The sequence below is a fragment of the Gossypium hirsutum genome, chromosome D12, assembly GCF_007990345.1.
Source record: "Gossypium hirsutum isolate 1008001.06 chromosome D12, Gossypium_hirsutum_v2.1, whole genome shotgun sequence".
Taxonomy (NCBI): Eukaryota; Viridiplantae; Streptophyta; class Magnoliopsida; order Malvales; family Malvaceae; genus Gossypium; species Gossypium hirsutum.
The window spans coordinates 53,853,577-53,922,272 of record NC_053448.1 but is presented as its reverse complement, the minus strand read 5'-3'; the positions used below and the strand labels follow the sequence as shown (position 1 = coordinate 53,922,272).

The window sequence follows — 68,696 nt, the reverse complement described above, 5'->3', positions numbered from 1 at the left end:
TCTTTACCCATCCTTCGCTTTTACAATGCAAAACTTAATAGAGAAACTTGATTGTAATGGTGTTTTGGCACTAAAGGGCTTTTCTTTTTTGCACTTTTATGTCGTAATTAGTAGGAAGGTTGGGTTTTAGTCTCCAAAACTGGTAAGCTACTATGAATCAAAGGAATAGAAAGCTTTAGAGAGAAATTAAGAAATTTTGTGAAATTTGCTACTAAGTGTCTTTGAATCAAAGTGAAATTAGCTGACAGAATAAGAAAATAGGTATTCTAATAGTGTTTTTTAAATTTTCCTTATTCTAATAGTGTTTTGGTGGATAGTCATGCACTGAATTTGTACCTGAAAGTAAAATATTAAAAGTATGCCAGTGATGGAATTAGCTTTTATAAATCACTTCTGGACTGTTGTGTGATCACATGTTTTGATGATTGATGTTAATATATATATATATGGTTTTGCTCATTGAAAATCCTTTTGTTTTCACATGTTGCCATGCTAAACTAGTAGCACTCTTATCTTAATTTTGCAGTCATTACTCAAAGGTAGGTTCTTGCATGAAAGACCTGTTGAAGAGGAGAGACCACCTTCAGTGGCAGTGAGTGAATTAAATCAATTAAGTCACTACTCAGAAGTAAAATATCCATTAGCCTGTTACTTTATCAGAATGTGTTAGATTTCCTCAACAATGTCTAATTTGAGTTTATAGAAACAATAAACTCATGTAGTAAACAGTGGATGTAGTAAACCCATTTCAGTCTAATTTCAAAGGGTTTTTGAATTTCTATTTTAGTCTATAAATTTTCAAGTTTATTATTGTACATTTTGAAGTTGTGCATTTTTATTTTTTTTGCAATTAATTAGTTGGACTATTTGAACTTGTAATTTTTCTATTTAATTATTAACATATTTTTCAATATTTTGACTAAAAAAATTAATTTATTTATATGATTAAATATAGTCTTTTTCGACTAAAAGTATATATTTAATACTAATTAATTTTTTATATTAATAATGTTTGATTTTAATATTTAATATTTTTAAATGTTTTTTAAAAGTTAGTGGCGTTTTTTCATAAACGCTGCCAAATGCTGCCAAAGAACGGTACTTTTAGCGGCGTTTGTAATCAAAGCGTCGCTAAAGGTTTTGAGTTATAGTGGTGTTTTTGAAAAAAGCGTCGTTAAAGATCATGATATATAGCGGCGTTTGTGAGAAAAGTGTCGCTAAAGGTCTTGATCTATAGCGGTGTTTGTAAAAAAACGCCGCTAAAGGTCATGATCTATAACGGCGTTTGTGAAAAAAGCGCCGCTGAAGGTCCAAATCTATAGCGGCGTTTGTAGGAAAAAACGCCGCAAACGTTTGCGGTGTTGACAATGGTGGCGTTTTTTGCGGCGCTTTCAAAAACGCCGCTAAAAACCAGTTTTGGTGTAGTGTTTATATTCTATTTTTTATTTTATTTTTTATTTTATAAATTTTTTATTTCTTTCACTCGTTTATTTATTTGTATTTTCATTTATTTTCTAAAGGATGTTTATTATTATTATTTTTTCATTTATTAGATATTTCGTATGTCATTGTTTTTTAATTTCGTTTCTTTGCTATTTATGTTATTTCTATATTGTTGTTGTATTTATTATTTGTGATTGCGACATTTATACATACATCCAATATAACATTACATTTTTTACTCGAGTTTAAAAATAGAAAATTTTCAAAATAAAGATAATACCCGTATTTAGGATTTTCAAGAAAATTGAGCCCTAACGTATTGGGTTCTGATTTTCTTCGTAAAATCTAACAATCGGGAATTGCTCTTTAATCAAACAAAATAAAACTTGTTATCCGGAATTCAATATGTGGTGTCCTAACGTATTGGATGTGACGCGTTGATTTCTCGAGATAAAGATTTTTCTAATAAAAAACAATAAAGAAAATATTCAATGTTTAGAATTTTGAGAAATTATGCCCTAACGTATTGAGCCGCGATTTCCTTATAAATTTTAAATAAATGAATATTCTATTAAATTTTATTACACGAGTATTTTGGACAAACTCATTTTTGAAGAAATAAAATGTCGTGTCTTAACACATTGGGTGTGACGTTTTCTTTTTCAAAATGGGCGAGTCTCAATAAATAATAATATTTAAATAAGGATCGCATTTTTTTAACTCTCAACTTTAAGACATTAATTAATCAATTTGGTACCAATTTTTGGGCGTTACGAGGTTGCTAATCCTTCCTCGAACGTAAATGACTCCCGAACCTGTTTTTCTAAAACTCGTAGACCAAAGTCGTTTTTAGGTGGTCCAATCACACCTCAATAAAAGATTGGTGGCGACTCCAATTTTCATCGACAACTAATTTTTGTTTGTTTTCAAAAAATGGTTTCGACAGCTTGGCGACTCCACTAGGGATTTTTAAAAAAAATAAGAGAGTCGAGCCACAAAGTTGATTAATTTTTGTCTTATGGTCGAGAAAATATTTTTTAAAAAAAATCATGAGATCCTTTTGCATTCATTATTTTCTTGCTTAATTGATCTTTGCATTATACATTACATGAGTTGAATGATTCTACCCTTTTAAGTGGGAGTGAGAAACTATTCCTTTGTGAGGTTTTCACCTCCGTATAGGATAGTAGATCGCTTTCGGAATACATCGGTACCTATGCCTTCGTGAGATTATCATCTCCATATAGTCATAGGGAAAATGTGTTTCCCTGAACCGAACTTGATCTATATGAGCCTATAATGGGTGAAGATCGAGGAATCTACTGGTTCGGGTACCTTACTTTAGAAACTAAACCATATATAGTGAACCTTAGGAACTTGCCCTAGGTAGAGCTGTGCCAAACCCCTAGTGGTCACCCGAATAGGTTTTCTATTTATTCTTGCTTTAGCTGTAACAACCCGATTCTAGGCCTAGTCGGAATAGTAGTTTTGGGACCACAAATCCGACGAGGGAAAATATGATTATTATTATATTTTTATGGTCTACAATTTTACGGAAAAATTTCGTAAAAATTTCGTCCGAAAATTTCGACGTTTGGGCACTCAATTTAGTCAAAAGGACTAAATTGTAAAAAGTGCAAAAGTTGAGTTCTACATCTTAGAGGTATCTAATTGTTATGAAATTTTAAATTGGAGGTCTTTATGTGGTAATTAGACCATTAGTTAGTTGATGGACAAAAATGGGAATAGAATTAGTGAAATAGATTTTTTTAAGTAAGGGCATTTTAGTCATTTTGTAATTAAATAGAATTAAATGGGAAAAAGATGGAAAAATATGCTCATCTTCTTCATGGTGAACGAAATCAACAAGGGGGAAGCCATAGTTAGGGTTTTCAAGCTTCCAAGCTCCATAGTAAGTGATCCCAAGCCCCGTTTTTAATGTTCTTTACATTTTTGGAGTCCGGTAGCTTAATTTAGCTTATTCTAGCAATAATTCATGTTAGGGTTCATATTTGGAAAAATACCCATTGGTGAAATGTGTTTATTTTGCTGTTTTATGGTAGAATATGAAGCTATAAATTATGTTAAACAACTTTTGCTAAGCGATTTTAAGCGAAAACGGGTAAATAGACATAATCGGTAAAAATAATTAATGTTCAAAAGTATGTGTTAGAGTGGGAATTTGATGTTGCCATAGAAGGGAAAAATGTTCAGCATGTCATAAAACCTACGAATAAGAGATAAAGTTTAATTTCCGAGCTTGGGGACAAAAGTGTAATTATGCAAAAGTTTGGGGGCAAAATTGTAATTTTTCAAAAAGTTGGGTGGTGAATTATTTTAACAAATGTGAACATTAAATGAGTTAAATTTGCCATTATAGATCAAGATAGACGAGAAGACTACCTCAAACGGGGAAAAGAGAAGATAGTGGAGTAAATTGCAAAATTGCAATATTTTGCATCGAGGTAAGTAAACATGTGAAATAATGCATTATTTTGATATTATTTGATATGTGTTGAGATTTATTTGAACATAGAATAAATATTTGACAAAGATTCAAAAAAAATGTGGCTAAGTGGGGAAAGGTGGTAAAGTGTTGAAAAACACGGTTTCCGGTTGAACACTCGGAATAGGCCGGATTACATTGAATAAAAAGGGGGTTGCTAAGTGCTGATTCCCCTGAGGGGTTGCTAAGTGCTGATTCCCCGAATCATTGGTGGTTGCTAAGTGCTGATTCCACCGTATTTTAAATGTGAAGGGGGTTGCTAAGTGCTGATTCCCCCAAGGGGTTGCGAAGTGCTGATTCCCCGACTCATTGGTGGTTGCTAAGTGCTGATTCCACCGTATCTTAAATGTGAAGGGGGTTGCTAAGTGCTGATTCCCCCGAGGGGTTGCTAAGTGCTGATTCCCCGAATCATTGGTGGTTGCTAAGTGCTGAACCCACCGTATCTTAAATGTGAAAATGGTTGCTAAGTGCTGAATCCACCGATAACGGTTAACATTCTGAGTGTTCAACGAGTAAATTGGGAAGGTGAATATTTATACATATGGTGGACAAGTTTATGGGAGGAATATTGGGTTTGATACTTAATCAACTCAAGTATAAGATGGGAGGAAATATCAAAAGTATAAAAGAAACAATTTAAATACAAACCTGTTTCGAACAACAGCAGTTGGGCAACTTTGAAAAATCACCATAAATGGTGGAAAATGAATTGGAGGTTGAATAATATATTAAATTAAAGCTTAGTGAGTCTATTTTCATATGAAAGAAACAAAGGAAGCAAAAGAGTTGTATATTTAGGGATATTTGGATTTATTTGAGACAGGGCTGGATTGATTTCGGTATCCCCTATTCCAACTTTGGAAAATCACCAAAAATTATAAAAAAATAATTATGGCTTGAAATATATATTCCTGGATTTCTTTTTGAGTATATTTTTAATAGAAACAAACGAGAACATTTTTTGAAACTTGTACAGAGATTTATGTAAGTTTTTGTAAGGGGAGGTCAGGACTGTCAAGCAGGGAAACATGGGAAGATTTAAAGAATAAACTGTACTAATTGGCTTGATAAAAAATTCTGAAAATTTTATGATAGAAATATATATGGGTCTAGTTTCAGGGAAAATTTACAGAATTCAATTTGGATCCCTGTAGCTCTGGATAAAAATAAATTAGTGGTCCTGGCGCAGAAAACCAGCTTGCTGGAAATTACACAAACAATGAAATTTATTTGTGAATAAATTTGTAGTCATGTGAGAAATTACTTATTTGTCATATGTTTACTTACTAAGCTATATGCTTACTCATTTTTATTTTTCCCTTGATTATAGTGATTTCCATCAACTCGGAATTGGAACGGAGTCAGACAATCATCTACACTATCATCCACGTTTGGGTATTTTGCTACTAGTATTCCGGAAATTATGGCATGTATAGACGACTAATGTAATGTGGAGTCACCATGTAAATATATGTTATGGTTTGATTTAAAATGTAGTGTTTATTAATGGTTAAATTGTGTATGTTTATACAACTGAACTTGGTTGGAATATTGAATTGTGTTTGAAAACTTGCAGAAGGTTTAAGCAAAAATAAGCAGAAATGCTGTCGAATTTTTTTTAAAAAAAAAATTAGTAATACCTCATACTCTGTTCCGATCAGGAATACGGGTAAGGGGTGTTATATTTTAGTGGTATCAGAGCTACGGTTTAGTCGGTTCTCGGACCAATAAAATATGTTTGAAAGTCAGTCTATACATGCCATAAATATATTGTGATAGTGAGATGATTTCTGACAATTTAAAATTTTGTTTTATATAGTAAATGGACACTGACCGAAGTGTGGCAGATGATGTTGAAAGTAATGCGTCGGCTCCCGCACAAGGGATCGCGCATGAAGAGAGTAGACATGAGACACATGGACAGGATGAGGCTTGGGAAGCCTTCTTCCGGATGATGAGTGATTGGTATACAGAATATGTCCGTGTAAATCTAAATGTACCACCTCCTCCACCCCCTCCTATTCCTCAACCGGTCCCCGTAGCTCCACGAAGTGCTGAATTGGTGAGATCAAGAAACCACCCGTTGACAGAATTCGAAAGCATGGGGCTGAAGATTTCAGGGCTAATGTTGATGATGATCCGGAAAAAGCAGAGTTTTGGCTTGAAAATACTATCCGGGTATTTGATGAATTATCCTGTACTCCTGAGGAATGCTTGAAATGTGCTGTGTCTTTATTGAAGGATTCGGCATACCATTGGTGGAAAAAATTAATATCGGTGGTTCCAAAAGAAAGAGTTACTTGGGACTTCTTTCAGGAAGAATTCAGAAAGAAATATGTAATCCAGCGGTTTATTGATCAGAAGCGCAAGGAGTTTCTCGGATTAAAACAGGGCCGAATGTCAGTAGCAGAATATGAACGGGAGTTTGTCCGGCTTAGTAAATATGCCCAGGAATGTGTACCTTCGGAGGCTATTATGTGTAAAAGATTTGAAGAGGGGCTAAACAAAGATATCAGATTGCATGTTGGAGTTTTAGAGTTAAAAGAATTAGTGGTATTAGTTGATCGGGCCTGCAAGGCTGAAGAGCTGAGTAGAGAAAAGAGAAGGGTGGAGATGGAAGCTTGAGATGTAAGGAAGAGGTCAATGGGCAGGACATTGATGGATCCACGACCAACTGGTTCAATTGGGTATTCACGCAGAGACCGAGGGAGGTCATATTCCAGAGCTAAAACTCGAGCTACCTCAGTGGCAAGTGTGGGCAATGTAGGAAACACTAGACCTGAATGTCAACAGTGTGGCAGGCGACATACTGGTGAGTGTTGGGGATTTAAACGAGCTTGTTTCAGGTGTGGTTCCCAAGAGCATTATGTAAAAGATTGCCCTGAAAGAATAGAGGAAGAAAAATTACAAAGAGCTGGATCGGGTGATATTGTCAGTAGAGGCAGACCACCGAGAAATGTGGGGAGCAAAGCCAGTGGTAAAAGTGTGATAAAAGATGCAGCTGAAGGATCAAAAACTAGAGCGCCTGCCAGGACTTATGCCATACACGCTCGAGAGGATGCCTCATCTCCCGACGTGATTACTGGTACATTTTCTCTTCATGATATTGATATTATTGCTTTGATTGACCCTGGCTCTACTCATTCATATGTATGCGTGAATTTGGTATCTAGTAAGAAATTGCCTGTTGAAAACACTGAATTTGTAGTTAAAGTATCAAATCCTTTAGGCAAATGTGTCTTAGTCGATAAGGTCCGCAAGAATTGTCCCCTGATGATTCAAGGTCACTGTTTCCTGGCTAATTTGATGTTGTTACCATTTGATGAGTTTGATGTTATTTTGGGGATGGATTGGTTGATATTGCATGATGCCAAGGTGAATTGTAGACAGAAAATCCTTGAATTAAAGTGTGAAAACGGTGAAATTCTCCGGGTTGAAACAGAGGAGCCGAATAAATTGCCTATGGTGATTTCGCACATGTCTGCTCAGAAATACTTGAGAAAGGGATGTGAAGTTTATCTTGCTTATGTGCTGAATACTGATATAACTGGGTCGAAGCTTGAATCAGTGCCGGTAGTCTGTGAATTTCAAGACGTATTTCCAGAGGAATTGCCTGGGTTACTTCCGATTAGAGAAGTTGAGTTTTCTATTGACTTGTTACCTGGTACTGCACTGATTTCTATTGCACCGTCTCGAATGGCTCCGACTTAGTTGAAAGAATTAAAAGCTCAGTTATAAGAGTTGACAGATAAAGGATTTGTGAGACCGAGTTTTTCTCCTTGGAGAGCTCTTGTGTTATTTGTGAAAAAGAAGGACGGCTCTATGAGACTTTGTATTGACTATCGTCAGCTCAATAAGGTGACTATAAAGAACAAGTATCCTTTGCCGAGAATTGATGATTTGTTTGACCAATTAAAAGGGGCAACAGTGTTCTTCAAGATCGATCTGAGGTCTGGTTACTATCAGTTGAGAGTTAAAGAGTCTGATGTGCCGAAAACCGCTTTTAGAACGAGGTATGGACACTATGAATTTCTGGTAATGCCTTTTGGGTTGACTAATGCTCCGGCTATTTTTATGGACTTGATGAACCGAATTTTCCGGCCGTACTTGGATAAGTTCGTGGTGGTGTTCATAGATGATATTTTAATCTATTCTCAGGATGAATCTGAGCATGCAGAACATTTGAGAACCGTGTTGCAGATTCTGAGAGAAAAGAAATTGTATGCTAAATTAAGCAAAAGTGAGTTTTGGCTTCGTGAGGTTGGATTTTTGGGACATATAGTTTCAAGTGAAGGTATTCGGGTTGATCCAAGCAAAATTTCAGCAATTGTTGATTGGGAGCCACCAAGGAATGTGACTGAGGTTAGAAGCTTTCTGGGCTTAGCCGGGTATTACAGACGCTTTGTCAAGGGATTTTCGATGATTGCTTCTCCTATGACTAAGTTACTACAGAAGAATGTCAAATTTGACTGGACCGATAAATGCCAGCAAATTTTCGAGAAATTGAAGGCATTGTTGACTGAGGCGCCAGTGCTGGTACAACCTGAATCAAGGAAAGAGTTTGTAATTTATAGTGATGCATCGTTGAATGGTCTTGGGTGTGTGTTAATGTAAGAGGGAAAAGTAATAGCTTATGCTTCAAGACAGCTGAAACCGCATGAGAAGAATTATCCGACGCATGATTTAGAATTGGCTGCTATTGTTTTTGCTTTAAAAATTTGGCGCCATTATTTGTATGGTGGAAAGTGTCGAATCTTCACTGATCATAAGAGTTTGAAGTATTTGATGAGCCAAAAAGACTTGAATTTGCGGCAACGAAGATGGCTCGAGCTAATTAAAGACTATGAGCTAGTGATTGATTATCACCCCGGGAAAGCTAATGTGGTTGCTGATGCCTTGAGCAGAAAATCTTTATTTGCTTTGAGAGCTATGAGTACGAAATTAACTTTATCTGATGATGGTTCAATTTTGGTTGAATTGAGAGTTAGACCGTTATTTCTTCAGCAGATTCGGGAAGCTCAAAAGAATGACAATAAATTGCAAGCCAGAAGAGCTCAGTGTGAAGCAGGCGTTGATTCAGATTTTCAAATTGGTTCAGATGATTGCCTGATATTTCGGGACAGAATATGTGTACCGAGAAATAATGAGCTAATTCGGACCATTTTATGTGAGGTACACAGTGATGATTTATCAGTCCATCCAGATAGTGTGAAAATGTATAATGATTTGAAGAAGTTGTATTGGTGGCCGGGCATGAAAAATGATATCTTGGAATTTGTATCAAAGTGTTTAATCTGTCAACAAGTGAAGGCTGAGCATCAAGTACCATCGGAGTTTACTTCAACCGATAACGATTCCAGAGTGGAAGGGGGACAGTATTACGATGGATCTCGTGACAGGATTGCTTTTAACTCCAAAGAAGAAAGATGTTATTTGGGTAATTGTTGATAGATTGACAAAGTCAGCCCATTTTATTCCGATACGCATTGATTACTCACTTGACAGGTTGGCGGAATTATATATTACTGAAATAGTGAGATTACACGGGGTGCCTAAATCTATTATATCGGATAGAGATCCGAGATTTACTTCGAGGTTTTGGATAAAGTTGCAGGAAGCCTTAGGTACGAAATTGAATTTCAGTACTGCGTTTCATCCGCAAATTAACGGGCAATCAGAAAGAGTGATTCAAGTTCTTGAAGACATGCTCCGGTGTTGTATTTTAGAATTGGAAGGCAGTTGGGAGAAATATCTACCATTGGTTGAATTTGCTTATAACAATAGCTATCAGTCAAGTATACGAATGGCACCGTATGAAGCATTATATGGGCGTAAGTGTAGAACTCCTTTATATTGGACTGAGCTCGGTGAGAACCGGATTCATGGAGTCGACTTGGTAAAAGAAACTGAAGAAAAGGTAAAAATAATCCGTGACTGCTTAAAGGCTGCCTCAGATCGGCAAAAGTCGTATGCGGATTTAAAGAGGAAAGAAATTGAGTTTCAAGTGGGTGATAAAGTGTTCTTGAAAGTATCTCCATGGAAGAAGATTCTGAGATTTGGTCGTAAAGACAAATTAAGTCCACGTTTTATTGGACCATATGAAGTTATCGAAAGAGTTGGCCCTGTAGCTTATCGGTTAGCTTTACCGCCGGGGTTGGAAAAGATACATAATGTATTTCATGTGTCGAAGTTGCGACGTTATCGTTCGGATCCTTCACATATAGTTTCTCCTACAGAGATTGAGGTTCGACCAGATATGACTTATGAGGAAGAACCAATAAAAATTTTGGCTCGGGAGGTCAAACAGTTAAGGAATAAAAGTGTAGCCTTAGTGAAAGTGTTGTGCCAAAAACATGGAATGGAAGAGGCTACGTGGGAACCGGAGGAAATTATGAGGAAACAGTACCCAAACCTCTTTTCCGGTAAGATTTTCGGGGACGAAAATCCTTAAGGGGGGAGAGTTGTAACAGCCCGATTCTGGGCCTGGTCGGAATAGTGGTTTCGGGACCACAAATCCGATGAGGGAAAATATGATTATTATTATATTTTTATGGTCTAAAATTTTACGGAAAAATTTCGTAAAAATTTCGTCCGAAAATTTCGAAGTTTGGACACTCAATTTAGTCAAAAGGACTAAATTGTAAAAAGTGCAAAAGTTGAGTTCTACATCTTAGAGGTATCTAATTGTTATGAAATTTTAAATTGGAGGTCTTTATGTGGTAATTAGACCATTAGTTAGTTGATGGACAAAAATGGGCATAGAATTAGTGAAATAGATTTTTTAAGTAAGGGCATTTTAGTCATTTGGTAATTAAATAGAATTAAATGGGAAAAAGATGGCAAAATATGCTCATCTTCTTCATGGTGAACGAAATCAGCAAGGGGGAAGCCATAGTTAGGGTTTTCAAGCTTCCAAGCTCCATAGTAAGTGATCCCAAGCCCCGTTTTTAATGTTCCTTACGTTTTTGGAGTCCCGGTAGCTTAATTTAGCTTATTCTAGCAATAATTCATGTTAGGGTTCATATTTGGAAAAATACCCATAGGTGAAATATGTTTATTTTGCTGTTTTATGGTAGAATATGAAGCTATAAATTATGTTAAACAACTTTTGCTAAGCGATTTTAAGCGAAAACGGGTAAATAAACATAATCTGTAAAAATAATTAATGTTCAAAAGTATGTGTTAGAGTGGGAATTTGATGTTTCCATAGAAGGGAAAAATGTCCAGCATGTCATAAAACATAAAAATAAGAGATGAATTTTAATTTCCGAGCTTGGGGACAAAAGTGTAATTATGCAAAAGTTTGGGGGCAAAATTATAATTTTTCAAAAAGTTGGGTGGTGGATTATTTTAATAAATGTGAACATTAAATGAGTTAAATTTTCCATTATAGATCAAGATAGACGAGAAGACTACCTCAAACGGGGAAAAGAGAAGATAGTGGAGTAAATTGCAAAATTGCAATATTTTGCATCGAGGTAAGTAAACATGTGAAATAATGCATTATTTTGATATTATTTGATATGTGTTGAGATTTATTTGAACATAGAATAAATATGTGGCAAAGATTCAAAAAAAATGTGGCTAAGTGGGGAAAGGTGGTAAAGTGTTGAAAAACACGGTTTCTGGTTGAACACTCGGAATAGGCCGGATTACATTGAATAGAAAGGGGGTTGCTAAGTGCTGATTCCCCCAAGGGGTTGTTAAGTGCTGATTCCCCGAATCATTGGTGGTTGCTAAGTGCTGATTCCACCGTATTTTAAATGTGAAGGGGGTTGCTAAATGCTGATTCCCCCAAGGGGTTGCTAAGTGCTGATTCCCCCGAGGGGTTGCTAAGTGTTGATTCCCCGAATCATTGGTGGTTGCTAAGTGCTGAACCCACCGTATCTTAAATGTGAAAAGGGTTCTTAAGTGCTGATTCCCCGACTCATTGGTGGTTGTTAAGTGCTGAATCCACCGATAACGGTTAACATTCCGAGTGTTCAACGAGTAAATTGGGAAGGTGAATATTTATACATATGGTGGACAAGTTTATGGGAGGAATATTGGGTTTGATACTTAATCAACTCATGTATAAGATGGGAGGAAATATCAAAAGTACAAAAGAAACAATTTAAATACAAACCTGTTTCGAACAACAGCAGTTGGGAAATTTTGAAAAATCACCATAAATGGAGGAAAATGAATTGGAGGTTGAATAATATATTAAATTAAAGCTGAGTGAGTCTATTTTCATATGAAAGAAACAGAGGAAGCAAAAGAGTTGTATATTTAGGGATATTTGGATTTATTTGAGACAGTGCTGGATTGATTTCGAAATCCCCTGTTCCAAATTTGGAAAATCACCAAAAATTATAAAAAAATAATTATGGCTTGAAATATATATGCCTGGATTCCTTTTTGAGTATATTTTTAATAGAAACAAATGAGAAAATTTTTGAAACTTGTACAGAGATTTATGTAAGTTTTTGTAAGGGGAGGTCAGGACTGTCAAGCAGGGAAATAGGGGAAGATTTAAAGAATAAAATGTACTAATTGGCTTGATAAAAAATTCTGAAAATTTTATGATAGAAATATATATGGGTATAGTTTCAGGGAAATTTTACAGAATTCAATTTGGATCCCTGTCGCTCTGGATAAAAATAAATTAGTGGTCATGATGCAGAAAACCAGCTTGCTGGAAATTACACAAACAATGAAATTTATTTGTGAATAAATTTATATTATGGTGTAGTCATGTGAGAAATTACTTATTTGTCATATGTTTACTTACTAAGCTATATTCTTACTCGTTTTTATTTTTTCCTTGATTATAGTGATTTCCATCAACTCGGAATTGGAACGGAGTCAGACAATCATCTACACTATTATCCACGTTTGGGTATTTTGCTACTAGTATTCCGGAAATTATGGCATGTATAGACGACTAATGTAATGTGGAGTCACCATGTAAATATATGTTATGGTTTGATTTAAAATGTAGTGTTTATGAATGGTTAAACTGTGTATGTTTATACAACTGAACTTGGTTTGAATATTGAATTGTGTTTGAAAACTTGCAGGAGGTTTAAGCAAAAATAAGCAGAATGCTGTCGAAATTTTAAAAAAAAAAAATTAGTAATACCTCATACTCTGTTCCGATCAGGAATACGGGTAAGGGGTGTTACATTAGCTTTGTACTAACCTGTTTTCTTTTTGGTTGCGATTGCATTGCATTTTCATCATAAAAAAGAGGTGTTGATTCACGTTCAGTTGCAAAATAGAGAGCTTGTCATAAGAAAATGAGTTTCTTGATAAAGTGGATGACAATATGGTTGTCCGAATATGGTCCAAGAAAATATGATAAGAGAAGGATGATAGTTTAATGGAGGACTACATGACTATGCTTCCGTTGCCCAAGAATTCAAGATGACAAAGATTATTCGAGAGCCACTGAACTTTCTTAAAGAGAAGCCAATGAGCATCATGCGGATGAGTAAGCAACGAGTTGCGACCTGGGTCGAGCAAAAAAGAGATAGAAGAGACGTCCTTTTTGAAGAGTTCGTAAGATTTATCTTAGCGTTCGAATGAAGAAAACGATCGAATGTTTCTGCCTATGAGGGCAATGCCGTATAAATATCTATTTTATGTAAAGAGATTTGTTTTCTAGTAAAGTTTTCTAAATGGAATTGAATCAGAATCAACGTCTCTTTATGCATTCATTGCATGCATTCGCATCACATGACATCATACACATTAAAGTCCACTAAAAGAGCCTAATCGATTAAAATCATTCCTTAGTTAACTTGGAAACCAACCAACCTACCAAACACCGCTACGGTACTCGATCAAAAACAAAAGATATAGACCAAATGATGGAAAGGCTAGAAAAGTTCCAAAAAGAAATGCAAGATCTGCTTCAACAACAAATGAGGGAGCAGCTTGAAAAGATTCAGCAAAATATGTTGGACAAAATGATGGAATCTCAGGGGAATGTGAAGGCTAAGTTGACTTAGTTACTGACTGGAGGAATTGATAAAGGAAAATGCTCTGTGCTTAATGTTGAAGAAGGAGACAGTGAGGGACCTGTTTATCCCCCAGGCTTTACCCCTCAGCATGTTGAAGTGTATCCGCGTAAATTTTCTATCACCATCAAGCCCCAGTAGTTTCAGGCCAGTGCTGTAACACCAATGAATTTTCAAGCAGGATCAGGCTCTAACCCCGGAGACAACCTTGTTAATCCTGCTATCCCTGACTTCAACGAAATAGCTGAAAAAGAGAAAATGAAGGATGAACTGCCAAAACAGCTAGAAGAAAAGTATAAATGGCTGGAAGGGAAATTTAGAGTAATGAAAAGTGCTGAGAGCTACTATGGGATTAATGCTAAAGAATTAAGCTTGGTTCCGGATTTAGTACTCCCTTACAAATTCAAAATGCCCGAGTTTGAGAAGTATAATGGAACTAGTAGTCCCGAAGCCCATATTACTATGTTTTGTAGGCGGATGACTAGGTATGTTAGTAATGACTAGTTGCTGATACATTGTTTCCAGGATAGCCTCACAGGGGCAGCGTCCAAGTGGTACAATCAATTGAGTCGTACCAAGATTAATTCATGGAGAGATTTAGCACAGGCATTCATAAAGCAGTACAATCATGTAACTGACATGGTACCTGATAGAATCACTCTACAAAACATGGAAAAGAAGCCCGGTGAAAGTTTTAGGCAATACGCATAGAGGTGGATGGAGGTCGCCGTCCAAGTTCAGCCACCGCTCCTGAAAAGGGAAATGACAATGCTATTCATAAATACATTGAAAGCTCCGTTCATCACACATATGTTAGGGTGTGCCACAAAAAGATTTTCTGACATAATCATGAATGGTGAAATGATTGAAAGCGCCATAAGGAGCAGAAAGATTGATGCTGGAGGAAATAATAGAAGGCAAGCCTCAAAAGAAAAAGAAAAAGAGGTGAACCACGTGAATACGTACAGCAAATCGATTGCTAATCAGCAGGGTTCATCAAGACAAGAATCATGTGTGAAGTAAGGTACTGAAAAACTCCAGTTCACGCCAATTCCAATGTCGTACAAGGAGCTGTATCAAAGCTTATTTGATGCGCATGTTGTTTCTCCTTTACATGTGAAGCCTCCACAGCCTTTGTATCTCAAATGGTACAATGCAAGTGCATAATGCGATTATCATGCGGGAATTATGGGACACTCAATAGAGAATTGCATTACCTTCAAAAAGCTAGTTGAAAAATTCATCAACATGGGTATTGTCAAGTTGGATGGCTCATTTAATGCAGAAAATTCGCTACCCAATCATGATTGACAATGGGGTGAATGCAATATATGAGGAGATGTTGGGAAGTATTCACATCAATGACATATAGGGAGACACAAATGAAAGGGGGACCTTGTTAGATATCCGCTCTTATAAATCTGGGAGTGTTCTAAGTAATTGAACTGCGGAAGAAATCCCTATGATTTTTAGAGTTTATTTAGAGTAATGTTCAGAATATTTTTGTTGTTTTTAGCCTAAAAATGATAGAAATTCCTTTGTGAAATAGGCTCATGTCTGAACGTCATTATTCTAATAAAATACATCTTTGTATTCATTTTTGAGCCAATATTTTTTCATTCTTTTTGAAATAATTATTCTTTCATTCTTTTGGATTTTCTTCCACATCATTCTTTCATTCATAATTATATTGTACAAATAGTTATTCATAAATACATCCTTTTGTATATTCTTTTATATTGGGTCTCCATATATCAATAACATGAGTGACGCTGCTACAGGCTTAGAATTTCCTTTTGAGTGAGGCATGTGTTTAGAGGGATTTCATGACTTTGAAGATGACATAGATTGTAGCCTATTTTCGGACTTGTTAAGGAAGGTAAAACAAGTCGAGAAATGGATCTTACCCTACAAGGAATCATTGGGATACATGACTTCTCTTTATATGGGCCATGAAGGTCATTTGGTCGATCTCGCCAAAAGAGTCTGACGATAATTGATTCATTTTTGTGATCGTCAGTTACTTTACTAAATGAATGGAAACTGCTTCATATGCCAATGTCACAAAGTCGACAGTTAGCAAATTCGTGAAAAATCATATGTCAGTATGGAACGCCCAAAGGATCATATCTGATAATGTACTAAATTTGAACAACAGCATAATATCAAAAGTTTGCAGTCTGTTCACGGTTAATGTCATATTGCCCAAAAAAAAAGATGGCACAAAAAAAACTCTGCCGGGGCAATGCCTTTCTCTTGGTCCTATCGCGGTTTTGCCTATTGAAGACAAAATTCTTTCTGAGTTTTTGAATCCAATTCCGATTGAAGAGGAATGTTCAAAGTTGTCCATCATGGTCAAATGCGTCAAAAGCAAATGATGCAAGTTCACAAAAAAGGTCCATCCTAGAGAATTCCTTGAGAGGGACCTGGTATTGAAGAAGATCATTCCCATACAAAAAGAACTTCATCCCAAGCTGGGAAGGACTTTATATAGAATGCCTTATTTGGAAAAGTATCGATTTTGATAAAAAAGGATAACAAGGACATGCCTAATCCTATGAGTTTAGATTCAATCAAAAATATTTCAAAATATAAAAAAAAGTAAAAAAAATGGAGAGAAAAGAAGAAAGAAAATAGAGAGGCCAATGTGAAAACTCGCAAAGGGCGCCTTGAGACTAAAGGGGATTTGAGTTGAAAACCCGAAAAGGGCGGCTCAAATATTGATCAAAATGGGGCATGAGGTGATTAGATTGGGGCATGTGGTGATCTAGTTATACTTGAATCAACAGGAAAGAGTAGGCAACATCTTGAGGCATCGAAAGAGTATTGTAGATCTCTCAAACACATGTCAAACTCAGAAGGGTTTTTAGAAAGTTTGTACAAAGAAGTTCAAGCTGCGATATCTGGGGCACCTAATTTTCATACTATTGAATTTGTTGTTCTTGGAATACTTCGTTCTTTTCTAAGATACACATTCCCGATCAATTTCTTTGTTATCATTCTTTACTTTTTTTGATAATTTATTCCTTTCGAGCTATGCTCAGAATCAACTTATTCTTATCTATTTTTATTACCTTTTTTACAAGCATGTTGCATTAGAATAATGATTAATGGACTAATAAAACTTTCACAAGGGAAGTTTTGCATATTACTCTATAAGTTTCTAAATAATACAGGAACCTGAAACAAGATTATTGTTTAGAACGCACTAAGTTTAAAGGTTGGAAATCTGATAAGGAAGAGTCTAAATTGAGACTTACTCTTTGGATTTTGTTGTCAAAAATGTTGATTGAACGAGATGACAAGAAATCTTGATTGTTGACAAAGCTTCAAGGGATAGAAGAAGTTCCCTTTAGAAAAGAAATTATTCATTTGCGCATGGTACCTTGGGAATGGTGTAAGGGACCATAGAGATTTAGATCTTGTATCCTTGAATTGTGATAGGAAAGAATTGAGGAAAAGCCATATATTTCTACCATTGGGTTACAGTGGGAGAAAATGATACGAATTTTATATCCCAGTGGATTAAATCTGGAGGATTACAGTGGGGGCAATATTTGGGTATTTCTTTAGAAATACTGGTCGAATAAAATGGCGTTCTAACGTGTCGATGTTAAAACCTTAATGAACAACGAACAATGAAAACCTAAGCATTAAAAATGGTCATTAAAAAAAAAACACTTTGCATTCATGCAAACATCATTCATACACGTCTAGTTAGGAGCATTATTCATTCTGATCATGACATCCTAATCTCTAGGCATAATTAGGTTCATAAAATGCATTATACAGATCATGTTCCCCATAGAACATATCAGTGAAGATAGCAGATCTTGCCTTACTGTACCGGCAGTGAAGCAGATCAAAGACACCAGCCTTGCCTCCCTGGGTTGTAGCGAAGCAGGTTGAAAGTAGCAGATCTTACCTTCCTGTACTGACAGTGAAGTAGATCAAAGACACCAGTCTTGCCTCCCTAGGTTGTAGTGGAGCAGATTGAAGATAGTAGATCTTGCCTTCTTGTACTGGCAACGAAGCAGATCAAAGACACTAGCCTTGCCTCCCTGGGTTGTAACGGAGCAGGTTGAAAGTAGTAGATCTTACCTTCCTGTACTGACAGTGAAGTAGATCAAAGACACCAGTCTTGCCTCCCTAGGTTGCAGTGGAATAGACTGAAGATAGCAGATCCTACCTTCTTGTACCGACAACGAAGCAGATCAAAGACATTAGCCTTGTTTCCCTGGATTGCAGCGGAGCAGGTTGAAAATAGCAGATCTTGCCTTCCTGTACTGACAGTGAAGCAGATCAAAGACACTAGTCTTGCCTCCTTAGGTTACAGTGGAGCAGACTGAAGATAGCAGATCTTGCCTTCTTATACCGGCAACGAAGCAGATCAAAGACACCAGCCTTGCCTCCCTGGGTTGCAGCGGAGTAGGTTGAAAATAGCAGATCTTGCCTTCCTGTACTGACAGCGAAGCTAATCGAAGACACCGGTCTTACCTCCCTAGGTTGCAGTGGAGCAGACTGAAGATAGCAGATCTTGCCTTCCTGTACCGGCAGTGAAGCAGATCGAAAACTCCGGCCTTGTCTCCCTGAGCAGCAGTGGAGTAGGTTGAAAATAGTAGATCTTGCCTTCCTTTACTAGCAGTGAAGCAGATCGAAGACATCGGTCTTATTGCCTTGATGTTGCAATGGAAAAGATTGAAGCCACGACGGAAAATCTTATCTCCCTAGCGTTAAGGCTTGGATTAGTTGAAGTAGGTCAGATTAAAGCTGTGGGCAGCGAATCCTATCTCTTTGGCATTACAATGGAGCAGCTAAAGCCGCAACGACGAATCTTACTCTCTTGGCGGTGTAGTGGAATAGATTGAAGCTACGACGGCGAATCTCGTTTCCCCAACATTGCAATTTAAAAGACTAAAGATGGCGAATTTTATCCCCCTGAAATTGCAGTGGGGCAGACTAAATAAACAAATCCTATCTCCCTAAAGTTGCAGTGAAGTAGATTGAAGTGCTAGTTTCTATACCTCTGAAGATGCAGTAGGAAGGAATGAGGCTACCTGAAGAAGAAGAGCGCTAAAGTCTAGCACGGCCAGGCAAAATTGGTCATTTCTAAAGTTTTTGCTCCGTTCTCGTTACACAATAATGAGCAAAGAGGGGCAGCTTTAATAGGCCAATTTAGCCCGAGCTCATAAAAAATAATAACCCCAAAATAATAAAACAAAGTCCAAAATTATATCATTTGACCCAATCGGGATGGCCCATTACTTGAAAAGGTTGAAGGTCTATCTACAAGCTTGATGCATATGAAAACATAATCTTCAAGGATATGCAATCTTAGATATGATATGTAATCTTGGATATGATATGCAATCTTAGATATGATATGTAATCTTAGATATGATATGCAGTCTTAGAAGATATGATTTTGTAATATTAGAGATTTAATTTGTAGATACCTTTTAATCTTAGCTGTTGATGTAATTAATCTGTACCGTTGGATTTAGGGATACTCAACTATAAATAGATGCTTCTCCCTTCATTGTAAAAGGAGTTGGGGAGTAATAATAATTCTTAAGAGTATTTACTTAAATTTCTCTCTCTTGCGTTTTTATTTTCTGTGACTTGTTCTTATTTTGTTGATTTGTGTATAATTTATTTATTGATTTGTATATTGTTTCTAATGAATATTTTTTATATTTATATATATATGCACATATTTATGTTTCTAATTAATATTTTTCTCATGTACACATGTTTATATTTTTTGTATTTAATTAATTTTGATACTGTAGATATTATTTAATTATTTTTAATATATTTTATGTGTACATGTATATATATTTATTTTTTCTAATGATTATTATATTTATATATATGTACGCATACATCTATGTTTTATTTTATTTTAAAAAATGTTTAACTACCTACTTATATTTTTAACACAAAATTTATAATATATATATATTTATATTTTTTTTCTTTATTTTCATAAATACATTATATATATTTTTATTTAAATTCTATAATCCCAAAATTTATATGTAAATCCATGTTTTTTCTTCATAATTTCAATATACATAATATATACACACTTTATTTTTTTTATTTGTATTTTCATTTATTTTCTAAAGGATGTTTTATTATTATTTATTTTTGTTCATTTATTAGATATTTCGTGTGTCATCGTTTTATAATTTTGTTTGTTTGCTATTTATGTTATTTCTATATCGTTGTTGTATTTATTATTTGTTATTGCGACATTTATACATACATCTAATATAACATTACATTTTTTACTCGAGTTTAAAAATAGAAAATTTTCAAAATAGAGATAATACCTATATTTAGGATTTTCAAGAAAATTGAGCCCTAACGTATTGGGTTCTGATTTTCTTCGTAAAATCTAACAATCGGGAATTTCTCTTTAATCAAAAAAAATAAAACTTATCATCGGGAATTCAATATGTGGTGTCCTAACGTATTGGATGTGACGCGTTGATTTCTCGAGATAAAAATTTTTCTAAAAAAAAATAAAGGAAATATTCAATATTTAGAATTTTGAGAAATTGTGCCCTAATGTATTGGGCCGCGATTTCCTTATAAATTTTAAATAAATGAATATTCTCTTAAATTTTATTACACAAGTATTTTGGACAAACTCATTTTTGAAAAAATAAAATATCGTGCCCTAACGCATTGTGTGTGACGTTTTCTTTTTCAAAATGGGTGAGTCTCAATAAATAATAATATTTAAATAAGGATCGCATTTTTTTAACTCTCGACTTTAAGACATTAATTAATCAATTTGGTACCAATTTTTGGGCGTTACGAGGGTGCTAATCCTTCATCGAACGTAACTAACTCCCGAACCTATTTTTCTAAAACTCGTAGACCAAAGTCGTTTTTAGGTGGTCCAATCACACCTCAATAAAAGATTGGTGACGACTCCAATTTTCATCGACAACTAATTTTTGTTTGTTTTCAAAAAAATGGTTTCAGCAGATCTGTATATGTATGTATATATTGCTGATTTGATTTGAGCATTGGATGACTGGTTTCGTGCATGAATTGATTTAATTATGAAGTAGAAAGCCCCGAATGAACCTTAAGAAAAGTATAGGATACCGATGTCATGAAATTATGACTTCTGATGTAAGACCATGTTTGGGACATTAGCATCGAAGTGAGAAAACGTGTAAGATCATGTCTGGGATATTGGAATCGAAGTGAGGAAACATGTAAGACTATGTCTAGGACATTAGCATTGTGTATGATTCATATAAGACCCTGTCTGGGACAGTGGCATTGATATGTGTTAACATGTAAGACTATGTCCGGGATATGGCATTGTATGAACCTTACATGATTTTTGAGTATCCTTAACAATTCTGAATGGTTCAACGGGCAATGTCAAATCGAGACCGAAGGTGAATTTTGAGCTAAATGGTTCAGGTATGTGTGAAGTTTATATGTTCATGAAATATTGAGGTAAGTTTAGTACTTAATGTGGTAGTATGAATTTACATGAGTTAGTTGAATGTATATATGTTTGAGATTTATTTAAATTCAATCTATTTGAATTGAATTATATATATCATTGAGATGATTTATTTGCTTATGGCTTACTAAGCTTCCAAAGCTTACTTTGTGCATTCTTTCATTGTTTTATAGATTATTGAAGCTAGCTCGGACTCAGGGATCATCGGGAAACATCATCACACTATCAAACATCTTGTTGGTACTTTTGAAGCTTTGTATATATGGTATATGACATGTATAGGCTAGTGAACTTTTGGTACGTTTGAATTGTAAATTCTAGCCATGTGAGTTGGCTTGGAAATAGTGTATGAGATGAAGTTGCGTTTAGGATTATGATATGAGATGAATCATGGTAATTGATGTGTACGTATTATGGCTAAGTGTTTAGCATGGTTATTATGATAGGTAATGCCCTTGAATTTGTTCAATTTGGTTTAGATGTCTTGATGATCAAATTATGCAATTGGTATGATATTGAGATGATAGATTGGTATGTAGATGAGGTATAAGTTGATTGTTTAAATATTGAGAAAATGCATGTTTGAACCTAAGATGAATTGATGATTATAGTAAGTTAAATTGATATACTTTTGAATTAGTTTGTGGACATTAAATGAGTGGTAAATGAATGGTTATAAAATGGTATGAATTATGCAAAGAATGAGCTGTTTAGGCTGCCTATTATTATGTGAAAAATGGCATGAATTTAAGGCGATTTAGGTATGCTTGAAAGGTGTGAACTCTGTAACTTAGAAAAATTTTAAGTTTTTCGAAATTTTTTATATGTGATCGGTTTAGTCCCAAACCACTTCTAAAGCATGTAATAGGTATCGTAGACCTATTTAAGGGACATTATGTATGTTAATTAAATGTTATGTTTGATCGGTAATACCTCTTAACCCTAATTCGGTGACAGACACCGATTAGGGGTGTTACAAATATTAAATGTTTTTGATGAATACTAGGTATTTGGAGCCTTTATTATGCTATTTGATGAATTTATGAAGAGATTTTTGTTAAATCTTAATTTTAGGATTAAATTGTGAATATGTTAAAATATTAGGGTTTGATAGTGAATTTGATGTTTATTAGGGGCTGTTTGAAGGCTTAGAATATTTGGATAAATTATTTATTTGAGAAAATTAGTTAATTTGATGAATTTCGAGTTAAGGGACTAAATAGAAAAAATTATAAAAGTTTAGGATAATTGTGTAATGTCAAATATTAAAAGGGTATTAATTTTAAAATGGATTTGAAATGAAATATATACTAATCATTAAGGGATTTTACATTATAGATCAAGAATCCATAGATAATTGGGGAAAAGAAAAATTAGAGGTGTAGTCCCTGAAGTTCCTCAATTTCTGCGATTCAATCCAGGTAAGTGTATCCCTATTTTGAATGGCCACACGGCCTGGCCGCTCGGCCTGGTCGCATGGCCGTGTGACCCCTGTAATTTAGAAAATTTTCCTTATTTGTTGAAAAATTTTCTAAGTTTCCTATTTAGTCCCGACTTGTTTCTAACGTGTTTTTTAGAGTATCGAGAGCCTATTTAGGGAACAATATGTATGATTTGGATTGCTTTTAATTTATTATTGATATGATTTGAAATGTTTGAAAATTATATTCATTTGAATTGTAAACATCAGTGATGCTTCATAACCCTATTCCGGCAACGGATACATGTTAATGGTGTTACAAAACCAATTCAACTTATACATACCGATTTTTGAGTTAGCATGTTTTTACCACTCATCACACTAATACCTCAACCAGTTTCTAATCCAACAAGTTTGATCGACCGGTCCATTTAAGACAACATTGGTATAGTTATCTATATATTTATACTATTAGTTAAGAGTTAGACTAAGTTGATATTGTTCATTAATTGAGTTTCAATTTAATTGTAAAATTACTAAAAACTATTACTTTTATAAAACAATAAATATTATTTTAATTTATTTTTTATATAAAATTTAAAAAAACACGTAAAAATATGGAATTTTAACGCAAAACATTGTAACCTTCATTACCTTAACTTCATTATTTCTAGTCAACATTATTTATTTCAAAGCACAAAAAAGAAGTTGACCCCGGAAGGGAAGCTTTCGCCAATATCCAATGCCACCTCTCTGTTCACCATTTTCAGTCACGATCTGTGCAACAACCCACAGCTTTTGGAGGTTTCGTTTCTCCATACAGATCAACACAGTGAAAGAAAGTTATTCTATACACTCTCTTTTCACTTTCTCTTGCCTAAATATGGTTTAATTTTCTCTGTTGAAAACCAACATGTATGTATATTTACATATCATAGCTTATGTATGCTTCGGATGTTTTTAAATTATATAGCTTAAATTCCCTTTGTGAACCCAACAGTTTCATGGTTAAGAAGCAGAGAGAAAGAGGAATGTGTTGAGTGTTGACATTTATTAAACTTATCTCGATCTGTCTCGCATCTGGGGTTTTCCTTGCAGTTTTGATCTGGGATTTTCACGTTTAATTTACTCAATGGGGTTGTCGATTTTTTAAGGGAAAGTCAAAGTACTTTGGATGAATCGCGTTGCTTTGTCTTTTAACATTTGCTCTGACAATCTGCCCTCAATTCATCCACCAGCTGACTAAATTATTAATATTTTTTTTCATTTTCTCTATAGTATTCGTGATTATGCATGCACATCACAATCTTCTAAGGGAAGTTAGCTGGAGAATATGTTAGACTGGGATTTTTTTTCCCTGAAGTATCCGTATCCTATAGATTTGAATAAGGGTACAAGATATTTTGACACTCATGTCGAGCTCATAACGCTGACCCGAATCGTGGTATAGTAGTTTGGAGTTGAGGTTGGATATTGGAATAAATTGTAAGTATCCCTCAGTTCAGAATGATTTGTTCATGATGTGGTATAGGAGAATAGAGTAGTCTCTTCAAATGCTCTTAAGTGTATTCTTCACGTCATTGATGGCGAATCATATTTCTAAATTAGTTTGCAGTTCGTATAATTTAGAATCCTAAAGGTTGGACTTGAGAATCGATTTAGAAAATTTCTCAACTGTAAATTTCTTAAAAGTTCCTTACGTTTGGCATTGTCTATTTTTGATGTTTTGTTGTGCACTTATGCGCTCACATAAGCCTAGTTTTATTGAATGAGTAGATTAATTAGTCTCCAAAACTTCTCCTCCATTTGTGACCAAAAGCCTTTTAGTTAAAGCCTCTTTTTTTTTTTTTTCGGTTTTTCGGACTTTCTGCAATGATCAGCATGATGAGAAACCTGAAAGGCAGGAGTAATGGTGAATATATGCAATGAGATTTCGATTTCTCAGATGGCTAAATTGTGCAATACTGCTTCATTTAGGTTCAATGCATTTGTTTCCTATTTTCGTTGTTCTAACTTTTCAGTAATGGGCTGATAGCTGTTAATTACATGACATTCTCTGCGTCACTTGTTACCTATCCTGTGATAATTCATTTCTGACAACTTCTATTTTTCGTTTTCCAAGGAACCCATTTCATTACTAATTTCTTTCTCGATTCGGCCTTTTAAAGTTAATCATTGAGTTGGTAATATGATAGGTGTAAGAGGTGATGTCTGCATGGACTTAGGAAACGGTTTAGCAAACGGGCAAGGCAAGCATCCTCTACTTTCCTTTGGAGTTATTTCTGATGTTCAGTATGCGGATATCCCTGACGGTCACACATCCCTTGGTGTTCCTCGTTATTATAGACATAGTATTCTTGTTTTGCAAAGGGCAGTGAAGAACTGGAACGACCACAAGAATCTTAACTTTGTGATTAATTTCGGAGATATTATTGATGGGAAGTGTCCCAAGGATCAATCTCTAAATGCTGTGAAGAAAGTAGCCAGTGAGTTTGAAAATTTTCATAGTCCCGTGTATCACATGATTGGAAATCATTGTCTTTACAGTTTCCCACGGGATAAGTTACTTCCTTTATTGAAGATCCCGAATCATGGTGATGGTCGCACTCACGCATACTATGACTTTTCACCAACACCGGGATACAGATTTGTTGTATTGGATGGATATGATATTAGTGCAATTGGATGGCCTCATGACCATCCGAATAGATTGGAGGCCTTGAAAATCCTGAGTGAGAAAACCCGAATTCAGATAAATACAGCCCAGAGGGATTGAAGGGTGTTGATAGAAGGTTCGTTAAACATAACGGAGCAGTCGGAAATGAGCAAATGGAATGGCTGGATAATGTACTTAAGGATGCAACAAATATGAAACAGAAAGTGATAATATGGTGTCATGTGCCATTAGATCCAGGTGCAACAAGCAAAAAAAATGCTTTTATGGAACTACGACCAAGTAATGGACCTGATTCAGCGTTATGATTGTGTGAAGGTTTGCCTCAGCGGACACAATCATCAGGAAGGGTATTCATTTGATTCTCGTGGAGTTCATCACAGAGTGCTCAATGCTGCTTCAGAGTGTCCTCCCGGGACCAATGCATTCGGGTATATAGACGTTTATGACAAAATGTTGTCGCTTGTTGGCACAGATCGAGTGAAAAGCACCGGTTTTTGTTTCGATTTCTAGACAAATATTTATAAAACATCAATTCATTAATAAAAGATGGATGGAGTGTATTTAATATTTTTATAATATGGTATATTTACCCCTTTAAATTTTTTTATTCATAATTTAAATAAAATTTTATTTTTATATAGTAAATATTACACATTTATTATTATTATTTTCAAGCCTTACCTATTATTATTTATTGTGTTATTTATAAATGCACTCATACATTCTACATACATGGTTTCCACACATATAAGCGTGTGATAAAATTTTTAATATTAATAATTTTATTGATTGAGATGGTAGCACAAATTAACTCGACACAAACTTAAAATCGATGATAACAGCATGATCAAAAAATAATATTCATTTACCATTCTTAATTTGATGTATTTATGTGTTTAAATTTTGTTTTACTTACAGGTTAATCTAAATTTTTTTATTTTAATATCATACATATTACATATATTATTATTATTTAGTTTTAAAGCATAGAATTCATTATCTATTATATTTTATTTTTAAACATAAATTTGTCCTAAATATAAATGCCCATGATAAAGTTCCTAGTTACTCTTAACATTTGTAGAAAATAAATAAAATAATTTAAGGTGTTCCTAGTTACTCTTAACATTTGTAGAAAATAAATAAAATAATTTAAGGTGTGTTTGATTAAATAGAAAAGTGTAGCTAATAGAGAAGAGAATGGAAAAGTTGGAAGAAAATAAATTTTAAATGTGCTTGGTTGAAAAAAAAGTGAGAAGAAAAAAAATAGGAGGGATGATATTTTTTATCGTGATGCATACAAATTAATGATTTCAAATTAAAGAGATGAGAAAAAAAAATAGAAGAGAGATGCATGTTAGTTTGAAATTATATTTTTTTAAAATATTTTATTTTATTTTCTCTTTCTTTTAAACTCTACCAAGTAATGGTGAGAAAGAAAAGTATATTTTCTTTTCATTTTTCCTACCAAACATTCTCATGGAAAGAAAATTTTTGTTGACATGAAAAAAAAAAGCTTTAATTAAAATGGTAAAATTGATATGTTGAAAACCGTGTTGTATTAGTTCAAATCCTATAATATGTGTATTTTAAAATTTTATATAAAAACATGAGCACTTTCATAGTAGCATATCTTATTTTGTTTAAAAATTGACTTTTAATTTGACAACTATGTGATTGATGGATGATACCAATCCAGCCAATCACATGAATAATAATTTAGATCAATGTTTTTAGAATTGAATTTGTGATCAAACAAGTTAGAGCACCAATTTTATCTATATCAATTTATATTTTTTACCGCTCACATATATTTTAACCAGATTTTGATCTAACCAATTTGATTGACGAGTCTAATTAAGACAACATTAATATACATACACATATTTTTTCAAAATTTAAAATAACCAAAGAAAAAAAAATCCAGCTATCTATATATTTATAGAATTGGTTAAGAGTTAGGCTAAGTTGTCGGATTCCAATTAAATTGTATCATTACTAAAAAATATTGTTTTTATAAAATAATTTTAGAAGTATATTCTTAAAAAACACGTAAAAATATGGAATATTATTTATTTCAAAGCAGAAAAAAAGAAGTTGACCCCCGGAAGGAACGATTTCGCCAATATCCAACGCCACCTCTCTGTTCACCATTTTCAGTCACAATCTGTGCAACAACCCACATCTTTTGGAGGTTTCGTTTCTCCATACAAATCAACACAATGGAAGCAGGTTATTCTTTACACTCTCTTTTCACTTTTTCTTGCATAAATATGGTTTGATTTTCTCTGTTGAAAACCAACATATATATATTTACATATCACAGCTTTGTTTGAGGATTAGTTTTCCGTTATGTATGCTTCGGATGTTTTTATATCATACAGCTTAATTTCCCTTTGTGAACCCAACAGTTTCATGATTAAGAAGCAGAGAGAAAGAGGAATGTGTTGAGTGTTGAAACTTATTAAGCTTATCTCGATCTGTCTCGCATCTGGGGTTTTCTTTGCAGTTTTGATCTGGGATTTTCACGCTTAATTTAAACTCTATGGGGTTGTCGATTTTTTAAGGGAAAGTCGAAGTACTTTGGATGAATCGCGTTGCTTTGTCTTTTAACATTTACTCTGAGAATCTGCCCTCAATAAATCCACCAACTGACTAAATTATTAGGATTTTTTTCATTTTCTCTATTGTATTCGTGATTATGTGTGCACATCACAGTCCTCTAAGGAGAACTTAGCTGGAGAATGTGTTAGACTGGGATCTTTTTCCCTGAAGTATCCGTATCCTATAGATTTGAATAAGGGTACAAGAATATTTTTATACTCATGTCGAACTCATAACGCTGACCCAAATCGTGGTATAGTATTTTGGAGTTGAGGATGGATATTGGAATAAATTGTAAGTATCCTCTTAGTTCAGAATGATTGTTCATGATGTGGTATAGGAGGATAGAGTAGTCTCTTCAAATGCTCTTACGTCTTCATGTCATTGATGGCGAATTATATTTCTAAAATAGTTTGCAGTTTGTATAATTTAGGATCCTAAAGGTTGGACTTGAGACTCGATTTAGAAATTTTCTCAACTGTAAATTTCTTAAAAGTTCCTTACGTTTGGCATTGTCTATTTTTGATGTTTTGTTGTGCACTTATGCGCTCACATAAGCCTAGTTTTATTGAATGAGTAGATTAATTTGTCTCCAAAACTTCTCCTCCATTTGTGACCAAAAGCCTTTTAGTTGAAGCCTTCTTTTTTTCGGTTTATCGGACTTTCTGTAACAATCAACATGATGAGAAACCTAAAAGGCAGGAGTAATGGTGAATATATGCTATGGGATTTCAATTTCTCAGATGGCTAAATTGTGCAATACTGCTTCATTTAGGTTCAATGCATTTTGTTTCCTATTTACGTTGCTCTAACTTTTCAGTAATGGGCTGATAGCTGTTAATTACATGACATTCTCTGCTTCACTTGGTACCTATCCTGTGATAATTCATTTCTGACAACTTTTATTTTTCGTTTTCCAAGGAATCCATTTCATTACTAATTTCTTTCTCGATTCAGCCTTTTAAAGTTAATCATTGAGTTGGTAATATGATAGGTGTAAGGAGTGATGTCTGCATGGACTTAGGAAACGGTTTAGCAAACGGGCAAGGCAAGCATCCTCTATTTTCCTTTGGTGTTATTTCTGATGTTCAGTATGCGGATATCCCTGATGGTCACTCATTCCTAGGTGTTCCTCGGTATTATAGACATAGTATTCTTGTTTTGCAAAGGGCAGTGAAGAACTGGAACGACCACAAGAATCTTAACTTTGTGATTAATTTCGGAGATATTGTTGATGGGAAGTGTCCCAAAGATCAATCTCTAAATGCTGTGAAGAAAGTAGTCAGTGAGTTTGAAAATTTTCATGGTCCCGTGTATCACATTATTGGAAATCATTGCCTTTACAATCTCCCACGGGATAAGTTACTTCCTTTATTGAAGATCCCGAATCATGGTGATGGTTGCACTCACGCATACTATGACTTTTCACCAACACCGGGATACAGATTTGTTGTATTGGATGGATATGATATTAGTGCAATTGGATGGCCTCATGACCATCCGAATAGACTGGAGGCCTTGAAAATCCTGAGTGAAAAAAACCCGAATTCAGATAAAAACAGCCCAGAGGGACTGAAGGGTGTTGATAGAAGGTTCGTTATGTTCAATGGAGCAGTCGGAAATAAGCAAATGGAATGGCTGGATAATGTACTTAAGGATGCAACAAATATGAAACAGAAAGTGATAATATGTTGTCATGTGCCATTAGATCCAGGTGCAACAAGCAAAACAACGCTTTTATGGAACTATGACCAAGTAATGGACCTGATTCACCGTTACGATTGTGTGAAGGTTTGCCTCAGCGGGCACAATCATCAAGGAGGATATTCAGTTGATTCTCGTGGAGTTCATCACAGAGTGCTTGATGCTGCTTTAGAGTGTACTCCCGGGACCAATGCGTTCGGGTATATAGACGTTTATGACAACATGTTGTCCTTGTTGGCACAGATCAAATGAAAAGCACCAAATTTAGTTTCGATTTCTAGACAAATATTTATAAAAGATCAATTCTTTCATCAAAGATGATGGAGTGTATATTACTGTAATTTTCATCGACTGAAGTTAATCCATTTACAATAATAGAGCAAAGTGGAGATTTTCAAGTCATTGAGGGTAAACAAACAATGAAAGGGGAAAGCAAGTTGTATCCATGTGCAGTGCATAATCACAGATAAGCCTTGCAGTTTAATGATTTTATTATAAATCTATCATCATTATATATATGAGCTTGCGCACTTATCTAGAACAGATCAAATAAAAGAAAGAATTTCATAAAACAGCTAGATGTGGGAATTATTGGGGCATGTATATGAATGTGATACAATGTGCTTTGCTTTGTCCAATTCTGAGCCACTTGTTTGAATCCCAGCTGTGATTTCCATTTTCTGCTCAATAATGGAGTCATATATCCCTTCAACACACCCTGATGTCCCATAACACGAAAGATTGAAGCCCCATTTTGGTTCACAATCTTATGGTATTGATGGTGATGTCATTCAATCTTCCAGGCATAAAGGAACAAGCAAAATTCTGATGAGCCACCATGGTTAAGCCCTTCTAATGAACCACTGCTCCCTGTTTGAGATGACAGTGATGATGATGATGATGATAATGGTGTGGACGATGATGATGTTGATGATGAAACAGGCTTGAATATAAACAAGGCATGCCTTAAACCAGGGTTAAAAAGCCAATCATGAACATCCCAGTAAACTTGTAATTTTCTTTTGTTGACATTAATGGATTCATTCCCTCTGAATTTCCATTGGAGATGCTTGACATGAAGGGCCAAATTCCCATCAATTCTGATCTCCATTTCAGGCTCAACACCAACCACCCCACCTAAAGAATCCACATTTTTGTTATTACACTCAATTGAAACCTCATGAAACCCACCTTTTTCATGAAATTTAACTCTTGTTGAGAACCTCTTCTTGCCAAATATATGCTCTTTTCTTGAAACCAAAATGGGATCAATAAGTGCAGGCCTGCAACCAGTTTTCCTATAAGCTTCTTTCTTTAGATCCCCAACGAGTAAAACAACTTCTTTATCGCAAACAACAGCAACATAGTACTCGGAGATGGGTTCGGTTTCGCCATTGAATTTAGCAGCCTTGAGGTCCCAAAACACGTCAACAGGTTTACCATCGATCACAAAACGTTTGGATCCTTGCTTTCTCCAAAAACACCATGGCTTAAGCTCGACTTTACACCCATACTGACTCTCTCCCCCGGGGCCTTCAACTGATACCGAGAGACCATGGAGCAATAGGTCCTTGCACCAAGTGATAGTTACTAAACGACACTGGTCGGCAATCTTTGTTCGGAAAACAGACATGAAAACACTCTGGCCGGACCTGGTTACGGCTGTGGGATCATCAGCAGGCTTCTCACCTGATGAAAAACAAGCAGGAATGCCAATGGTGTCTTGCATGGTTTCCTTAGGGAATTTGATCCAAGCTCAATCAATGAAGTTTTGTAGAAATGGTGGGTTGAAGTGGGAACCCAAATTAGAACAAAGGAGAAGAGGAATAACAAAGAGTTGGAAAAAAAACATAAGTGAGTGGGAGAGACAGATCTTGGTCACAAGATGTATGAGTGTGAAACAGAAGCTGCCAGAGGTGATATTGGCTGCATTAATGGAAATTTAAAAAAAAAAAAAAATTACAAACTGGCTAATAGATGGCAGTGAGTGAAGAACAAACCCTGTTGTTTATTAGTATATATTCCAGTGATCAACTTTCTCTTACCTGGATCTTTAATTTTAATTATTTGTTTTGTTTCCTTTGTTTGCTTTTTACTACTACTTTATTCTGTTTTTTTTTAGGACAACTTTATTGAATACTAGGTGGGTTCACTCCAATTTGTTGTTTTACGGATTTAGGGTAAGTGGTTGGGTTTTCTTCAACCTGGATGATGAAACAAATAAATTTGATTGCCATCCTTGATTTAACCACAGACAAACATATTTGTTATTTTTATCCATAATTTCTCTCAAATAATGCGCTTCACCAACCCATCGGGTTAAGATTCAATCAACATGATTTAGAGATTATATGATTATTTAAATCCTATCATATTTATCATTATAATATTGAAAATGAGATGAATTTCGTGTTAAATCAAAATTAAAATAAATTTTAGTATTGAGATTATTTATATATGTTGATAATGTCTCTATTAAAGGGTTAATATTTAATACAATATTATTATATTTTATTTATTGCAAAAAGATTATCATCATTTTTTCAATCCGAAAAATGTCACCTATATAATTCTATAAATAAAATCTAAATATACAAAATAAATTTATGTTGATTCTTCCTAAACAAATCACAGCAGTTTTTGTAAATTAACATCAATAAAAGTTTTTCTTCAGAAAATATACTCTCGCATCTGTTCATAACCTTAAAAAAAACTGCCTTCGACAGTAGTGGTTAGTTAAAAAGGAGAAGAGGTCAAAATTAAAAAAGATATGGTTTTTCAAGGTGGGTGTTTCACCATCTTTATCCTTTGTTAAAGAAGAGATTAAAATTCATAATTATGGCAAAAGATAGATTTGGTCATTCAAGGGGTGTTTGCCAAAGCTTTTCCAGATATAGGTTTCATATAACCGGTTGCAATAAGATCGGGTGTGAATAGTTACTTTCTAGTCACGATCTCGAACAACCTCTGATTTCAGCTATCACTCCATTGCAAGTTATAGAAAGAGTTACATCCAATAATTTTAGCCAATCAATATTATATTTTTTCTTTTGTACAAAGCAAGAAAAGTTAGGGCCATGAAGAGCTAATAAACGTGCTACATTATTTGGTTTCTCAAAATGTCCACGGATAAATTGGAGGAGATGTCCCTGCTAATAAACAAAGTTTTGTCGGTTAGGGTGCTTCGAGTCAAGTATAAGTTTTTTGAAGACTGTCCTGAGGATATTTCAAGTAGTAAGTGTTTTGAAGATTGTCCTTATTAAATTCTAGACAGATGGTTAACGGAGATGGGTCATCTTATTAATTATTGTCTGACTCCTTTTATTGATAAATCTATCACCTTTTGAGAGGTAGTGACTACGGAGGGTAATTGGAATTGGGATTATATGCGATGTTTTTTAAATAATGATATTCTTACTTATATTGCAGGTACACCAACTTCGACTTCCCCTACTCGGTCCTGATGTTATTATTTCAAATTGGGCCACTAATGATAATTTTACTATCAAAGAAGCTTATGGTATTCTAATGAAAAGCACCCTAAACCCACTGGAGGTTAAATGGAAGCTTGCTTGGTCCACAATGTTGTTGGAGAATCTTATTAATTATTGTCTGCCTCCTTATTAATTATTTTTTCGAATTGGACCACTAATGGTAATTTTTCTTGCTGCCATTTGGTTAGTATTTAAGGGTCATCTTTTTATTAATGCGGAACGTTGTAAGAGAGGTTTATCAAAGGACCCTTCGTGTAAGCTTTGTGGGAGTGTTGAAGAATCTTTTATTCATGTATTACGGGACTATTGTAAGGTAAAAGAAATGTAGGAGCAGATCATCCGCTCGAGGCTATCATCTCGATTCTTCTCTTATTCGTTAGAGGATTGGCTTTCTACTAATTTGAGGAATGAACTTGATTTATTCTTTCAAGATGTGGATTGATCATCTTTATTTGGTATTGTTTTCCGGAGGATTTGGAAACAAAGGAATTTTTGTGTGTTCCAAGATGCTATTTTTAACATAATCAATGTGATTCATTCTTCATGGTGTTGGGCTAGATCCATTAAGTAGAGGCATGTCAATTTAAGTTGGAGTATTATGAATTGGATTGGGGATCAAAGGTGGGTTTCACCGCCTACTAGTTCTTTTAAACTAAATACAGATGGCACTTGTAATTCGAGTTTGAAACTTGCCCGTTCAACAGTAATGGCACATTAGATGGATGTGGAGAATTGGAAGAAACATTGGTAGATGTAGTGTATAGCAAGTTGAGCTTTGAGCTATGTATGATGGTCTCCAATTAGTATGGGAGTCTAATTGGGAAAATGTTATTGTTGAGACTTGATTGTGCTCTAACTATCAAAGGTATCTATTGTAACAGCCCGATTTCGACTCTAATTGGACATAGTGGTTTCGGGACCACAAGTCCGAGTCAAAAAAATATTTTAATATTATTTTGTGTGTTTATTATGTGTGAATTTAATTGTGTGAAATTTTCGTGTTTTAATTTCGTCGTTTGAGTGTCCGATTAAATAAAAAGATTAAATCGCGTAAAATAAAAATTTAATGGTTAAATATGAAAGTGTCTATTTGTTGTTGTCTTTTTAAGTGAGAGGTCTAAAGGTGTAATTAGACCAAAATATAGTTAGTGGGTGACATATGACAACATTGTCCTTTATATATATGTTTTATATATTTATTATATAAGGTTAATTTAGTAATTTATTAAATTATGTCATATAATTAAAATAAGTAAAGAAAGCATAAAAAAACAACAAAACATTCTTACCTTGGCCGAATGTTAAGCTTGGGAGAATTCATCAATGGCTTTTAGGGTTTCGGTAATTTCCATTGAAAATTAAGGTGTGTTTTGGTTTCGGTTTTTGATAATTTTTATGTTTTTGAGATCGTTGCTTTGTATACTACAAGACCCATGCTTGAATTTTTGAAATTGTTGATTATTTTGTGTTTTTCCATTGATGATAACTTGTGATATGTGATGTTAGTTGATGAAATATGAAATATAGGTGTTAGGTTAAAATGTTTTGTCTTTGAATTTTTAGTGAAATTGAGTAAATAGGGCTAAATTGTGAAATTAAATTTTTGGGGTACTAAAATGTGAAATAAATGAAATGTGTGGACTTGTATGAGAACCATTAATATTCGGCCCTTGTGTGGTATGGGCAAATTTTGTGTAATTTGTGTTTTATGCAATAGGGAGTAAATTGCAAAAAGTGTAAATATTAGGGGCAAAATAGTAATTTGCCAAATTATGTGTTTTTGGACTAAATTGAATGTGTTAATAAATAAATTATCTCATTTTGAATATATTTAGATCGAGAACCAAAGAAATCGGAGTTAGATCGAGGAAAAGCCAAAATAGTCGAATAAACGTCTGACTTCGATTTTCCATCGTCTGAGGTAAGTCTACTAGCTTATAAATAGAACTAAATTAGTATATAAATGTGTGTACGAATCTATATTGAATTATTATTGATTTATAATCAAGTATACTTTGGTTGAATAGATTTGAAATATGGATAGAAATTGTGTATAAGCTATGTTCGGCTAAATGGATATATGCCTATATAAGTTTTGGAATTTAATATAGTTACGAATGGTATATAGATAAATATATATATACATTGTTTGAATATTTAAATATATATCTATATGTTTATGTTTTTATTTGAAAATATTTGATGATATGAGAAATGTAAATGTAAACATAAGATTCGAACATATACATGTACATTCATGTATAACTTTTGGGATGGATTAAAAGTGTGTATATTGCATATGCATAGGTAAATTTCGAATAAGTGTTTAAATGTGAGTTGAAACATATATGTATACATTCGAATAGGTCTTAAACATATCTCAAGATATGGATGTTAAGTTTACATATATATATATGGGTAGCATTGAATACGTACAAATTTATATGTATAGTTAGTTTCGAATAGGTGAATATATATATATATATATGTAAAATTCTTGTATTGAAATTAGTTAAGTAGTAAGGTATGTGAATATATGTGTGCGCATACAATTTATAGAAATTTGAATTGAATTGAAGATAGGATTTTATAAATTCTCTTAGGTTTGAATATGATATTTTACAATTATGTGTTTTATTTAATGAATTACTTGAGGAGTATTTTGTATATGTGAAATTGAAATTTTCAGGTTTAAAACCTAGCAGGCTTAAGGCCGGTGAAATAATTCAGACTTTAAGTCTAGCAGGCTAAGTGCCGGTGATCTGAATCAGGTTATTGTAACAACCCTATACCTGGTCTAATCGTATTGACCCAGTATAAGGTTATTACATTTGGTGCCAAACGGTTATAGCTAGATATTGTTTAATTAAAACATTTATACATAGCATTTTAACTTACCAATCATATTTGCAAACATACATATAGTTTTACTAATTCATTTCATATATATACCAAAATACGAAAAGTACTTAAAAATAGATAGAAGTCCAAGAGTTTACATTTTAGTTCCTAACACATGGAAGCATAACTGACTGTCTATGTACATGTCATTTTAATTCAAAATATGGTACCTACTTTTAAAGCTCTTGAGGATGTGATGAGATGAGAGATCTTCTATCTTGACTTTACCTCTTCGAGACAAACTGTACCTACGAGTTAAAATTAAACGCGTTAAGCCGGTGAAGGCTTAGTAAGCACTACAAGAAATAAACAGATAAACAAATATAAACAAAATATGTCAAACTCTTTCTGTTATTACGTATTTACGTACGCATAAGCTTCATAAAACTTACCTTAGCATTTTAATGATTCGCTTTTATCCACAAATCATAATCTTAGCCCAAAGTAGATTTTATAGAACACACCGGATATACGGAACAAATACAGAGGTGCATTAGTATGCACTAATGAACAGAGAGCACTAAAGTGCTATACAGAGAGCACAGATGTGCTAAACAGAGAGCACTGACGTGCTAAAATCAGAGAGCACCAACGTTCTAGTAGTCAGAGAGCACTAACGTGCTAATAATCAAAGAGCGCGCTAAAGTTCCTTAATGGCATGCCACTAATATCCTGGTAGTTCTAAATTCCATCTACTTGGGCATTAAAATTGAATCTCATTCAATTAAATACTTTATAGAATTATTTCGAAAAAGATTTCTCATTTCTCCATCATTACAATTTAAGGCACATTTTACAATTCACAATTATCACACCATTTTCACATATATATACTTTTGTCACAATATTTTCTTAATGTTCAATCAATATACCACTATATACTTTCCATCTATAATTTTCTTTACAAATTTCATAGTTCCATAATCTTTTATTTTACTTTATTTTATTTTATTTCTAAATAATTCTATACTATAATATAGGCATTTAAATAAAATAATTTAAAATAAAATAACCTTGTAGTACTTACAACAAAAAGGTTGAGATGATATCTTCCTTCACTCCTTAGCCTTCTCTTTTCCTTTTTCTTCAATTAGGTCTTTTCCTTTCTTTTCTTTCTCTTCAATTTCATATAAAACACATAACATTTATATATTAGAAAAACAATCAAATAACTTTCCTATATGATTTAATAAGAATAAACATATATGATATAATAATTTCATAATTTCTTACCTTAGCTAATATTTCAATTTAATTCATAACTAAAATTATTTCTATTTCTATCACAATCTATACCTTATTTTTACTTAAATTCTACTTACAACTTGACTTAACTCTCAAATTTTCACTAATAAACCTTAATTTCGAATTTCTTACAATTTTACATTAAATTTATAACCTATTTCTCAATTTAATCTTTTTCCCAATTCTAGTTTGAATTTCCATCAATTCAATCTCTAATTCATCCACTAATTCAATATAAACTACATAAAAAAAATTCTACTAACTTTCAAAATTTCAACATATACCTACTAATATTTTAATCTAGAATCATAAAAACTCAAAAATTTCAAGAAAAGGACTTAATTTGACTTACCAATTTGAAATTGAACCTTAAAAACCCTAATTTTCTTCTTTACTTTTTTTCTTTCTTTCTTTCTCCCCTGTTTCTCCCCTATTCCGTTTCGAATTCTATTCTATTTCTTTCTTTTCATTTCTTTTTCTTTTGTTTTATATATATAATAATAATATAATATTATAATAATATAATATAATAACTTACTTATTAATTAAACAACATAATATATAATATATATAACTTAAATTAAAAAATATCTTAGATATTTCATTTGTTATGCCGCCTCAATTTTAGAAAAAGGCATAATTGCCTATTTGGTCCTTTTAACTTTCTTTAATTTATAATTAAACTTTCACACTTATTTCAATCTAATCCCTTTTTCCTAATTACTTCTAATTACATCAAATTCTCCTAGTCAAAACATAATTAGACACACAACTAACTTAGTAAATATTTATAATAAATATTTACAAATCTGACTTACCGGAACAAAGTCCCGGTAATGCATTTTTTTATTTAATCTATTTAAATAAATTTTACCATATAATCAATAAAGTTTTATTATCAAAATTTTCATGCAACCTTCTTATCATAATATAGACCATACCACAATATTAAAATAAATTTTCTTTCTAGCTCGGATTTGTGGTTACGAAACCACTGTTCCGATTTACTGAAAATGGGTCATTGCAGTTATAAACCTAGCAGGCTAAGTGCCGGTGATCTGAATCAGGTTATAAACCTAGCAGGCTAAGTGCCGGTGATTGGAATCAGGCTATAAGCCTAGCAGGCTAAGTGCCGGTGAATACGTTAAATTAAGTGATTATATGCATTTGATATATATATATAAATGATTATGGGATATATATAATGAATAATTACATGAGCATTTGTCTATATGTGTTTGAAGGATCATATATATGCATTCGATGAAATGCAAATGATAAGTATATTAGAAATCAGTATATGCAATTAATGATTATGTCTGTAATTTGATTATAAGCATATAATGTTTATACATATGTTCGTTTATATGTATTTTAGATATGTTATAAACTTATTAAGCTATAAAAGCTTACTTCGATTGTTTTTATCCATTTGTTTTATAGATAAAAACCAAGCTGCAGACTCGGGGATCATTAGCGAAGATCATCACTTTATCTACTATCTCGGTATTAAAACGTTTAAATTTTAACTTATGGCATGTATAGGCTAGATAATATTTTGGGAGTCGTACTTTAATATGCTGTATATATATAATTAATAACCATAATAAATTAGCTTATTTTTCTTATGGTTTAACTGAACTGAACTGAAATGTTATGTTTTGTTATAAAAATCTAAATTAAAATTATTAAAGTAGAATTTATAATTATACTTACTTCATATTTGACTAATTTAACATAGATGTAAAATTTTTGAATTCTACTGAATGTCTGTGTTAAGTTGCGTTTTGTCCAATAACGCCTCGTAACCCTAATTTATTTATGTATACGGGTTAGGGGTGTTACATCCATGGTGATACCAGAGGGAATTAAAACAAAGATTTGGAGATGTGAATCCAAGAACTGTGCATATGCAAGTGGAGAGTAGTCATGGAGAAAATGCCAAAGGAGGTGAATTGTGTCTCTAATATTTTGGCTGACCTGATGAAAGATTTTTCTATTGGTGCTCAAATTTTTCATGTTGCTCTTTCATTAGTTGATGATTAGATACGTTTAGACAAACATTTTCTGTTATCCAACCCTGCTTCTACTGTTAGTTTGTAATTGATTTTCTTTTTATTTTGTTACTAAAAAAAATTTGGAGGAGATGCTTGATGTCGTTGAGCACTAGTTGATGTTTCATCTCACTTCGATATACCCGCATATGATATTCAACCATTTTTTGTCATATTTTGAAGAACCTACAGGAAGAAAAATTATGAATTTTTAGAGTAATAAAAATAGATCTGAAAGTGAGAAGTCTAACCTAGATTTTGTTAGCAAATTTGAAGCTTTAAATGGGTAAAAACTGAGAGCCTTTATGGTATTGAGCAATGACAGCTCCACCAATCATGCTATTTCACCTGCAATAGGCAATGCAAAGAGTGAGAAGAGAGTCTAGTAGGAAAGAAGACTTTCGACAGTCTCAAATGTTTGAATTCTTGACTATCAAGGGAGAAGAAGTTCATTATAGAATCAAAAAGATTTTGACTTCTTATGATTGCCATTGAAGAAACTAGGATGATAAAGAAGAAATACGGATTCCAATGATTGGAAAGCAAGAGGAAAACCAAACTAGATAGCTCGAGCAAAACTATATTCAAGGAATAGGTGCTTAATGGATTCTATACTATCTTAGCAAAAGGGAAAGTTATTATCATTGTTGGGGAGGTGCCTTGAAAGAAGCTCCTTGGTTGGGAGGCAATTTGTGCAGATTTTCCAAAGGAAAATGATAACTTTGTAAGGGAGTTTGAGTTTTCCTAGATTAGTCCATGCTTTGTGCTAAGGTGAAGCCAAATGGGTGATTACGTCATACTGATACAGAAGGGCATAGGCACTCTTCACGGGGAAATGTCCATTAAAATCAAATTTCCAAACAATTGTCTTCTCCTCCTTAAATCGAGAAGGTCCTACTAAAGATGTTAGATGTAACAGCCAGATTTTCAGTGGTGTTGAAAACAGTGGTTTGGGGGTCACCAAATTCGATGAGTAAGTTCGTAAATATTAAATAATAATATTATTTAATATTTATGAGTCAAATGTGATTTTTAAAAAGGTTTTTGATTTGATAATTTATGTTATATAAGTGATTTATTAAGTTCAAGTGGTTTTAGAAAATGAAGTATCGGGACCTTGTTTTTATAAACTGAGCCGTAAATATTTTTATAAATATTTACAGAGTGTCATTAAGGTGATATTAAAGTTTCGTTGAAAAATTTCAACGTTTCGATAGTTAATTAATTAAAAAGGACCAAATTGAAAAAGAAAAAGTTCATTTTCGAGACTCCGTTCCTATAAATCAGACTCGTAAATGTTTTTAATAATTATTTACGAAGCTAGTTGTATAGTTAATTAGATTTAGTTTAAGTGAATTTGCATAAATTAAAAGTAATTAGGTATAAGGACTAAATTGCATATAGGGTGAAAGTTGAATTATAGATTAAATAATAATTAAATGGATTAAAAAAGCAAATTTACCATTGTTTCTTTAAGTGGGACGATTAGTGATGTATATATATTATATGTAAATTTAATTTATATATTATATTATAATATAAAATCTTAATTGTAAGTATATATATTATATAGTAAAACAAATAAGTATTAAAAGAGAAAGAAGTAAAGAAAGATAAGGCTAAACCAAAATTAGAAAGAAAAGAAAGAAAGAAAAAGAGAAAGAAGGAAAGAAGCAGACGCACAGACTAAGGGCTTCAAAATTTTTTAAGTTAAATTAGTTAGTCAATTTAGTCCTTTTTCTTTTAATTTATATGTTTTTGGAATCCCGGTGTTAAGTATTACCCAACCCATGTCTAAATTTTAGCAATTATTAAGTTTTTAAGTGTTGTTAATGTTGAATAATTTAGTATTAGGGATTAAATTGATAGATTTTTAAGCTAGAAGTGAAAAAAAGATTAAATTGTAGAATAAATTGTAAATTTTGAATAATAAGGACTAAATTGTGAAAAATTAAAAATTTAAGGGTTTAAGTGAAAATAAGGAGTTAAATTTAGTTTAAAGTGGAATTTGTATAAAAATACAGAATTAAATGTGAAGAATAAAAATTAGTCTCGGTTTTGGGACTAAATTGAAATTTAGGCAAATATTGAGTAAAAATTAAAATATTTAATATGAAATTGAAATGTGTTATATTGATGAATTTTAATTGTTTTAATTTTGTAGTTAACGTCGTACCGGAATCCTCGACTAAAAAGGGAAAAGATAAAGTCGACGTCAAATAGCTCGGAATTCCTGATTTGTATTTCTATAATCCGAATTTTGTTGTTTATTGTTGTAATTCAATTTAATACATATGGTAAGTGTTGATGTGAGTATTTGATATTTTGACAGTTGAGTGAAATGAATATATGTGTTAATGTGAAAGTTGGATATTGATTGTTATAGATTGAATTGAATTCATGTGTATATGTGATTATATGAAAAGTTAATATCGGATATTGGTTGCATATGAAATGTGAAATTAAACCCTATTAACTGTATCGGGCTGAGTCGAATATAAATGGCATACCATAGGATAGGAAGAGTTTAGGGATTTCTTCGACCTCGAGTCGATGAAGCACTGGGTGCCAATTTACTTTGGTTTAACCGATGAGACACTGGGTGTCAATTTATATAGCGCTGGGCGCGGTTAATACTTTAGATTTATCTGATTAGGCACTGGGTGCCAAACTGGTGCGTTGGTTGGATCAGTGTATCCGTCCAAGTCTGAGTTATGTTAATAGGGGTAATTAAATAAAATGGTACTATGATTGATATTGGATGATATTGTATGTGAATTGAAAATGAGATAGTAATTTGAAACATGAAAATGAGATACATGAGTTATGTACTCATGAATTGGATATGGAATAGATAATGTTATTGTTTAAATGATATGTGGATCAAATTGTGAAAAACTATTATATAGCAAATGATGAGAATTGAGGGTGATACAAAATGAAGTATTCATGAGTTGAGTATTGAATAGCTAATGCCATTGTACAAATAAATGTGGTTTGATATGTGAATAACTATTTATATATCAACTATGTGAATTGGGACATTATTTAACAAATGAAATATAATAGCATATGATAGTCATGATACTTGTCATTAATATGTGTTTAAAATTTAATTGTGCATATTATATTATCTTATCTTTAAATATTCGGATTATAAAAATACCACTGAGTTTTACTCAATGTACGATTTCGTTTTTCGAGCACAGGTTAGATACTTCACTTTTGATTGCCGATTCAACATCCAACAACGATCCCGAACTCAAATGTGGTGATGTTTACCTTTTGTGTCGGCTTGTACCTAGGGTGTCTAAATAATAGTTATTTTGTGGATTGATTGTAAATGAGGTTATAAGTTTAATGTTGGTTTGGTATATATATTAAAAATGTGTTTGTTTTTGAAGCCATATTATGGCATGATATATTGAACCAAATTTAGATATGTGCATGTGAATTTAAGTTAGTGTTTAAGTGCTTATGAGCTAGGCAAAATGGATTGAATTTGGTATGTTTATAATTTGGATTTGAATGATGCTTTGATGATATGTTTTGATGATATAAATATGGTACCAATGAGGGTACATTGGTTAGGCACCTAGGATGATTGTTTTGGTATGTTTTGAAAGTATTTGATCATGTTTTGAACTGGTTAAACGAATGGTTTTTGAGTTGTTTAATGTCCAAGCATGTAGAAAATGGTAAATTGGTTATTTAAGGCACCTTTTAGGTTCACACAGCCAGACACACGGGCGTGTAACTTAGCCGTGTGAGACACACGGCTAGCACACAGGCGTGCGAGGCCATTTAAAAAGGATACACGGTCTGCTACACGGGCGTGTGGCTTGGTCGTGTGACCCAAGTTAGAGAGTTACACGGGTATCGACACATGCTGGGAAACGGCCGTATGTCCCTACTTCGAATGCCCACACGGCCAGACACACAGGCATGTTTTGAAAATTTTTAATGTGTTCCGAAAAATTCTCTGAGTTTCCGAATTAGTCTCGATTTGTTTCTAACGCGTATTTTAGACCTCGAGGGATCGAATAAGGGATAGTATGTATGAGTTTGATTGGTTTCTGGCCTGAATATTATATGATAAGAAATATTTGAAATTTCTGTTTGTTTGATCTGTAAACTCCGATAATGCTCCGTAACCCGATTCCAGCGATGAATACGGGTTAGGGGTGTTACATCAGAGGCTTGATCATGATTGATAAGGTTTAAAGATTTCTTTTGATCCAGATGTTGATGTGCGAGAGTAGGGAAGAATGAACATCAATGGGTAAGGCAAGTGGTTTAATAGTATCAACATGAGGGAAGTTAGGATTCATATTGATCCAGTAGTTTTACACTCTCGAAGTTGAACATATTTTCCTCGCACAAGATGTCGCTTCCTCTAAGAATACCTTTCTAAGCCCAAGAGTCTGTGGTCTAGGTTTAACTACTAGTTAGTAGGGGTGAGCAAAACTCGATTTGACTTGAAAAAATTGAAAAAATTGAATTTCGAGTTAAATGATCGAGTTATTCGAGTCAACTCAAATTTTTTTTTCAAATTTTGAGTTCAAATCGAGTTTAGTTTTTGAATTCGAATAACTTGAATAATTTGAATAAATCAAATATGAAACTATAATATTTTACATTTTTACCCCAAATCCCCAAACCTTTTTACTTTTTCCCCAAGACTTTTGCTCCCTCCCACTCCCCTCCAAACTTTTACTTCTCACCCTTTACTCCAAATAAAAAATCATCCAACAAAATTCCTAAACCTAAATAGTAATAATTTTATTTATATCTACTATTTATATTATTAAATTAAATTTCACATTTTGAATTATTTATATTATTTAATTGTTTAATCATATTAAATCATTATAAATTTCTTATTAATTATTTATAAATTTCCCTAAACCTGCATTATCTAAGAGTATGTTTTACTTTCCCTTGCCTTGATTTTTTTTTAGTTTAGTTTTTTCGGTTTTCCGTTAATGATTGTCTTGCCTAAAATTTTGCTCTTTTTCTGGGCTTTAGTTAACTACAATTCGACTGTTAAATTGTTATTAAGTGAAAAATCAGAATTAATGCTCCTTGGCTTCTCAAGTTTTTGTAAGTCAATGTTTTGAGGTTGGTTTGTTTATAAAGCTTGTAAAATTGTTTAGCAGACAAAATTTTGATCCAAAACAGAAGAATTTTTCCCTTTCTAAGTTTTAGTTAAGTATAATTTGACTGTTAAATTGTTGGAAAAGTGAAAATTTTGAAGTCATGTTGCTTGGCTTTTCATGTTTTTCTAAGTCAAAAGTTTGTGGTAAGTTTGTATATGTTGAAGTTGGTCAGCATGCAGCAACAAACCAGACAGCAAGCAGGCCATGAAGACCAAGCCATGCTGAAGCTGCTGGAACAAACTCAATTGTTCCTATTTTGTTTATTTTGTAATTCTTAGTTGATGAAATGTATTTTTAGTTCATTTTGAATTATGTTAGGTTGATGATTGATGTAATTTGTTGATGAATGAGCTATTAATTCAGCTTTGCTTGTATGTACAAGTTAATTACTTCAAGTTTCAATGTATTAGTGGTGGTAGGTAGCAATTAGGTGAATACTTGCTGATTTTGACAAGCAAATTGCTTGGTTTATGTATTGGCATTATGCCATTGTTTAATGTATGAATGAAATTGGCTTTTGTTCATCAAGATACTCTCCATTTTTCTTTGCTTTCCTTCTTTCTTTTACTTCGAATCTGATTGTTTGCTCAGCAAGTATCGAGGCTTGCTGCAGAAGACACAAGCTAAGCTTGTCTGTTTTTTGATTTCAACACCAACAATTGGTATCTAGAGCTTTAATCTTGAGGGACCTGTTGTACAAAAGATGGCCTCATCAAACTTCTCACCAACTGCACCACAAGTCTTCAATGGAGAAGACTATCACATATGGGTGGTCAAAATGAAGACCTACGTGCAGGCTTTCAATCTGTGGGAGGTGGTCAACTCTGATGTTGAACCAGAGCCACTTAGAGCCAATCCAATAGTGATTCAGATCAGGCAACATGCTGATGAAAGGGCCAAGAGGCACAAGGCCATGTCTTACATCCAGAACTCAGTGTCAGATGTGATTTTCACAAGGATTATGGCCTGTGAAACACCAAAGCAGGCCTGGGACAAGTTGAAAGAGGAGTTTCAAGGGACAAAGAGGATAAGGCAGCAACAGTTGTTAAACTTGAGAAGGGACTTTGGAAATTTGAAGATGAAAGAAGAAAAAACTGTCAAACAGTACTCAGACAGGATTATGGCTGTGGTAAACAGCATAAGGCTCCTTGGTGAGCAGTTTAATGAAGCAAGGATAGTGGAGAAGGTTATTTCAACCTTGCCTGAGAGGTATGAGGCAAAAATCTCATCATTTGAAGACTCAAAGGGCCTGACCAACATCTCTCTGGCAGAGCTAATCAATGCTCTCTATGTACAAGAACAGAGAAGAGCTAGCAGATTGGAGGAGCACCAAAAAGGTGCCTTTCAAGCAAAGACCAATACTGCCTACAAAGGCAATAAGACTTGGAAAGGCAGGCCAAAGTTCGATGCTGCAAGGAAAGGAGACCAAACATGCAGGCATTGTAAAAGGCCTGGTCATCCAGAGAAAAATACTGGTTTAGACCAGATGCTTTGTGTCAACATTGCAAGAAGAGGGGGCATGTTGAAAAGGTCTGCAAAAACAAAGGCAAACCAAGGCAGAACCAACCTCAACAAATAAAGGCTGAGGCTCGAGTTGCCAAGGAAGATAGTGATCAACAGGAACAAGTTTTTGCTGTGTCATGCTCAGCTGCTCAAGAGAGGCTTTCAAATGCTTGGCTCCTAGACAGTGGATGCATCAATCACATGACACCAGATGCTACTATCTTCAAGTCACTAGACAGAAGCTGCAGAACCAAAGTTAAAATTGGTAATGGTCACTTTATAAGGGTAGAAGGTAAGGGTGATGTGTTGATATGCACTCCCACAGGTGTCAAGGTCATCTCGAATGTGATATTGGTGCCTGAGATTGACAGAAATCTGCTCAGCATAGCTCAATTGCTAGAGAAAGGGTATTCTGTAGTGTTCAAAGGCAAGAAGTGCCAAATCAGTGATCCAAGTGGATCCAAATTCATGGCAATCACTATAGCTGATAAGAGCTTTGTAGTTGATTGGCCAAAAGGCTCAGACACTGCCTATACAACTATAATAGATGAGTCCAAGCTTTGGCATCAAAGACTTGGTCATGCCAACTACAGATCAATGGACCAGTTATGCAGAGATGATTTAGCTGAAAACTTCATAGTTTCAGTCCAAAAACAGGAGGTTTGTGAGGTGTGTCAGCTAGGGAAGCAGGCCAGACTCCCATTTCCCTCAAATCAAGCCTAGAGAGCCTCTGAAAGGCTACAGCTAGTGCACACTGATGTGTGTGGCCCCATGAGTACTGAGCCATTGAATGGAAGCAGGTATTTCATCCTGTTTATTGATGATTTCTCAAGGTTTTGTTGGATTTATTTCTTAAAACAGAAATCAAAAGTAGGCTCAGTGTTTACAAAGTTCAAGAATGTTGCTGAAGTTGAAACAAGCTGCCAACTTAAGACCATAAGGTCTGATAATGGGACTGAGCACACTTTAGCTCAGTTCCAAGCCTTTTGTGATGAAGCAGGCATCAAACACCAGCTCACTGACACCTATACTCCTTAACAAAATGGTGTAAGTGAGAGGAAGAACAGGAGCTTGATGGATATGGCCAGCTGCCTACTGTTTGAGAAGAATCTGCCAAAAACCATATGGGCAGAAGCACTCAATACTGCTATGTACATTCAGAATAGGCTTTCAACCAAAGCCTTGGCTCATAAGACTCCATTCGAAGGCTGGTTTAGGTTCAAGCCTTCACTAGCTCACCTAAAGGTCTTTGGTAGCATATGCTATGCACATGTACCAGCTGTGAAGAGAAACAAATTGGGCAGAAAAGCTGAACCTGGTATACTGGTAGGGTATAGCTCAGTCAAAAAGGGCTATAGGATCTTGGATCCTTCAACCAAGAAGGTGCTAGTGAGCAGAGATGTAGTGTTTGATGAGAAGTCATGCTGGAATTGGGAAAGGAATGTGCCACAGGCAGTTTCTGAAGATCTTGCAACAAACCAAACTGAGGCAGAACAAAATGGTCCTGAAATGGACATTGATGATGAACCAGTCAGGGGCACTAGACCACTGGCCGAGATTTATGAAAGGGCTCATATAGCTATAGTTGAACCAAGCAGTTTTGAAGAAGCTGAAGCTCAGCAAGGGTGGAAGCAAGCAATGGCTGAAGAAACTAGTATGATCGAGAAGAACCAGACTTGGGAATTGGTTGAAAGACCAGTCAAAAGAAAGATTATTGGAGTGAAATGGGTGTATAAAGCCAAGCACAATGCTGATGGGAGTTGAACAAGCTAAAAGCAAGGCTGGTTGTCAAGGGATTCAGCCAGAAATACGGCTTGGACTATCTGGAGACCTTTGCACTAGTAGCCAGGTTCGATACCATTAGACTGCTGATTGCCTTAGCAACTCAAATGGAATGGAAAATCCATCAGCTCGATGTGAAGTCAGCTTTTCTCAATGGATTTCTTGAGGAAGACATTTATGTTGAACAACCACAGGGCTTTGTGATAGCTGATAAAGAGCATATGGTTTACAAGCTAAAAAAAGCCTTGTATGGCTTAAAACAGGCTCCAAGAGCCTGGTATAGCAGGATCGATAGCTACTTGATTGATTTAGGATTTGACAGAAGCAATAGTGAGCCAACTCTGTATGTCAAAAAGGAAGGGGCACAAACTCAGCTCATAGTATCTCTGTATGTTGATGACTTGTTAGTGACAAGAGGAGACCAAACAATGTTGACTGATTTTAAAACCAAAATACAGTAGATGTTTGAGATGTCTGATCTAGGAAAATGAGCTACTTTCTTGGCATGGAGGTGACACAGACACACCAAGAGATATTCCTAAGTCAGAAATTCTTTACCTCTAAAATTCTGACCAAATTCTCAATGGAAAACAGCAAAGCAACCACTACTCCAATTGCTGTTGGAGAGAAGCTATCGAGCATAAGTGACTTTGAGAAGGTTTGTGAAACAACCTATAGAAGTCTAGTTGGTTGTTTGTTATATTTAACTGCCACTAGGCCAGACATAATGTATGCTGTTAGTTTACTCTCGGGATTCATGCATTGTTGCAATGAGAGTCACTTTAAAGCTGCCAAGAGAGTTTTGAGATACATCAAGGGAACCTTGAACTATGGCATGTTGTTTAGCAAAGCTGAATATTTGAAGCTAGTTGGATACAGTGGTAGTGATTGGGCTGGCTCGAGTGATGACATGAAAAGTACCTTAGGGTATGCTTTTAGTCTTGGTTCAGCCATGTTCTGTTGGAGCTCGAAGAAGCAAACATTGGTGGCTCAATCCACTATTGAAACAGAATATGTTGCAGCAGCAAGTGCTGTAAACCAAGCCATTTGGTTAAGGAAAATCATGGCTGATTTAAATATGCATCAAAGGGAAGCAACATAGATCTTCTGTGACAATCAATCTGCTATTGCAACTGCAAAGAATCCAGTGTTCATGGAAGAACAAAGCATTTCAGCATTAAACTTCATGTTGTTCGAGAAATGGAGCAGGCATAGGAAGTGAAACTGATTCATTGCAATTCAGAGGATCAATTTGCTGGCATTTTGACCAAGGCATTTAATGCAACTAGGTTCGAGTAGTTAAGGAAGAAATTAGGAGTTTGCAACATGCTAACCAAGGAGGAGTGTTGAAGTTGGTCAGCATGCAGCAACAAAGCAGACAACAAGCAGGCCATGAAGACCAAGCCATGCTGGAGCTGCTGGAACAAGCTCAACTGTTCCTATTTTGTTCATTTTGTAATTCTTAGTTGATGAAATGTATTTTTAGTTCATTTTGAATTATGTTAGGTTGATGATTGATGTAATTTGTTGATGAATGAGTTGTTAATTCAGCTTTGCTTGTATGTACAAGTTATTTACTTCAAGTTTCAATGTATTAGTGGTGGTAGGTAGCAATTAGGTGAATACTTGTTGATTTTGACAAGCAAATTGCTTGGTTTATGTATTGGCATTATGCCATTGTTTAATGTATGAATGAAATCGGTTTTTGTTCATCAAGATACTCTCCATTTTTCTTTGCTTTCTTTCTTTCTTTTGCTTCGAATCCGATTGTTTGCTCAGCAAGTATCGAGGCTTGCTGCAGAAGACACAAGCTGAGCTTGTCTGTTCTTTGATTTCAACACCAACAGTATATTTAGCGTGTAATGTTTTTGTACCAGACAAGATTTGGATCCCGAACAGAAAAATTAATGTCTCGAGGTAGTTCTGGTGGATTTCTGGTTCCAGGCTTGTCTCCATTAGCTGGAATGGTCTCTACTTCTTCTAGTAGGTGTATGACAACAGCTGCCTCGACTACTATGGATTCTTCTGAATCAGTAACTGATGTGCCTCCTCGAATTAAATTCAAGAGGCTTGATAAAACTGCCAAGCACATAATGCAGGTAACTGTCACTCGTCTTTGCCTACTAAGGTGAATTTGTTTTTTCTTTTTTCTGATTCCTGATTCCTTGATTTGACTTATACGGATTATGTACTTGCAGATACTGGATAAGGAAGCCGTGGAGGAAGTGAAGGGGAAGAGGGAGATACCTGACATAAAACCTGGCTACATTGTGCAACTGAAAGTGGTATGACATGTTTCTATGGAAGAGTTCTTGTTATTATTGTATGTGATAGTTGCATACTTTTGAGCATATTAACTTAATTGGTATACTGTTGGTGAGAACAGGAAGTACCTGAAAACAAGCGACGAGTTTCAAATGTAAAAGGGATTGTTATCGCTAGACGTAATGCTGGCCTAAACACTACATTCCGAATAAGGAGAATGGTAGCAGGAGTTGGGGTTGAATCTCTCTTCCCACTGTAAGTAACATTCAAGTTATACTCCTCGGAACTCTATTTTTTTAGGCCTCAAAAGCATGTTATTTAATACTAGACTTATCAATCTGGAAAGAAAACATGTTACTGTTTTCAGAGTTATATTCTTCCAAGGACCTTCCAAATACATAGAAAAACTTGAAAAAGAATTGAACATACCCTTACTGATACTTATACCTCAGTCCGAGTAACAAAGCTCATAAGATCTTAAATCCTAATGCCTTCTCTTTGCTATTTTAAAAGTTAAAATGATACTGAGTTTTCACTATCTGTTTAGTTTGCATATACTTAACCATTTACAAATTGGTAAAATAAAAATGGAGGATGTGTGACAAGTATTCCCCTAACATAAAGGACATAAAGGTGGTGGACAAGAAGAAAGTGAGAAGAGCCAAGCTTTACTATCTCAGGAACAAGATGAATGCACTTAGATAATCTTAAAAATGGAAAACATGGTTTATGGCTGGTATGAAATCAAACATGGCTTCATTGTGAAAATTGGTTGGTTCGAATTGTTTTGAAAGAGAAATTCCTCCAATTATCTTGTTTTCTCTATTTTTTTTTTGCTTTTACACTGATCAAAAATTCTGATTCCATAGTTGTTTTAGAGGAAAACATAGCAAGCTCAAGCTGATTAAATACATTTATTGCTACCCGCTCTTGTTGATTTGGGTGTGTTGTTTTACCTAAATTTTGCTTCTTATTCTTTTGATGGTAAGGGTTAAAATATCATAAATGATGGTATGAGCATTAATGTGGTTATGGCATATGTTTTATGTACATAAGCACTTGGATGTGGAAAGTGTTGGATTATGTGTACGTAGGCAATTCCTGTGGACTGAAAGGAAAGGAAAGGATTTAGCAGAAACCTCGGTTTCCACATATTGAGTGCTGGTATGGAAATGAGGCATTGTTGCGGCAACTCATGTACCTAATGTTAATATAATTTTGCATGTGCCCGAAGGTATCTGCAGATCATCCAAAGTTGAAGCTAAGCTTTCTCTTTTTCTCTTCCATTTCTCTATTGTTTAATAGAATTTCTATTAGAAAAAAATTGGGCTCAGAGAGGACGGTTGGCTAAATATGGTTCAGCTTCTATACAGGGCAGATGAATTGACCAAACCATGTTTTTAGACAACGTTATTGAAAGCTGGGAAAAGAAGTGGTATTTGTACCAAAACAGAGTCTAACAAGCCTACCTTCCAGATGCTCATTACATGAATTTGTACAACATAAATAATTATAACTGGAGTTAATCATAGCCAATAGCAGCCTTGAAATGCAGTTGTTGAAGCAAAATTGTCGAGGCAATGGCAGACTATGATTTTCATTATAATAAAGTAGCCTGAATTTCTTGAAATTAAATGACCAGTTTAAATTTATAAGAGAGCGGGGGCTTTCAGATTATCTGCTGAAGCAGCTATAAACTCATGGCAGTGTTCAGCTGATTTATGAGTGAATATAAGTAATTCTTCAGTTTAAATTATAAAACATTGATAGTAAAACTACGTCTGGGAAGATCATCAAACATAACTAGTGGCGTAGCTAACGACCAGCCCACTAAAATGAACTTTTTTTTTATTTAGGTTGTTTAAATTTTTTACAACTTTATATTAATAAAGGTAAAATTACATTTTGGTTGTCCTTACAAATGATAAAAATTGATTTAATCCTTTAAAAATTATAAAGATATAGACTATTAAAAAGATAAAATTGTATTTTTACGATTGTAAAAATTACAATTTAATTTCGACTCCTAAAAAAATTTCTAGTTTCACCCTTCAATATAACTCTACTTTACATATTTGTTTTTGGTTACTAATTGTCTAATCAATAATAGTTTCGCGAAATATTATTCTTTGCATGAGCATCTTTTGAGAACAATTTCTTTTGAAAACAAATCTATTGGGAACGGCTTTTTGGGAATAACTTTAGAAGGTTAGTAGGATTCTGGGATGTCTTAAAGAGCATGGCTTGGAAGCTCAAATACGGAAATTGTTAAGTATTTCTTCTTAACCTTTCTTTGGGAATGCAAGTGCTTCCTCATTATTTCTTTAATGAAAAACTATTGCATTGATACTTAAAAGTCTTTTTTGCTAAAATATTTCAAGTGGGTGCAACTTTTATTAATTGCCATTATACCTATAATCTATGTAAGTTACCTTCCATTTTTCCACGTTCAAGTAATCACATTCAATTCCACTACCTACCATTTTAGAACATTCTTGCCCACTTGTTCTTCATTCATAATTTCTTTTTTCAATGCTTATAAATAGAAGTTTGAGCGCCTCATTTAGAGGACATTTTTTGATCTTTTGGCAAACTTAGCTCTCTAAAGTTCTCTGTAACTTTTTTTTTCTACAATCACAACAACCATCATAGCTCTCATATTTCTCAACTCCTTATTGCATCCATCACCACCACTTGCCATCACACTTGTTTTTCTAGAATTTGCTATGATCTTCCTCTCTATCATCTCTCCATGACACCTCATTTTTCTAGATTGTAACATCCCCTCTCCTTACCAAAAGAACCTTTTACATTTTGGCAAGTCCACTAGGGAGGAGCAATTACATTCAATGAAACACTAGTCATATTTTTCCTTTAATTTTCCCCAGAAACTATGGAAGGTTCTCAAATTTTAGATAATCCAATCCCTTTATACATTCAAGATTTGATGAAGATGATAAAGTCAAACGAGGAAAGGATGCAAATGTTGGAGGAGAATAAAAATAAGATGGTGGAAACTATCTCCCAACTTACACCCTCTTCTAACAACACTCTTTACATTCACCTCATAGGAAACACTTCCACTGGAGCCATTCTACCCAAAAAAGGCAATGGAGAAAATACAACTAATGCTTCTAATCCTGTACTTTCCATGACAATTGGTGCAATCAACACCATAAATAGCAACACACCTACAACCTACACCTTAGTTGCTTCCGTGGAAAACCATGTCACCACAAACTCCCAATTTGGAACATCTTTCTTGGTGGCACAACCCATCGAAACCCAAGGTTTTGTCACCAAAGAAGAACTTCAAAGGTTGCTAGAAGAGAATAAAAATGAAAGCCTTAGTTTCTCTGAGTATGACTTCAAACTATCATATCTTACTAGAGTAGTTGCCAAACCATATCCAAAGGACTACATTAGTCCTAAATTTAAGAAATTTCAATGGCAAGTCTAGTGATACCCTTTAGCATTTGATGAACTTTGTAGAGATACTAGTGTCACGGGGATAAAATTTTAGTCTCGTAATCCGTGCGGCCTTAGATGATTTCTTGGTTTCAAATCCACCTAAGTCAGTCTAACTCTCGCAAAGTGAGAATTTTTTATAGAAATTCTCTTAAGGCACTGAAAATAAAGCAGAAACAACTCAAAACAAAAGAACAATGAAAGGATAGAAAATGCTACAAGAAAGTAAAACACGTCAAGTGTTTAAGTAAATGCTCTCAAAGTATTCTATTACTCAAGAAATACCTCTATTTATAGTTGAGATTCCCTAAAACTAATGGTATTGTTTGAGTCACATCGACGGTTGAGATTAAAGTCTATCTACAATTGAGATTCTTAAGGGATTGACTCAATCCTTTAAGATTACAAAATCAAATCTTATCAGATTATAAATCTTCTAAGATTACTTTCCATATCTACCAAGGTAGCCCTAATTTTCCATAAGTGTTTCACTAGGCCACCAATGTTTCAAGTAGGTGGGATTATCTACATGTTCTATAATTCGGGTAAGTTCCAGTGGGTCGAATGAGTCTTATTTAATTGATTGGCCTCCATGAGACGCTCTTTACACAATCATCATGAGCTTTGATCTGCGACCTGTGACACTAGGAGTTGCTAGATTGGATGATGGTTTAAAGTTAAGAGAATTTTTTAAATCCTTGATAGAGAAGACATATACTTGATATGTTAACCTCAAACCTGGTTTCGTGGAATCTTGGAACCAATGTGTGTAATATTTGGAGAGAAGTTCTTCTCCACTCAAGAGAAGGTTAGTCTTGTTGACTTAGGTAGAGAATATCAGAAACCAAAAGAGGATGTTATGGATTACATTCAACACTTTAAAGTGAAAGTTTTAAATGTGCAAGAAGCTCATGACCAAGATCAATTAGTTAAAGTATGCATCCAATGTATGTTTTTGATGAAATCTAACTTTACCTGCAAAACTTGTTACTCCCTTTTTTCTAGCTTGGTAGAGGTTGTGAGAAAGACCAATAATACTATCATGAAAAATAAGAGACTAACATATCACTTTCACCAGCAAAAGGGCTGCTTCTTTGCTTCAAATAAAGAGAAATCATTTAAGAAATTCAAACTTAGTAGTGACGAGGGAGACTTTCCACCGTCGTTCTCATGCTCTATGGAAAAAAATACTTGAACGTTGGAATAAATGGGTGAATGAAGGTAGTGTTTGTTTGCCTAATGTTGAGCACAAAGCTACTAGTGGAGAAAAACCTAGTCCTATGTATTGTCATTTCCATAAGATCGTTAGAAATCCTACACAAGAGTGCAACGCTCTAAGAAAAATTTACCACGGAAAGATAAAGAACAACTAATTGATGATAAAAAGGTGTGTATTTCAATTTAGCAAGACAAACTTTATTTGTCGTTTTACATATGTGTTTGAAGGTTATTCTTTGTTGATATTTAAGTACATTCTTACAGGCTTGAATTATCAACATGCTTTTCTTAATTTTCATGCTTGGCCAATTCAACTAATTATTGTATATAACTACACTTAATGGAGAAGTCAATTGTTAGGGTCAAAGCTCCACTTTGGTTACACTTCCAAATACAAATTCTTTTAAATAATTAATAAATTATTATTAAATTATTTGTCTTTTCACTTTAAAAATAATAAAAATATGCATAAGATTGAACACATGCTAATTTCATTAGCAAAACTTTTAATTTACCATTAAACTAAAACTTTATTTTAATATTTTTATAAATTTTAATTTTATTATGCACAATCGATTACATCTATCAATTGTATATCTATATGCTTACTATTATTTAAAATCCTAACTGAGTTGGTGTCACGAGTCAATCGAGTACCAACTTGGTTAGGAAATTACAAGAATGTCTTTTCGTAATTAAAATAACTAATATTATTCAAGGGTATTTTAGTCTTTTCACTTTTAAAAAAATATGTCCATTACTTATTGTGTTATTTTTAAACACACATTTGTATTCTAAACTTATGGTTTCCACATGCATACGCTTGTGATGGGACTTCTAGTATTAATAATGTTGTTAATTGAATTGGTGACACAAATCAACTCACCAACTCGATACTAACACATAATTGTTGACAAAATCATGATAAATAATTATAGTGCATTTAGTATTATTTATTTGATACATTTATGTTGTGCGAAAGCGTGTAAAAGAGTAAAATTATTGTACTGAAAAATCACACTAAGTTAAATTCCCAGGAAAGAGAGGTGGATCACGTGGATCACTTAAGTACCAGGTCTTTCCTAGCCAAAATATCCCTCTATCGTAATTTAACCGCACAATAAATCACTACAATCATTCTCACAAAATATGCAAAATAAACAATAAAGAGCACATGAATTTTAACGAGGTTCAGCAAATTTTGCCTACGTCCTCGAGCACTAACAAATATATTTCACTTCAAAATACAAGTGAAAATTTACAAATAAAGAGAGAGAACAATGCCTTAAGGAGAGAATGGCAAATGTGGGGATGATCAAAATGAGAAATGGTTAGGCCTCTTTATAGTTGAGATTCAATGATCAACTTGCAAAGTCACTATACAATTAGGGACCAAAAATTACAAATATCTCATGCCAAATTTTAATCCCACTTTCAGTGCCTTAAATCTCTTATTTCCAGCGCCAACATTTTGATACCTATATATTTGACTTTTCTAAGTATGGATGGTTGACAATAATTTATGTGTTTAAATTTCGTTTTATTCACAATTTAATCTAATTTTTTATTTTAATATTATACATATTTCATGTGTTATGATTAATTAGTTTCAAACCGTACATTTCATTATTTATTGTATGTTATTTTTAAACACACATTTGTGTTTTAAATCATTGGTTTCAACATGGACACGCATGTGATAGGATTTCTATTATAATATAATATTTATATATTTTTATAATTAAATTTAGTTGAAATATATTTTAATTATTAAATTATTTAAATTAGATTAAGCAAGGAAAAAGTTTTTAAAAAAATTGTCCAAACTTAACCCTTTAATGAGTTTACTTTAAAACTTTTAAATAAGACTTTTTAAAAGATTGATTATATAAAGTAATTGGCCAAACCTTCAAGTTATAAGAGAATACTATATTTTTAAAATTCATGGTTTGACCCTTTCGACAATATTGTTTTCAAGATTCAAACTTGAGTACTCCATTTGAAAGCACAAAGGCATAACTAGGGTGCACACTATTGACCCAAGTTGTTTTTTTGGGTGGTTTGGTCTTTACTTTAACCTATCAAGACGAGTCCAATATTTGGAAAGTTTTAGAATACAATTTACTTAAAACTTGGCAATCCAGTAAACACTTTAATAACTTGTATTTTATTAGGGTAATTTGTTTTTAAGGATAATAGTTTAAATTCCGTAAGACTATCTTATGGATAGACTTGAATTTGAGTCGTTGATGTAGGAGGAGATCAATTATAAATAAATGTCTTCCCCAACCTCATTTGTATCATTCAACATCAAGTAATTAGATTGGGATTGTTTTACTCTTAAAGCTTTTAATACCTTAGTGAATTCTTTAAGATTCTCAACTTTAAGGGCTCAAGTTGATTTAGGCAAATTGAAGTGAGTTCTGTGCCTAGGTTGCACAATTCATTTGATTAAAGTTTAAGCCTGTGACAATTGGTATTAGAGCAATCATTGATTTCTCGATTTCATGTCAAGTGTCGTAATAAGTGAGGTAGGCAGTGTGGACCAATTATAACGAAAGAGCTTGTGACGAGAGCGTTACTAGATTAGACAGGAGAGAATGACACGCCAAACACTCTAAAGAAATGGCTAAGTTGCATTAATCTCATGCCAGTAAAGAAAGGGAAGGGTTTTAGATATATAAACTAGGGTGCATTAGACCATTTCACTTAACACTTGTTGATTATTCATTATATATATATATATATATGAATTCGCTCTAAATTTACAAAAGTAAATGTAATTAAAAAAATAAAGTGAGAAAAAAATTTGAAAGCAAAAGTAAAATGAATTCACATTCATTAATCAATATCGAAATCGAGGTTAGATGATGGTATGAGGGATAAGTACATCTAATGTAACGTTGAGACATAGTTTAGTGTCCAAAACTTATTATCATAATGACATGATAGTATCCTGAAAAAGCAAGAAATCATAATGACAAACAGAACCATGGATGTCACTTCATTACAACTCTTTGCCCAATATCCAATAATGACCGAGTGGACTCGGGAGCTGTTTCACTCCACCGAGTTATTTAATAAGGTGAAGAAATATGAGAGATAAAATGAAGGGGATTATGTCGGGTCGGGAAACGGCGACACCTTATTCTTCTTCTTATTGTATGCCAAAGTGTTTTCTTTTTTTTTTTTTTTTGGGGGGGGTAAAACCATTTTTATTTGTACTAAATAATTTATGTATGATGAGCATTCCCACCATTCATTTTGCTTTTGCAAGAAACAGAAGGCAAGCTAGGACATGGTGTTGGGACATTATTGTCGTGTTGTCCCCATCAATATGGACATATTATCTGCATTTTTGGTATCTTTCTAAAAATTTCCCAAGAAAATGACAGAAAGTATCTGCTTTTCTCATTGCATACACGACTCCTTAGTGAAATGGTTTTGTCTGGCTTGGATCATGAGTCGCTTGTTTTCTTCACTACAATTAGTATGAGGTATTCCCATTTTTTACATAACCCATACTCACTTCAAATTGAAACAAAAGAAGAAACATCTCTGCAATAAAATTTCAGATCAAACCAACTTAGGAAGAAAAGCAGATTCGAGAGGAATACAAGTAAAAAAAAGGAAGTTGAAAGGTAGAGAGAATAGATACAGATGTAATAATGGCGGAAAGCAAAGCAAAGAAGAGCGGCCTAATGACTAGTAAAGCAGCAAGCATCTTTTGAATCTTTGCAAGAATGATTAGTAGATCATCAACTACAAGCAAACAAAAATATAAATATCATCACACCTCGATTTCTGTGCTTTCTTTTATATATATAAGCTTAAACGACTGTTTTAAAAAGAGTATACTTGCTGTAACCCACGTCTCATTAAATCCTCTTTTATTTAAAATCTACAAGTAAAAAAATAAAGTTGTTAAAGATCGAAGAGTTGGCTTTGCTTGTCAACAAGTATAAGTTCGAGTTGATTCATAGGCATGGGTAAACTCACACACACTTCCGAAAGATTCAGCGGATAGATAGAATCTTTTGTAATTTAATTTAGGTTATTTTTTAAAATCAAATGAAAATGTGAAGTTGAAAGAGCCGGCAGGAAATCAAAAGTGAAAAGCAGTCAACAAATAAAAGGGGTTTCTTTTGTCAGGAATTGGGATTTATGTATTTGCTGTTGATGACTTCTATGATTAGGGTTTAATAAATTTCTAGGGATCAATCCGCACAAATTTGTGCACCAGAAGCCTCCTTACCATTTTCTTCAATTTTATTATTTTAAATAAAAATTCAAACTTGTGAAATTGCCAAACAATCCTAAACTAAACAGGGAAAGGAAGGGCTAAGATTTCTAAAATATAGGTTGTATTAACATATTTTTAAAAAAATATATATTTCCATATCAATAACCAATCATTTGCATGCAGATGTGTACTCATCATTTGGTCTGCTAGAAGCTTACATCACCACCCTTGTGTTCTTTTTTAACCAAATTAAATGATTTATTTCATATTAAACGCCTTTGACTAATAAAAAGTAACCACATCCTAATTTCTCATGTTAGTAGTATCAATTGTAATTACATCACTACATAGGTTAAAATATGTCATAAGTCCCTATGCTTTTCATAAATTTGAGATTTAGTCCTTATACTTTAATTTTTAAAAATTTAGTCTTTCTACTTTTCAAATTTAAATTTCATGTCCAATTGTTACCACTGTTAAAATTAATTTGTTAAATTCAAGTTCATTCTAATTTTTAGAAATTTAGTTACATGGTTACCAAGTAAGTAACTTTTTATTTCAAAATGTCACATCAATAAATTTAACCAAAAAAAAGTTTTAACTGTGTTAACAACTGGACCTAAATTTTGAAACCTAAAAAATAGATGAACTAAATTCATGAAAATAAAAGTACAATGACTAATTCTAAATTTGTGAAGAGTACATGAACTTATAGCATATTTTAACCTAAATTCAAATTCTTAAAAATATTAATTATTATGAAATTATCAATAATACTAAGGAAAAAAACCTAAACAAATAACAAATCCTAAAATCAGAACGCATATGATATATAATACATTAGACTAAGAATGTATTCGACAATATAATTACTAATACAATTTAAAAAATATCTTATACAATTGATCTAATTACTCTAGCATTCCATATTTGTTGGGCTATTCTCTATCTTACATTAAACAAATACTCCTAATAATCAAATGGTCATTGACTAGGTATAATTGATTAATATTAAATTATGTATAATTTAATTAGTTAATTTTAGTACAAATAATTTATAATAGATATTATGTAGTTTAGTTAATTATTTAGTAAATTAAAATATATAGGAAATTAGTTCTCATCAATAAATTTTTCATATTATTTAAATGACATTAACAAAATAGCAAATAATTTTATCTTAAAAAATAAAATATATATCCTAAAATTAAAAACCTTTATTATTGTATAAAATATTTTTTAAACTTATATAATGTACGAGCATATTTGGAAAGTAATATGATAATTAGATTTGAGTGTAATTACATCAATTTCTACCCTCCCTCTTAAGAATTGGAGAGTATAATTGGGATACTCCAATTGAGTGGAATCTACTAACTACAATGACTATTCAAGCATGCCACAAATTTGTAATTACAATTAATTTGTACTCAAATCCAACTACTAGAAGGCTTTCCAAATCCACTTTAAGTGTCTAATTGAGTTAATATATCCTATCAATCAGATCTCAACTTAGTTGAAAATTTATCAAAAACTCATTATTTTCATAAACTAACAAACATTACTATGAGTGTGCTTTTTTTTATATATTTTATATAAAAGCTAAAAAAAAATACATACACATGATAGGATCATTTATTTTAGGATCACTTAACCTAGTCTTTATTTTAAGATCATTATGGCCCTTTTTATATAAGTGAGAATTTGATTGCAATTGATGAATATCTTAAGAAGCCATAAACTCCTATAATTGGTTTTGTTAGAAGTTACTTGGAAGTTTGTTCAGACAAGAATCTAGTTGAGAGTGTATTTTTGTAAATAAAATTCTATTCAAGTGAGTCACTTGGTTTTACGGCTAAGTTTTCAAGGGAAGATTCAGTGAAGAGTGATCTGAATTTAGTATGAGTGTGAGGTTGCTATATGATGAGTTATAAGGCTTAAATTATTACTTTTACGTGTTGAAGAATAGGGGATTGACCCTTTAAACTAGGCCTCACAAATGTAGAAAGAATCTGAATTGCTTAATCAATTTCTTATTTTTTCTTATTTTTTCATTTTCACCAATCACTTATTCTTATTACAACTAAACCAATATCTAATCTCATATAAACTCATGAAAATGAAACCGTTTACTCAAATTTTTACATTAATTTTTATTAATATATTTATTATATTCTTTAATTTTACCCATTGTAAATTGATTTGTTGTAATTAGATATGATGAATTCCTGGAAAAAGTATCATGAATATGATTATGACTCAGCACAACACAATAATAATAATAATAATAATATACTATGAAATAACAAATGAATACCTTAAAAGTTTATATAAAATTATTAATGTATCAAAACTTATATAAATAGAATATATAAATATGACACAAATATTCAAATTATCAGATTTAAAAAAAAATATTTTCTTTGATTGTTACTTTTTCTTTTCTTTTCTAAAAATATTAAAAGTTTGAAAACAGGAATAAAGCAATAGTTGAAAAGAACATGTAGTAAATTTTAAACTAAAAAAGTTATACCACATTCTCTTAAAAGCTAAAGTTAAAGGTAAGTTTCACTCAAATTAGTTATATGGAATTTAAGTATTTAAAACTTTTTTTTTCCTTTTGAAGTAACAATTTTTGTGAATAAATATGTAGAAGCGAGGGGTACTTGCTTTGCAAAACAAAAATTGTGGCTTAAATAGAACTTGAAATTATGGTCACAGTTTCAACCACAAAATCAAAAGTGCGAAAACATAAAAATGTACACCGAGATTATTTACGTAGTTCAACCTTGGCCTATGTTTGCAGGGTTTTTTTCCAAAGTAATGATCTACTATCATTCTTGTAGTACAACCAACAATTTAACTCCTAACACTAATCTAACTCTCATCAATTTAACGATCTTATCATTGTACAAAAACTAAATCACTCTCCCATTAACCTCCCCCTTCGAAAGCTTAGTTTTGCAACTCTTGAGACTCCTTTGATTATTTACAAAAACAATGCACACATACATGTTAATGACTTGAACAAATCTGTGCTCTATCAAGCTCTCAATCTCTCAGTTATTCTCAATCATCACATTAACTTAGACAAAACTTAAGTTTTGCTTACGTAAGAGTTATAATCTAATCAATTTTCTATAAAGTAAAGCTAAAAATCAACATAAGATAATACTTCCATAAGAGTCTTGATGTGATCCAATGCCTTCAATTATAGAAAGTGATTTTACTTGTTCTGCAAATAACCAATTTTAATCCGCAAGAAATCAATCTACAAGTCTTCGATTTCACCTCAATTGGTCTTCATGTTTTGAGCTCTAAACCGTCAAAATATTTTCAAAATAGATAGCCTAATGCTTTTGTTCTAAGATATGTCAACTTGAAAATAGATAAGGAATGAAATAACATTTGAAGTTATAAAATAACCACAAAATTTTTTTTCCTCCAAATATGTCAACAAAATATGTTAACTTGTATATGGATATCATATATATTTAAAATATTAATTGTGTAAAAAAATCTAAAAAGTTATTGAATATCAAAATCCTAAAACATGAATATATATGTCACGTTAATCATATTTAAACATATTATTTATTTATTAGATAAATCACATTAAGAAATTGCAAGTTCACTAGCAGGCAAGAGCTCTTTGGAGTTAAAGATATATTTGGCCGAGGAAGAAAATAGTAGGAATGAAAGGGGAAATTAAAAAAAAAAAACTATAGCTCTAATTTAAATTAATGAAGGGTATGTTTGATAAATTATTAAAGAACTTATTTCATTAAAAAATAAAAATTTTGAATATTTACTTTTTATATGTGTTTAATAATCATAATAAATTTTCATTTAATTCAAAATTTTCAAAAAAAAAAATATGTTACAATAAAATAAGTAGGTATATAACTACTTATCACTTGATGTTGAAAAGATTAAGTTGATTTTATTTTTTAAAAATATATTAAAAAACTTTTTATTTTAGTGAAAAAATGAAATATTCAAAATTTTATTCAAAATAATATAAAATATTATATTAATAAGATTAAAATTATGAAATGAGTAATTTAAAAAACTTAAAATTTATTGTTAAACGGCATAATTATATTCAATTCTTAATTTTTATTAACATAACAAACAATTTTATAATATAAATTCAACACTTATAAAATTTTGGACTAAAATATTTAATTTTTTTAGTTTATCAAATAACACCAAAATCCCAATACTTGTCTAAGGGTTTTGATAAAGTTTGTTAAATTTCAGTTGATTCGGTTCCAATTTTAATTAATAATAAGTATATATTATTCTATTTAAATTAAATTCTAATAATATGAAAGTACTAATATAAGATATTTTTAGATAGTAAAAACTATTAGTTTGATCTCGACTCAATTTAGGTTTTATTTGATAAATCATTGAAAAAATTAAATTAATAGGAAATTAGTATTTTCAATTATCTAATACTTATTCTATAAAAGTATGTGAAAAATAATTTTTAAATAAGACTACTTATGACTTACTGGAGAATATTTTCAATTAATTAATTTATTTTATTTTATCATTATATTATCCTATAAATGCTTTAGGTTTAAAATTTTACTTTGGTTAGGATAAAGTGAAATATTTAAAAATTAAGGAAAAAAATGTAGAATATAACTTTTCATAGTTTAAAATTTATATTTATTTAGTATTTTATTTTAAGTAATATATCAAATGAATTTTATAATTTAAATTGAATACTTAAATTTTTAATACTTTAATTTTTCTGCATTTATTTTTCAACATTTTATTATTTTTTCCATCTACCAAATAACATGTAAGTAAATTATTTGAAAAAAAAATAGTAATATTCTAAAAAAGTCCTTAAACTATCATATGTGGTTTAAACAAGCCTGCATATTATTTTTGTAGTTAAATAAGCCCTTAACCTATAATTTTAGTTTTTAATTTTAATATTAAAATAAAAATAATTTTAGCCAAAAAAGCCCTGAAATTCAAAATATTTCATTTTAAGATTAAAATTAATGGCTTTTTATAGGTAAAAATCATAGGAAGGGAACTTAATTAACTACAAATATAGTTTAAGGATTTGTTTAAATAAGTGTAATAGTTTAAGGTTTTTTTAGTATATTAAGCAAAAAAAATTAGAGAAGGCGATTGGGTCCGACCATGTTCGCCCTCAAGGAAATACAATGTTGAAAGAAAATGGTTTGATGAGTAGGCCAATTTTAAGTTTTAACATTGAAATGTAAAAAAAGAAAAGGATAATGCAAAGATAATGATTGATTGCACTAAGCTCAATCTTCAATGTCTTACTTTGGTAAAGCATTGAAGAAGAAAACTATACATAAATATTTATAATGTATTACCCCTCCATCTAAACTAAAAAGAATACAAAGAAACTAGAGACCTCCATTTCCATGGCCGTAGAGTACAGTAAAAAAGAAAGATAAAATATCAATCTGGTATACCCCTTCTTCAAGCTCCAAAAAAAAAAAAGAAGGGAAAATACATTGAAAATGAAGTTGGTTTAATTCAGAGCTTCCATTGGAGACGACTTTCACACTCTAAGCAAATAGATACTAAGTTCAGGAGCTCCATTGCTATCAGGATTCATCATATAGAAAGCTTCAGAATCTCTTGACCCAATAATCCTCTCGAACTTAGCCCTCATATACATTAGCTCACCATCGCCAGCTTCTGGTTCAGTCAGTGGTAAAACCCCAGCTCCCATGGAGATTGGTTCAACAGCTTTAAGGATCTTCCATTCTTTAGGCCCACAGTCCCTCCTTGTTGCAAACCCACATTTCTTTCCATTGCAGTAAGTTCTCCACACTGGCTCTTCCAGTAATCTCACAGCCTTTTTCTCTTCATTGTCTTTTTTATCACACTCCAAAGCAATGCGTACCAACCCAGACGCCATTTCTCGAACCAGGACACTAATGGGTGTGGCGAGTTCAACGAGGAAAGCTGGTGGGGAATTGGGTTCTTTCTGAAAAGCAAAGTGAACATGGCCACGCCTGGAACCAAAAAGGGTGCCGACAACTCGAGGTCCAAGAAGACCTCCAAGGGGCGGGTTGGAACGGTTCTTCCCAAAAGCAGTTAGAACAGCTCGAAGCCTTGCGATTGCAACTGCTTGAAGCTTCTTCCTGGGGGTTGGAACACCCACATGGGTTTTAACTTTGATGTTTTCATGCTTCTTGTCTTGTTGATCACTGGGGTTTGAATTTGGCTGCTTGAAAGTTGAAGGTTGTTCGACATCGTCGTCTTCGGTTCCAACTTTTTTGGTCCAGTGGAAGTGTATTTTGGACGTGTCTTGAGAGGCTTTCGCCATGAATGGATAGTTGTGGAAGGGAGAAAGAAAATAAATGGGAAGGCCGGCAAGTCTGAGGTTGCTCTCGTTAAAAATGGAGTGAAAAAGAAGAGAGAGTGATATAGAGATTCTTTTCTTTTACTGATCATATATGCGGGGACTCCCCCCATTACCTTAGTGCAAGAGAATCCTGAGTCCTGACAAAACAAACATAGACTGCCCCACCAGCAAAAGAGATGATAAATTTTAATATCAAATATATTTAGTTTGATGAGTTTTATATAATACAACTCTATTGGTTGGTATGAAAAACTAGAAAAGAAGAGAAATTGTTCAAAACAAAAAATAAAGAACAGGGGACAATCTGTGCGCTACTTCACTTTCTTTGTGGGGTAAGAGAGAGAAGATTTTGCTTGACTCATCGACTCTTTTTTGACTTGAATCCCAAAGCAGCAAAGGGTATGTATGTGCCATCCGCATCCGCATTGGCAGCCCAAGCCACACTACCCCAATCCTTTTACTTTTCTTCTATTTATGTCCACTTTACCTATCTCTTTTCTTCAATTTCTGACTCTATCATGTTACATTATTATCTCACACTCCCATTCCCATATACCATTAAATATTATATAATTATTATATATATAGTAGGTTTGAAACAAATGCAGATTAGGGAATGTAGCAGGCTGCTGCAAATATTACCTGAATCACTACCGCTTCATACTCCCCTTCAAAAAAAAAAAAACTCCCTGCCTGGCTTCGATTCGGACTTGCACTAATCAGTTATGATTCCAGACATTTCATGTCAGATGCTCTGCCTGCCCCGCCTTACGTTATTCTTTTTATTATTATTATTTTATTGGTTTTGAGTTCTTTCTGGTAATATGTTTCTTTAGTAATATTTATTATTTTTGTGATTACGATAAATCAAACACGAATCACAAGATTTTAATTTTAATTTTTTTTTATAAATGTAGGTTAATGGAGGAGGGTGTAGAGAGAATGAAGTGCTCAAAATCCACCAAGAATTGGAAGAGCAGCCATTAAAGAGACCAAGAAATCAACAGTTGCAAACCCTGTTCAGCTTCAATCCAACAATTACCCAAATAACATAAGCCTGGACACAAATACAAAAGATTAAATTTTTATAGTTAAAAGAGAAAACTAAACATCTCTTCTCTTTCTTTCTTTCTTTTTTTTTTTTGAATGAATTGAATAAATTACAAAGCTCACATTCTAATTTATTTGTAGGCTTCAAAGAGTTAAAAGAAAAAAGAAAAACTAAATAATTGAATAAAAAGTCACGTCAAATTCCCCCTTCGAGAAAAATAAATCATCGTCGAGTTAAATTCATCTTCCCAATAGAATGGGGAGAAATCAGCTACTTTGTTTGACCTGCTTGGACATCTTGTTCTTGTTGTCATATGGGTTGCAACTATGCTTGACCTTGGGGCTTGTGGAAGTTGTGTTAAGTCCAAGCATGTCGAAGGCATTGGACATAGACAACAGAAAAAATGTGACTTCTTGATTGCATTGTGGGCAAGCTCAGGTTGGGACAAAGCAAATGCCCATTGTTTAGGTCAAGAAAGACATCAACTCTATTTCTGAATGAATTACGAATATCACCTAAAAGCCTATTTAATATTTTAAAAAAAACTAATAAAGTAAATAATTTGAGTATTTATCTAATAAATAAATTATCCAAAGAAAAATAATGATAGCTTCACCTTTATGAAAAAAATAGTGATCAAATTTATCCAGATGACGATAAACTAACATATTAAATAAAAAATTTACTTATGTTTTCTTCATATGTATGTTAAAATCATTGGATAAAGCTGTAATTCTACCTATTTTTATCCTTTTTCGATAAACTAATTTTTAGTTGTACTTGAATTTTGTAGGAAGGTAAAAGCTGAAAATTAAGACGAAAAATATTATTTGTCATCTTCTTATTGAAAAGAGATGGAGATTAAAAAAACCAGATTCATCAACCAAAATGGTTGGCTTTGATTTATTGGAATAATTACTTTTTTTTCACTTTTGATCCAACAAAAGAACCAATTTGAATATATTTAAAGATGACTTGAACTAAAATGGAACCTGATTTAGGATGAGTTTAAATGGGTAATACGTTTACTAACGGTTAGTAGTGAGATTAAATACTATAATGTAAGACAAAAAATAAATTAAGCACACCTCACCTCACCGCCAATCTAAATCCACCCTTAATTTATTGATTTTTGTGAAGCTGAAAACATGGAAGCAAAAGGGTGTGAAAAACCTGATATTTCATTCCTTGATCTAATATTTACAACTATCAATATGTATATAGTCATCTTCATCAAACTCAGCCAGACAAGAAAAGATGACATAGACCTTGAGATAAGGGGTAACAAGAAGTGGTTTCATGTGGCCCTTCAAACGAAGCAATTTGCCTGGAACATTGTTCTTGGAAATATTAGCAAACATTTAACCGAGGGATTAGGTTCCTACAACAATCCCCAGAAGAAAAAAGAGAGGAAAAACTCAAATCTAGGGTCATGATGACAGACTAATACCTAGAAATTCCAGGGCTGATTTTCCCATTATAGAAGAAAATTCAGTGAAGCTAATGACACCATCCCCATCGGAATCAGCCTCTTTAATAATCTCAGTTAGCTCTGAATAGGTCAATGGATATCCCATTTTGGCCATGCAACCAGCTAGCTCCGCCGCGGTGATGTATCCATTGCCGTCACGATCAAACAATTGAAACACCTCCGTTAATCGCTCTTGGTTATTCAATATTTCTCCTGTAAGTTCAGGCAATATACTGGCTAGTTCATCAAATTCAACCGAACCATTGCCGTTGGCATCCATGTTGGCTAACAAAACATGGATTTGATCACCTGATGGCTTGATCCCAATCGATCTTAGCAGTGCCGCAAGCTCTAGAATCGTTAGGCTACCATCGGAATCCATGTCGAACCTTGCGAAAATTTCCTTTAATTGACTTAGGTCATCTTCTCCTAATGGCTCCATTTTCAACAAAACCCAAATATACTAACCAAAAAACAATAAATTATCTGTTAATGTTGGTGGCGGCTTCGGATCGCAATGAAATGAGCAATTAAGGAGAAAACCATCAGGGAAATCAATGTCTTTGGTTTGTTATGAGTTTGAGGTTCACATCTATGTTTGGAGTGGCGTTAA

General features: G+C 33.3%; 5 protein-coding genes, 1 long non-coding RNA gene and 1 pseudogene across 8 annotated transcripts; 4 read left to right on the top strand and 3 right to left on the bottom strand.

Moving 5' to 3' along the window:
• The first annotated feature begins 23,579 nt into the window (after positions 1 to 23,579).
• On the top strand, positions 23,580 to 26,112 carry LOC107946574 (manganese-dependent ADP-ribose/CDP-alcohol diphosphatase-like; annotated as a pseudogene).
• Positions 26,113 to 27,620: 1,508 nt separating this feature from the next.
• Positions 27,621 to 30,254, top strand: LOC121224249 (manganese-dependent ADP-ribose/CDP-alcohol diphosphatase-like). The gene is given in 3 exon segments (XM_041107163.1): positions 27,621 to 27,780; positions 29,147 to 30,082; positions 30,085 to 30,254. Coding segments are annotated over 3 exon segments (999 nt in total). The 5' UTR covers positions 27,621 to 27,770; the 3' UTR covers positions 30,138 to 30,254.
• A 75-nt stretch (positions 30,255 to 30,329) lies between these two features.
• LOC121224250 (uncharacterized) lies at positions 30,330 to 32,037 on the bottom strand. The gene has a single exon (XM_041107164.1). It carries the CDS (start codon positions 31,583 to 31,585, stop codon positions 30,644 to 30,646), a length of 942 nt encoding a protein of 313 aa, XP_040963098.1. The 5' UTR covers positions 31,586 to 32,037; the 3' UTR covers positions 30,330 to 30,643.
• A 2,578-nt stretch (positions 32,038 to 34,615) lies between these two features.
• LOC107947623 (uncharacterized) lies at positions 34,616 to 39,641 on the top strand. Its single transcript, XR_001697198.2, has 4 exons — positions 34,616 to 34,713; positions 35,186 to 35,271; positions 38,940 to 39,002; positions 39,333 to 39,641. It is a non-coding gene; the product is annotated as an uncharacterized lncRNA (long non-coding RNA).
• Positions 39,642 to 49,672: 10,031 nt separating this feature from the next.
• LOC107947622 (50S ribosomal protein L19, chloroplastic) lies at positions 49,673 to 51,998 on the top strand. Of its 3 annotated transcripts, none has more exons than XM_041107162.1 (4): positions 49,673 to 50,093; positions 50,193 to 50,279; positions 50,381 to 50,514; positions 50,884 to 51,998. In XM_041107162.1, exons 1-4 carry the CDS (start codon positions 49,857 to 49,859, stop codon positions 50,888 to 50,890), a joined length of 465 nt encoding a protein of 154 aa, XP_040963096.1. In that variant the 5' UTR covers positions 49,673 to 49,856; the 3' UTR covers positions 50,891 to 51,998. The 3 variants fall into 3 exon arrangements, with proteins under 3 accessions (XP_040963096.1, XP_040963094.1, XP_040963095.1); XM_041107160.1 differs by having other exon boundaries at positions 51,316 to 51,994; XM_041107161.1 differs by having other exon boundaries at positions 51,354 to 51,993.
• A 12,455-nt stretch (positions 51,999 to 64,453) lies between these two features.
• Positions 64,454 to 65,718, bottom strand: LOC107946571 (protein MIZU-KUSSEI 1). The gene has a single exon (XM_016880964.2). It carries the CDS (start codon positions 65,520 to 65,522, stop codon positions 64,749 to 64,751), a length of 774 nt encoding a protein of 257 aa, XP_016736453.1. The 5' UTR covers positions 65,523 to 65,718; the 3' UTR covers positions 64,454 to 64,748.
• Positions 65,719 to 67,761: 2,043 nt separating this feature from the next.
• LOC107947621 (probable calcium-binding protein CML15) lies at positions 67,762 to 68,680 on the bottom strand. Its single transcript, XM_016882212.2, has one exon. It carries the CDS (start codon positions 68,523 to 68,525, stop codon positions 68,043 to 68,045), a length of 483 nt encoding a protein of 160 aa, XP_016737701.1. The 5' UTR covers positions 68,526 to 68,680; the 3' UTR covers positions 67,762 to 68,042.
• Positions 68,681 to 68,696: the final 16 nt, after the last annotated feature.

What these genes read in the sequence shown, in the direction of transcription:
- LOC107947621 (XM_016882212.2), bottom strand. Translation starts at nt 68,525, where the DNA reads ATGGAGCCATTAGGAGAAGATGACCTAAGTCAATTAAAGGAAATTTTC.
- LOC107946571 (XM_016880964.2), bottom strand. Translation starts at nt 65,522, where the DNA reads ATGGCGAAAGCCTCTCAAGACACGTCCAAAATACACTTCCACTGGACC.
- LOC107947622 (XM_041107160.1), top strand. Translation starts at nt 49,857, where the DNA reads ATGTTTTTGTACCAGACAAGATTTGGATCCCGAACAGAAAAATTAATG. An exon ending in ACATTGTGCAACTGAAAGTG is followed by an intron (nt 50,280 to 50,380) that starts GTATGACATGTT and finishes TGGTGAGAACAG; the next exon opens with GAAGTACCTGAAAACAAGCG. An exon ending in GTTGAATCTCTCTTCCCACT is followed by an intron (nt 50,515 to 51,315) that starts GTAAGTAACATT and finishes TATGTACATAAG; the next exon opens with CACTTGGATGTGGAAAGTGT.
- LOC121224250 (XM_041107164.1), bottom strand. Translation starts at nt 31,585, where the DNA reads ATGCAAGACACCATTGGCATTCCTGCTTGTTTTTCATCAGGTGAGAAG.